The sequence below is a fragment of the Rattus norvegicus genome, chromosome 3 (genome assembly GCF_036323735.1).
Source record: "Rattus norvegicus strain BN/NHsdMcwi chromosome 3, GRCr8, whole genome shotgun sequence".
In the NCBI taxonomy this organism is placed as follows: domain Eukaryota; kingdom Metazoa; phylum Chordata; class Mammalia; order Rodentia; family Muridae; genus Rattus; species Rattus norvegicus.
The window spans coordinates 95392410-95464498 of NC_086021.1; the positions used below are offsets into that span (position 1 = coordinate 95392410).

Below are 72089 nucleotides of genomic sequence, written 5' to 3' on the forward strand. Positions count from 1 at the left end.
GTAGTAGAATCTTGTTAATCCATGTAAGTAAGGGATATGATAGATTTTCCTGTCTGATATTATTGTGTTAATATGAATTTACATAAAAACCGGAAATACTGAGAATAAGAGAATATAATCATTACTACATAGAGTAATTATATTTACCTCCACCCAAAAACCAATGCTCAAAGAAGAATATGGAAGAGAATGAGGGAAATTTAATAGCCATAATGAGGAGACAACCCTCTCTAACCTTCGTATACACTTGGATTTCACATCTGCTTTTTAATGTAAGGACCAACTAACTCTACCAACATTCCTCCTAAAATGTTCCTACCCATTCTAGCCCCTAAAATTCCTGTAGTTAAATATCCAAAAGCTGTTCCTCATTGTTTCTATGACCTTCATAAAAGGAACTGTCATCTCCATAAGGAGCAAATGTTCCTCCCTGTGTTCAGCTATGCACATTATCCAACTCTTCCCTATTCATTCATGATAGTAACAAAAGTAATTGTCATGCCAACCAGTGTATATAAACACCATGCAGTAAACAGCTGCACCACTGGAAAACATCCAATCAACATATAAATATCAATATTTCATTGTTAATGTAAAATGTGAATAACATTCAAAGCTATCTGAAGAATGGTCAAAAATGATATTTTTATCTAAGTAAGGGACTCCAATTAATTTCAAACCAATAAAAATTATTTGATAGCAAGGATAATAAATTAATTGTATAATAAATTTCAAAAGCCAATCATATACCTATTTCATACTGTTAAGTGCCAAGGAAATATGGCTTGCTATGTGCAGCTACAGAGTTTCTTTCAGCTGTTCTCCAAGATCTATTTACCTTTCAGATAACTAATAGTTTTTCTCTCTCTTTTAGTTTGCTCTGCTGGATTCCCTAAATATCTTGACTTGCCCTTTCTTGCTATTCCTGAAATGTATAGAAAAGGATTTTCCCTGCTTACCACCACCATTTTCATAATGGATTATGAAACTCCTCTTTTGATGTCTTTGTGATTTGGACATATTTAAGCAATCATGCCATGACTACAAGCACTAAAGCAGATCCGATCTTCATCTAGGATTTTCCTGAGGCAGAAATGTAATTGGTAGAGGACATTAAGTGTACTTAGTTCATACCATTCAATTTGTGACCTTATTTTGATCATACGTCCATTTTCTTAACTAGGTATTATCATATAACAGTGTAAAACAAACATTTTATAGTTGTTTACAATATTGCATTAACAGCATGTCGATGTACTATGACCTTTACCAATATCCTTTATACAGTCTCAAGAAATTCCACAATTAAATCCAAACAGGAAGGTGACTTTACTCACAAGGGTTGAAATGTACTCAGAAAGCAAGCAAAGTATTATTGTAAACATAATATAAATCCTAACATTGATGCTTTCTATGCTACTTGATTTCTATACGAAGATGAAAAGGTAAAATATGGTTAATTACATTAAACATAAATGCAAGTGGAAAAAAGATAGAACAAGAAATGATGAGCAAAAAAAAAATAAACCAAGCAAGTAGTGTTATTAGAAAAATGGAGGAAGAAGAGATAAAAGGTATGAGGGAAAGAAGGAAGGTAAGATGAATTGAGGAATGGAAAAAGAAGAGAGGATGGAAGGAAGAAAAGAAGGGAAGAGAAGGCAGAAGGACTTGACTAACAAATACTTTGGGACACTTATGTAGTTACTATTTTTAAGTGCTATTTTCTTGTGTTCTTCTATAATACTTTTACTAGCTTCTGTTTGTCTTGATTTGGGTCATTAAACTGAATTACAAATAAGGTATGCATATGTGATGCCCTCAAGTTCCCAGTTATGAAGTAAAAACCACAATGATATCATTAAACCCACAACGTCCTGACTACAAAGACAAATTTAAAGCACCTTTTCATAATTAAAAAACCTGAAAATGTAAAACTAGGTTTATCAGTCCTACCACACAATGTTTTGGTAAAATATCTAGAGACAGCCAGTTAGTTCTTATTCTCTATGAAGAAAAGTCCATTCAGACCAAAGGGCAGTAATTGTAGTCAATTCTCCCTTACATATACTACTAAAGGTGGAGAATGTTGCCAATGTTCCTCTGACACAGTCTTAATTACACTTTAAGGATAAAGGAAAAACAATAGATTCAAAATCCTTCCTTAATTGCACATGGAATTTAATGTGGTTTTCCTCAGAGATGATCTACCTCTGAGACTTAACCTAAATTCTCTGAGGTTAGAATAATTTCTTGCCCTTGAGTTGCTGAGAAACAATACTGTATACTTTTTTAGTAGCTATAGTGTTTACAATTCTATTACATCCAAGATGAGCTTTTAAAAGTACTTTGAGAGTCTCTATTGATGATTCCTTTTACCATAATATCAGGGGAACTGACAATTGCATGTCTCTCAGAAGAATTTAAGTGAAATTCCTGTATACTAACCCAACTTAACAGATGGGTTTTGTCATAAGGACTCTATCAATTAATCTTTCAGAATAATATGAATTATTCTTGAGAAAAACTAGTAAGAACAGTATACAGTAAAAAAATGTCTTTATTTTCTCTAGGATGTTTTGCTTCATTTTTATTTTTTTGACAATTTACACATATATACATTATATGATAATATCCACTCAATATCCTCTCTTATTTCCTTCCAATGTTTATGACTACCTTCTTCTCAAATAGTATTTCTATATTCCTGTCTTTTGTCTTTTACCCAATACATTTAGGATTACTTGTAGGAACATGAGTAGAGGATTATAAAGACCTGTGAAATTTCCTTATGGATACATAGCTGAAGTAAATGTTACTCTTTTCTTAGCATATTTGACTCTCAATGGATCCTCAATGAAGAGTGGATACTCAGGAGTTGCTCCTTTATGGAGGATACAATGTTGAAAGTCCCAATCCTCTGTCAGTCTTATGCAGGTATCCACAGGTGCTGTGTGTTCACAGTCTTAGAATCTATGTTTTGTCCATGTGATGGTTTGTATATGCTCAGCCTAGGGAAGTAGCACGATGTGAGTGTATGACCCTGTCAGAGTACGTGTGACCTTTTGGAGTAGATGTGTCACTATGGGTGTGGTCTTTTTGACCCTTATCCTAGCTGCCTGTAATTCAGTATTCTGCTAGCAGCCTTCAGATGAAGATGTAGAACTCTCAGCTTCTCCTGCACCATGCGGGATGCTACCATGTTCCCACCTGATGATAATGGACTAAATCTGAAATTGTGAGCCAGCACCAATTAAATGTTGTTCTTATAAGAGTTGCCTTGGCCTGACACCCCCCCAGTCCCCAGTGTAGGAGCAATGTCAGGGTGGGGAGGTGGGAAGGGGTGGGTGGATGGGTGTGGAAACACCCTCATAGAAGAAGGGAGACGGGGAAAGAGATAGGGGGTTTATGGACAGGAAACTGGGAAAGGGGATAACATTTGAAATATAAATAAATTTTAAAAGTCCACTTAAAAAAGTTTCCTTGGTCCTGGTGTCTGTTCATAGTTGTAAACCCCTTGCTAAGACAATCCAGAAGACAGAATTTCATAGTACCCATCCTAATTTTTCATATTTTACAATGTTGCTATCATCTCTTATAAGACATTTATTGGTTCTAGAAACAGATGTCAGTGATGATCTTTATACAGCCATACACTCTCTATACTTGGCCGAGTTAGGTGTCTCTCTATTTATTACTAAACACTACAAAAGGAAGCTTCTCTGACTGATGCTAAGACATGCTCTAGGTGATAGACATGGAGGCCATTGTGTTCTTTGAGCTATAAAAAAGCAGTTGATTCTTGGCAAAGTTCTGTGACTTTCTTCTTCTTAGGCTTAACAGTATTGTGAGGTTCAAGTTGAACCTCTTTCAGGACCTATTGAATGAGACTCATGGAAGCAGGGATCATTGTAATAGCATGAGGAGTTTAATTCCGACATGTCAGGGTCCTTCCTCTTTAAGGAGAGATGACCCCGAGCAGACTCTGACAGAGAGTTATGTACCTTGTAAACAATTGGGGCAGAATTCAAACAATTGGGGCAAAATTCAAACAATGGTAATGAGGCAGGGTACTATGCACATTTGGTGGAGGTAAACAACTTTCAGATCAGACTCAGTGTTCAGTTCAAGACTTTCCCAAAGTGGGTCAGTAGGAAGTCATAGGTAGTTTTGTGTGACAATTTGACCTGTAACTGTTCCAGGAACTAAACCAGCTTTTTTTCTTCCTGGAGAAGTCCTTGTGCTTGGAGGTTTGTGCTGGGGTTTTTCCCACTGGCCATAGATTGGCCCCACCTCTGGATCTTTCAGTTTTAACATGCTAAGTATTTGTTCCTCTCCTGGGTAACAGGCCTCAGATACAGTCTGTATGTATTCAACTGAAAGTCCACTGGGGTGAGGAAGACTCCCACTCAAATCTCAAGATGATGCAACCCCCAAGAACTCACGAGAAACCCATCTTGATGTAATGAATAAGAGATGTATTTGAGGCACCAGAGCTCTGGGGGCAACATGTATCTCACACAGGAGACAGATGAGTCGACCCCGAGCCCAATTAGGGGAAGGGATTTATAGGGGAAATTACATAGGCAGTTGGCAACAGTCACACGAAGCAATTTCATTGGTTGGTTTACATTGGCACACATGATCTAACTTGGGCTCAGTTCAACTCTAGGCCACCCTGCTTCTGGGACAAGCTGACCCTAGTTCTTGGTTTTCTCAGGACTGTTGAGTCAGGCCTTATCGAGGCCAAATGGTTTGTGGTGACTATAGCCAGGCTCTATCCCCAAAACGTGTTATGTTATTCTTGCTGTGAGGTGCACTTGTCCTCTCAGCAGGGTCAGTGGGGGATAGTTTAAAATCTTTTTTCTTTCATTCCCCACTTCTGCTTGTGACTAGTTCTAATCTGAGAACTCAGGGCCTTTTTTTAAATTTTTTTTTCTTAAGGTCTTCTGAGGCATGATATTGTTGGCAAAGCATTAAAATCTGTACTGCACTAACTTTCTCTAATAAAGGCTATTAACTTATTAAAAATACAGGGTCCAAATGTCAAAAGTAACAAGAGAATAACTAAGGGTCCTAGGAGCATGGAAATTAGTCTCACATCCCCAAACAGAACAGTATAAACTTTCTAAGCACCCACAACAGCAGATGGTAGCCTGGTCTCGGCCATCTTGGGGGCAAAAGTAGAACCTCAGTCTCCCCAATTGGCACCTTGTTCCTGGACTTCAGCATCCGAACTTGTCCCCAGGTGAAAATCTCTTTGGGACTTCTAGGGGCATACTCTGAGGATCTGTCAGGAATGTCCCAGGTGTCCAGCCCAGCTACCAACTTACAAAAGTCAGGGGTGAGAGTGGGCCACCATGTGTATGGTGGAGCCACCTTGGAGATGGACCATATTACCTCCCCGGCCTGGGAGGAAACTTGCCAAATCGGTTTCTGGGGGCTATGGGGATTATAAACGATTACAAATGAGATGAAGCTTAAGAGGATTAGCAGTCTTTTTTAACTTTTATTTATTTCTGAGAACATCTGGTGCTGTCTTTAAATGGGAGGCGTGGACTCATGCAGCAATCCCATCTACCTTAACAGCAGTGGGAGTGGCTAACAGTACTAGATAGGGTCCTTTCAAGTGAGGTTTTAAATTCTCAGCCTGGTGTCACTGGACCAGGACTGCTTCTCCCGCTGGGAACTGGTGAGGCGCCCTGGACTTCCCATCTTGTAGGCGCCCTTCACTTAGATCTAAATTCCACTTTGGATGGTTTCTAAAGCCTTTCAATGAGCAAACAGGGTTTTAGGCAAAACCTCAGGGTAGGGGGCCCCGCTCAATTCAATGAAGGGGGGCTCCCATACATAATCTCATAAGGTGTTAGGCCAAAAGGATCAGGAGTGTTCCATACCTGGAACATAGAGTAGGGAAGGAGGATAGTCCCCCACCGGTCTCTAAAGCCAATTTTGTCAAGGTCTCCTTTAGAGTTCTATTTCTCTTTTTCTTTTTTCCCATTCAGAGAGATTTCTTTTTTTTCCTTTTTTTCTTTATTAACTTGAGTATTTCTTATTTACATTTCGAATGTTGTTCCCTTTCCTGGTTTCTGGGCCAACATCCCCCTAACCCTTCCCCTCCCCTGTTATATGGGTGATCCCCTCCCCATCCTCCCCACATTACTACCCTCCCCCCAACAATCAGGTTCACTGGGGGGGTCAGTCTTAGCAGGACCAAGGACTTCCCCTTCCACTGGTGCTCTTACGAGGATATTCATTGCTACCTATGAGGTTAGAGTCCAGGGTCAGTTCATGTATGGTCTTAGGGTAGTGGCTTAGTACCTGGAAGCTCTGGTTGCTTGACATTGTTGTTCATATGGGGTCTTGAGCCCCTTCAATCTCTTCCAGTCCTTTCTCTGATTCCTTCAACGGGGATCCTATTTTCAGTTCAGTGGTTTGCTGCTGGCATTCGCCTCTGTATTTGCTGTGTTCTGGCTGTGTCTCTCAGGAGAGATCTACATCTGGTTCCTGTCGGCCTGCACTTCTTTGCTTCATCCATCTTGTCTAATTAGATGGCTGTATATGTATGGGCCACATGTGGGGCAGGCTCTGAACGGCTGTTCCTTCTGCCTCTGTTCTAAACTTTGCCTGCCTGTACCCTCCCAAGGTATTCTTGTTCCTCTTTTAAAGAAGGAGTCACATTTCGGTCATCCTTCTTGAGTTTCATGTGTTCTGTGTATCTAGGGTAATTCAAGCATTTGGGCTAATAGCCAGTTATCAATAAGTTCATACCATGTGTGTATTTCTGTGATGGGTTACCTCACTCAGGATGATCTTTTCCAGTTCCCTCCATTTGCCTATGAATTTCATAAAGTCATTGTTTTTGATAGCTGAGTAATATTCCATTGTGTAGATGTATCACATTTTCTGTATCCATTCCTCTGTTGAAGGGCATCTGGGTTCTTTCCAGCTTCTGACTATTATAAATAAGGCTGCTATGAACATAGTGGAGCACATGTCTTTTATATGTTGGGGCATCTTTTCGGTATATAGCCAAGAGAGGTATAGCTGGGTCCTCAGGTAGTTCAATGTTCAATTTTCTGAGGAACCTCCAGATTGATTTCCAGAATGGTTGTACCAGTCTGCAATCCCACCAACAATGGAGGAGTGTTCCTCTTTCTCCACATCCTCGCCAGCATTTGCTGTCACCTGAGTTTTTGATCTTAGCCATTCTCACTGGTGTGAGGTGAAATCTCAGTGTTGTTTTGATTTGCATTTCCCTTATGAGTAAAGATGTTGAACATTCCTTTAGGTGTTTCTCAGCCATTCGGCATTCCTCAGCTGTGAATTCTTTGTTTAGTTCTGAACCCCATTTTTTAATAGGGTTATTTGTCTCCCTGCTGTCTAACTCTGTTATATCTTTTGTATCTTTCTCTATAGCTACTACATGCTGTCAACTTATGTGCACAGACCCTGAACCACACTTTAACCTTACTTTTTCTGCCACTTACACTAACTCTTAGCAACTTAGCTTAACTCTTCAAGTTTCTGTAACTTTTTCTTTATATCTTTTTTTTTTTATCTTAGCCAGATTGGTGGGGCATTTTCCAGCCCCTTGGAGACCCACCCTAGGAGCCTGGCGGTAGACCTGGAGCACTCCCTACCTTCAGGGGTATTGAAGTCAACAGTCAGTAGTGAAGGTCTTCCATCCACGTCTGGAACATTCTTTTTGGCCTCTAGTAGGATTCTGTCTTTCTTCGGTGGTAAAGAAGACCAGTAACAGTTTTTAACAAGCATCTAGATGCCAAGTGGCTGACATAAGAATTGTAACCAGTTCACCTGGGACTTTCAGGACCACAGTAGCAGCCCTTTACCAAATTGTTTCACTGGGTTAAAGGCCCATGGAAAAGAAAACATTAATCCTGACCTTGGCCACAGTCAAAGCCTGAATTTTAAATTTTGACTGGCAAAACAAAGTTCTTCACAGTTTGTTGTAGATTCTTTTTGAAACTCTGTTCCCCAACCTGGGGCATTTTGACCACAGGGGCAGGAACTGGCTGCTGAGGGGATAGGATCAAAGGCACTCTCCATGTCAATGATGACTTAACAGGGAAGGTGACTTAGTGTCGGAGACTGACTCCTCTCCTGGAATAGAGCCAGCAGATAACGAAGGTTCCTTTGAAGAACTTCTCTTAATGAACGCTCTCCTTTTGTGAGCAAGTGTTGAAAGTCTGGCCACTGAAGACAACAATTGGAATGTTTTTCAGGGCCAAAAGTCTCAGAATAATCTAAAATAATCACAAACTCTGCACTATATTTTTGCTGTCAAAGTATCAGCCTTGGCCAGCCGCATCACCTTGAAACTCTTCTTACGCTGACTTGGCATGAGCTGTGCTGCTGCCCGAGCACAGCCTGCAGCTTGCCAGCAGGCCTGCATGCTTGCCACCCTCAGCCCCACACTTCCCTACTCTGTGTTGTCACTTCCTTGGAAGCTGTGAATGTTTAAGCAACAGGGAGAATTTTTCTTCAGGATTCAAGGTAAAGCTTTCAGGTTCTTGTTAATACCTGCTTCAGACAGGGTCACTAACTAACCTGGCGTCCTTCATACACAACTGTTAACAGCAGCTAAACTGGACAAGGGGAGCAAAAGGAGGGTTGTCTCTCCTTGGGGAGGAGGCTCAAGAGAGAAAGATAAAACTCCCTGGCAGAAAACAATTTTTCTCAAGCAAATTATCTTTAACTTCAAAGTTAAGCACCAAGAGGACCAAATAAAACTCTTTGATGGACTTCAGGGGGAATCACTATCCCTGAACTCAAGCAGTATTACAGAGCAATAGTGATAAAAACTGCATGGTATTGGTACAGAAACAGACAGATAGACCAATGGAATAGAATTGAAGACCCAGAAATGAACCCACACACCGATGGTCACTTGATTTTTGACAAAGGAGCCAGAACCATCCAATGGAAAAAAGATAGCATTTTCAGCAAATGGTGCTGGTTCAACTGGAGGGCAACATGTAGAAGAATGCAGATCGATCCATGCTTATCACCCTGTACAAAGCTTAAGTCCAAGTGGATCAAGGACCTCCACATCAAACCTGACACACTCAAACTAATAGAAGAAAAACTAGGGAAGCATCTGGAACACATGGGCACTGGAAAAAATTTCCTGAACAAAACACCAATGGCTTATGCTCTAAGATCAAGAATCGACAAATGGGATCTCATAAAACTGCAAAGCTTCTGTAAGGCAAAGGACACTGTGGTTAGGACAAAACGGCAACCAACAGATTGGGAAAAGATCTTTACCAATCCTACAACAGATAAAGGCCTTATATCCAAAATATACAAAGAACTCAAGAAGTTAGACCGCAGGGAGACAAATAACCCTATTAAAAATGGGGTTCAGAGCTAAACAAAGAATTCACAGCTGAGGAATGCCGAATGGCTGAGAAACACCTAAAGGAATGTTCAACATCTTTAGTCATAAGGGAAATGCAAATCAAAACAACCCTGAAATTTCACCTCACACCAGTGAGAATGGCTAAGATCAAAAACTCAGGTGACAGCAGATGCTGGCGAGGATGTAGAGAAAGAGGAACACTCCTCCATTGTTGGTGGGATTGCAGACTGGTAAAACCATTCTGGAAATCATTCTGGAGGTTCCTCAGAAAATTGGACATTGAACTGCCTGAGGATCCAGCTATACCTCTCTTGGGCATATACCAAAAAGATGCCTCAACATATAAAAGAGACACGTGCTCCACTATGTTCATCGCAGCCTTATTTATAATAGCCAGAAAATGGAAAGAACCCAGATGCCCTTCAACAGAGGAATGGATACAGAAAATGTGGTACATCTACACAATGGAATATTACTCAGCTATCAAAAACAACGAGTTTATGAAATTCGTAGGCAAATGGTTGGAACTGGAAAATATCATCCTGAGTGAGCTAACCCAATCACAGAAAGACATACATGGTATGCACTCATTGATAAGTGGCTATTAGCCCAAATGCTTGAATTACCCTAGATCCCTAGAACAAACGATACTCAAGACGGATGATCAAAATGTGAATGCTTCACTCCTTCTTTAAATGAGGAAAAAGAATACCCTTGGCTGGGAAGGGAGAGGCAAAGATTAAAACAGAGACTGAAGGAACACCCATTCAGAGCCTGCCCCACATGTGGCCCATACATATACAGCCACCCAATTAGACAAGATGGATGAAGCAAAGAAGTGCAGACCGACAGGAGCCGGATGTAGATCTCTCCTGAGAGACACAGCCAGAATACAGCAAATACAGAGGCGAATGCCAGCAGCAAACCACTGAACTGAGAATAGGTCCCCCGTTGAAGGAATCAGAGAAAGAACTGGAAGAGCTTGAAGGGGCTCGAGACCCCAAAAGTACAACAATGCCAAGCAACCAGAGCTTCCAGGGACTAAGCCACTACCTAAAGACTATACATGGACTGACCCTGGACTCTGACCCCATAGGTAGCAATGAATATCCTAGTAAGAGCACCAGTGGAAGGGGAAGCCCTGGGTCCTGCTAAGACTGAACCCCCAGTGAACTAGTCTATGGGGGGAGGGCGGCAATGGGGGGAGGGTTGGGAGGGGAACACCCAAAAGGAAGGGGAGGGGGGAGGGGGATGTTTGCCCGGAAACCGGGAAAGGGAATAACACTCGAAATGTATATAAGAAATACTCAAGTTAATAAAAAAACAAAAAAAACAAAAAACAAAAAAAACTCTTTGATGAACAAAACAAATAGTTCCGTGAGTAAGTTTTCAGTTATAAAGATCAGAGGAGGAGAAAGGCCAATACTAAAGTGCCTGCATCCTCTTGCCCAGACCCGGGGGAAGTCTATAAGCCCGCAAGGGAAAAACAAGAATAGGACCTGTAGAGGAGTCAGGTGTGAGTGCTCGCCGACTTCATGTCCCCTGGGCCAGATCAGAAGCATCTGCCTCCAGAGGGGCAGTGGATTCAGGAGGTTGGGTACACCATAAGTGAGCAAAGGCATGACTACTGTGGAGTCAGGCTCTGTGGGGCTCCGAGCCCTGCAGCTTCGGGTACCTGTAGCCGGACACCCACTCCCTGCTTCTTCCTGTGGAGCAGAGATTAGAGGCTGCTGCGGAGGAAATGGGGGATACGAGGGAGAAGTTAGCCATTCAGGAGGCTCCTCAATCTCAGAATAGATCTTAGGAGGAGCAGAGGGTACTGAAGATTTTGAACCAGGTCTTGCCAGACTGAGATGTAAGGTTGCTGATCAGGATGCGCTCCTGGTTTTTCCTGAAAAACAACAGCTTTAACTTCAAGAATCATAGTCAGGTCAAAAAAGCCCTCAAGGGGCCAGCCTACACCGAAAGTCGGCCACTCAGAGGTGCAGAAAGTCTGCCACTTTCCCTTCTTAACTTCAACTGATATATTATGTGCTCTGTCCCTAACTTCAGCCCAATGATCTAACATCAGGCTTGGGTCATTACTGTCTGTCTCATTATCACAACAACACAAAGAGACCACAATATCCAGACAACAACTGCCATGCCTAGCCCGTAGGCACCAGCCAAAGGCAATTTCAGACAGAAGAGGTCTTTGAAGTTTCTCTTCCAAGAGGAACACACTATCCTCTTCTACCCAATAGGAGACCACCAGGTGTCCCTGGCTCTCCTGTTGCCCTGAAGCATCCCCTAGGGCTGCAGACTTGTGGTCCTCCAGACACTTCTTTCTATTACAGCTTCTGAGCTTTATAGCTCCAGAAAGCAGCTGCGGAACCAAAGTGCTTTTCAGATACTAACCAGAACCAGAATAGAGACAGACACAGACAGCGACCACACACTCAGACACAATTGGGGATCCCCCTTACCTCCAAGAACGTCTTTGGAGTTGTGGGTGGTCGTGAAATCCCAGATGAGCCCCCAAAAGAAAGACCACCAGGTTGGGGAAGACCACCACTCAAATTTCAAGACTACACAACTCCCAAGAACTCACGAGAAACCCATCTTGATGTAATGAGCAAGAGGTGTATTTGAGGCACCAGAGCTCTGGGGACAACACGTATCTCACACAAGAGACAGAGGAGTTGACCCCGAGCCCAATTAGCAGAAAGGATTTATAGGGGAAATTACATAGGCAGTTGGCAACAGTCACACAAAGCAACTTCATCGGTTGGTTTACACTGGCACACATGATCTAATTGGGCTCAGTTCAACTCTAGTCCACCCCGCTTCTGAGGCAAGATGACCCTAGTTCTTGCTTTTCTCAGGACTGTTGAGTCAGGTCTTATCGAGTCCAGATGATTTGGGGTGGCTATAGCCAGGCTCTATCCCCAAAGCCTGTTATGTTATTCTTTGCCGTGAGGTACACTTGTCCTCTCAGCAGGGTCAGTGGGGGATAGTTTAAAATCTTTATTCTTTCACAACAACCTCCAAACATTAATGTCATCAATATACTAGTGGGTATGCATATCTTGTCTGATAAGTCAGTATTCAGGCATCAGGGTCCACATAGCTCCTAAGTGATTAAACTGTTTTTTTTTTTGTGTGTGTGTGTGTGTGTGCGTTTTGCTTTTGTTTCATTTGGCTTAGTTTTCTGAATAAAGACTGTTTAACACTTTCTTGGACTTAATATACTAGCCAACAGAAAATAATGTTTTAAGAAATTCTTAACTGTAAGCCCTATAAAATTAATTAAAGTTTCATATTTCCCACTTATTGTGGCATAAAGTAAATATTCCTATTTCAAAAGGGAGAAAAGGCCATAAAAAATCATAGAACAAAGGCAGTAACAAAACTCAGTTAAAGAATTTACTAATCCTGATGATACATGTTCCTGTTATCTTGACTTGTGTTGAAAGAATTGAGATTAGTAAAATTTCTATAGTTTTAATATTTCAAATCTGCTGACCATCATAAGGCAAACCAGCTCAAAGAGTCATCTCTACCCTAAGAATGTTTTTGTCTATATAACATGGCCTGAAATATCTGAATCCTAGTATTTTCATTGCCTATCAGGCTACACAGCTTTAAGAAATGGCTTATCTGTAGCACCCTGAATTTTCTGCAAATTGCTAAGATTCCATCCCAATCAGAAAATCAGAAGCAAGACAATGTAAATCTTGAAATCTTACATAATTCATTACTACAAATACAGTACCAAATGTACAATACTGCTAAAATTACCACTTCAAAATATAGTCAGAAGTCTTTGGTTCATAGTTTTATACACTTCTACATTCTCAAAAGGGGAGGCACTTTCTTTCCAAGGACAGAGAATTCCTCCAGATATATTCTCAGATGGTACTTTCTCCTTTCAAATAAGTTCACTTTTTCTCATTTTGGAGTCTTTTGTGGGTGGTGTCATACCTTAGGCTCATTTATTTTCTCATAGTTCAGAAAAGGATTTTTTTTCCTTTTTTTATTAGATATATTTCTGTATTTACATTTCAAATGTTATTCCCTTCCCTGGTTTCCTGTCCATAAGCCCCCATCCCCTCCCCCTCATCCATATGGATGTTTCCCACATCCACTCTCTCTTACCACTCCCATGACATTCCCCTGCCTGGGGGTCCAATCTTAGCAGGATCTAGGGCCTTCCCTTCCACAGGTGCCCCAACAAGGCTATTATTCTCTGCTACATATGCAGTTGGAGCCCTGGGTCAGTCTATGTATAGTCTTTTGGTAGTGGATAGTTTCTTTAAGTTCTGGTTCATTGGCATTGTTTTTCTTATGGTGTTGTAAGCTGTTTCAGCTCTTTCAATCCTTCCTCTAATTCCCCCAAAGGAGGTCCTGTTCTCAGTTCAGTGGTTTGGTGCTAGCATTCACCTCTGTATTTCATATGCTCTGGATGTGTCTCTCAGGAGAGATCTATATCCGGTCCCTTTCAGCATACACTTTTTATCTTCATTAATATTATCTGGTTTTGGTGGCTGTATATATAGTCTTGGCTATCCAGAAATGGATTTTTCTCTTTGGCAAATTACCCTCTTTTTAAGGATACCTCTCGCTATGTGAATTTTTTCTTACATGACAAAATTCACAATTTTAAAAGATAAAGAGTCTTTTTCTGTACACATAGTGTTTTTGTACACTCCATGAAGTTTATCCCTGTATTACTCAAATACTGAATTACCTGCCCTCATATTTTCATTCCTAACAGGACACTCCATTGTAATCCTAATGTCATGAATCTCCTGTACCAGGTTTGTGTAACCAATGCTTACCATTTATTCTTTGGCTTGTCAATAAAAGTTCATTAACCAATGGCTAGGCAGAAGAGAGACTAGAATGGGCATTCCACTAGTGATGTAGGGAGAGACATATGAGTAAGAGAAATTGAGACCCACGGAGAAGTAGAGGAGAAATCATGAAAGTTCAGCTAAAACACATAAAGCTCCAAATGTTAAGCAATTTGAGGATTTTGACTATGAGGTAGGGAGATTAGTTAAGAGGATTAAACTACTGATCAATGGCTGACCAGATTATGGTAAACCTTTAAATAAATCTTTGTCTCCTTGTGTCTTTATTGAGGAATTAGCTAAGATAAAAGAAAATCCATTGTTATTTTACTGTATATATTTATATTAAAATTTTGTTCTATTATTTTACTTGGCAAACTACATATTCAAAAAACAATTATCCCTATGTTTCTGCAGCTTTCATTGAAGACTATAATATGTGCAATAATATATAACCATGAAAGTGACTAAATATTCACTTGTCCTGAAATTTCCTCTGGAAAATTAACTAGTTCATTATCTTTAAACTCAACCTCACTCAAATACATAACCATGGGTAGACAGAAACAAGATTCTTGACAAATATATCAAACAAGATATAAATGCTCAATTTTAGTCTTCATATCCCTTGAATACATCAGAAGCCCTCTATATTTCTTTAAGCAGCTGGTCTTTCAAGCTTCTAACACAATGACTCAAAATATCCTTATCTTCAGAACACTTTGCTAGCTCACTGTACCAAACACTTCCCTATTTACCATATTACTTACTTTTCTTCTTCCTGAAACTAAAGTCAGATCAATAGATACTTAAAGTAGAATGCTTTGTTGTGTCTCACAGTTTGGGTATGGATGTATATAGGGCTTTGTGTGTGTAGGTGGGCAGTTATATCTTATCAAATTGATTAGAGGTTGTTGTGTTGTATGTTCTTTAATGTGGCAATTTGAGTTCAAGAGAGTATGTGGTGGCTAGTGACACTGGGCCTCCACAGAATTGGGATATATTTCTGGCATGGTGGCCAGAACTAGATGGGTAAAGAGATTGTTGCCAGGATCAGAGAGAGGCCATTGGCAGTGTGGGATGGAACAAAGAGGGTAAGAGGCTTTGCTGACTAAGATGAAGTTATCTACTAGATATCTTTGGACACTGTGGTGCTGGATCTTGTGGGGATAAAAGACAGCTTGTTTTTATAATTTTACAGCAACACATTAGCTCATCTGGCCTCTATTTCCATGTCTTTGTTTATCATTGAGAGAAGTAAGGGCAGAAATTCAAACAGAAACTTGGAAGTGGGGCGTGAAGCAGATACCGTGGAGAAACACTGCTTATGGGATTGTATGCCTGCTGAGTGTGATTACTCAGTGTGATTTCTCGTATACCTCAAGACCACTTTTTCAGGAATTGTACTACTTGGGTGGTGGAAACTGCTATACCAACTACCAATCAAGGAATTGGTACAGGCCGATATGATGGGACCACTTTCTAAATTAATGCTCCCTCTACTCTAATGACTGTAACTTGTGTTCAGTTGAAAAAAAAAATCAAATACATTCTAAAGATAATTGAATTTTATTTAAAATATATTTCACTTCTTTACTAAGATTTAGTCTAAGATGTATTTTCAACCTATTTGAATAATGTTTATTCACTGATTTCTTTCATGGTTGGTTTGTTGTTTATGTGTAGAAAATTTACTCTGTGTGTGTGTGTGTGTGTGTCTGTCTGTCTGTATTGTGTCCTGCTGAATGTCCAACTTTGCTGAATATTTTTACCAGGTGCAGAAAATTTGGGGGTATTTTTGTTTGTTTATTTGTTTGGTTTGGTTTTGGTTTTGATTTTAGGATGTGTGTGTGTGTGTGTGTGTGTGTGTGTGTGTGTGTGTGTGTCTAAAATCACATCATCTGAAAATATGAACACTGTATCTGTGCCATGATATACACTTCCTGAAAGTAGCCCAAGGGTTGAAAACAGACTTAAACAAAACTTCCCACAAATGTTGGGAAAGCATGTTCATACAAATTAATAACATATGCATGCAGTTTTTGAATACTTTTCCGTATAATCTGGAATCATTAAACATACTTTTCCTTGTAAAAATATGGTAAAGTTTGTTATAAAGAATGTCTTATCCCTGTCCCACACCACATTTTTCTGCTTTTCTATATACAGAGAGCAAGCCCCTTTCTTAGGCCCAGGAACCAGACACAGAGGAGACTGGCACAGACTTGGAACTGAAATATGCACAACATTCCAAACAGAAAAAAAGGACAGACAGATCAGACACATAGGACACACATCAGACACGCCAGTCATCACAGACTATACACAGGCAGGAAAAAATTGGAGAAACAGAAATAAATTTTGGGCTCACTCTTTGTCGAACTAATCCAAGAAAGATTATTTTTGTCTCTGTTCCTTAATATATCTACACATTTTGATACCTCCTCTGTGGTTCCTTTAATCTTTAACTGATATACGAAAACTGAGTTCTATACATTTTTTTCCAAATGGTAGGTAATTCTGATGTGTCTTCTGTAGTTCCATGTATATTGTGCTGGCAGTTAAAATCAATAAGAAACAAACACTATTAATATTCAGCATTTTTACCATAAAATTCAGTTGCTAGTTAGTGTTGTTGATTCTGAACAGAAAAAAATTTAACTGTAAGTTAATTTCACATAAATTCCTCCTGATAATGAACCAAAATGTAACCATGAAGTGACATAAAAATCCTCCACTGATAAGTTTAAAATTGAATTATTACTTGCACATACAAAGTTATCAATATTATAATCTCATATTACATTAAAATCAATTAACATCTTAGAAATTATCTTCATACCTACTTATGTTGGCAAATATATATATTATGTCGTTATCTTTGCCCTCCTGTTCCTGTGAAATTAATGCCCACAAGCTTTTAGTGTTGTACTGGAATAGGAAGTCTACATTGGTATTTCTCTACAATAAATCCCAGAGCTCACTAGAGTGGGATAGTCACATCATCCAAGATAAATTCTAGCTGTTCTCATGCATTTAATCTGTCAAGAAATTGAGGAAACAACTCATATTTTCTAGCAGACATGAACAGACTACCTACAGGCCCAGATGATGGAGCAAATGTAGAGGTCAGATTCTAAGTTCTCTCTCTGCATTTATAGGTTATAAGGTCTCAGTGTGTTACTTAGAAACCTGTCAGCCTTATTTGTGATAGCCAGAAGCTGGAAACAACCCAGATGTCCCACAACAGAGGAATTGATAGAGAAAATGTGGTTCATTTACACAATGGAATACTACTCACTTATTAAGAATGAGAACAGATAAATGCATGGAGTTAGAAAATATCATCATGAGACAGGTAGCTCAGACCCAAAAGAACATGCACAGTATGCTGTCACTAATACGTGGATATTAGCCAATAATAATAATAATAATAATAATAATAATAATAATAATAATACAGAATACACAAGATACCGTCTACAGAACTCAAAAAGGTTAACACGCTTAAGGGCCCAAGTGAGGACACCTCAGTCTCACTTGGAAGGGTGAAAAAAGCAACCACAAGAGGGAGGAAAGAACTTGGGATGGACAGGGGTGGAGAAAGAGGGGAACATGATCCAGTTTGGGGTAGAGAAAAGGATTGAAGACCTGAGGGCCAGCAGAAAAAATGGAAACAGGAGACCTCTGGAGGAAGGAGGTTGGGAGGACCCTCCAGAATGTGCCAGAAACCTGGGAGGTGATAGATCCTCAGGACTCAAAGGGGGACTATAGATGAAATGCTTTACAGTGGGGAGAGAAACCTTGTTGAACCCACCTCCAACAGAAAGATAGGGCATCAAGTGAGGAACGGGTTTGACATCCCACAGTCAAAACTCTGACCCATAATAGTTCCTGTCTGAAAGAACTGCAGAGACGGAAATGGAAAAGAGTCTGAGGAAAAGAAGGTGCAGCGAAAGGCCCAAAGTGGGATCCAGCTCAAGGGGAGGCCCCAAGACCTGACACTATTAGTGAGGCTATGGTGCACTCACAAAAGGCTACCATCATTACTGCCCTCCAAAAGACCAACTAGCAGCTGAGTCCGTTGCATATAGTGTACCCAACCAATGAACAAAATCTGCTGACTGCTGTGGTTGAATTAGGGAAAAGCTGGAGGAAGCTGTAGGAGGACCAGCAGTCTCAATTAACCTGGACCGCCCTAGATCTCTCAGACACTTGATCACCAACCAGGCAGTATACACCAGCTGATATGAAGCCCCAACCCATGTACAGCAGAGGGCTCCTGGGTCTGTGTTCAGTCAGAGAAGATGCATCTAACACTCAAGAGACTGGAGGTCCCAGAGAGTTTAGAGGCCTAGTGGGGTGTGTGGGATCAGGCCATCCTCTTGGAGATAGAAGGCAGGAAGGAGATATGGAATGTGGAACAGTCGGAGGGTAGACCTTGTGGGGAATAAAAGCTGGAGTGTAATGATAAATAAATAAATTATTAAGAACAAAAAAGAAGGAGAATGAAAAAGAAACCTGTTTGTCAGGACCAAGGGCCTATCATCCAGTTGATGAAACCAGGAAAGGGGATAACATCTGAAATGTAAATAAATAAAATACACAAGATAAAAAAGGAAAAAGAAAACCTATTTCTCTTAGAATGACTTTTCTATATTTCTTGTCCAAATACACATTTATTTTGTCAAGCAAATTTTAAATATAGCATAGTTACTAAAAGAAAGCATTCAAATAGTTAAAACATTTAAAATATGCAATAAAGTAATGATAAGATAAAATTGAACTGCCTTTAATTTTACACAACAATGAGGACCCAATTCAGCATGAAACTATGAACCCAGAAACATTTAACTTTTCACTATTAAGGTATAAATTATTTTATTTCTTCATTAAAAAATTAAGGTATTAAGGTATAAATTATTTTATTTCTTCATTAAAAATCACTACTTTATTTGTCCAATAAAATACGAAATTATTTTCCTTGTATTTAAAGGTGTACTTTGTTTGCTTACATGTAACTTTATTATACATGCTAGTTTACATGGTGTCTGTGTCTATGAACATGCAGGCCAACCTAATAGAAACCATTGATTATGAGCATTTATGTCATTCTATATCTTAGTTTCTTGCATTAGAGAAGGTGAACTTATTTTCTTGAGGCAAGACTCCATTGAAGCTTTCACTCACTGTTTGTCAACTATATGTGTGGTGAAGAAAAACCCTGGGATCTGCAAATGTTCTATACATCAGTACTAGATAAATTGGGCTTTCGTGCTTAGATTCTGACATGAGTAGTGAAAAACAAAACTCACGTACTCATTTTGACATAGCTGGTATTCTTTCCCATTGATTTGTATCCCCAACAGTATAAAAGCTATACTAATATCTAACAAAAACCACTATTAGCCTCTTCCACATTTTCCTGATGGCATTTATCATTTCCTTATTCCTGAAAGTGTAAACCATAGGATTGAGCAATGGTGTAAGGACATTGACAAATAAAAGTGTGTCCTTCTCAAAGGAGAACGCAGATGTATCCCGTGCATATATTAAGATGCATGGAACAAGGAACAAAACCACAACAGTAATGTGGGCTCCACAGGTAGAAAGAGCTTTCCGTCGACCTTCATAACTGTGGGCTCTCAGAGTGAACAAAATGACACCATAGGAAACAAGCAACATGGAGAAGATTATGATGCAGATAGCACCACTGTTTGCAAATACCAAAATGACAAATATGTGTGTGTCAGTGCAGGCAAGTTTCAGCAATGGAAACAAATCACATGTATAATGATCAATGATATTGGGTCCACATAAAGGCAGCTGCAATGTGAATATAATTTGTATGATAGAGTGTAAGAAGCCCCCTGCCCAGGATATTGCTACCAAAATGCTGCAGAGCCTCCGGGTAAGGATGGAAGAATAATGCAAAGGCTTGCAGATAGCCACGGAGCGGTCATAGGCCATGGCTGCCAGGACAATCATTTCTGTTCCTGAGAAGAAATGGACTGAAAACAGTTGTGTCATACACCAGCCAAAGGAAATGGTCTTCTTCTCGTGTAAGAAGTCTACAATCATCTTGGGTGTAACTGTAGAAGAGACACATAGATCCAGAAAGGACAGGAATGCCAAGAAGAAGTACATGGGACAGCTCAACAGTGCAGGGCTGTACATGATGGTCACCACAATAATCATGTTGCCCCCTACAGTTGCCAGATAGACCAATAAAAGTACAAAAAACAGTATTTTTTCAACTTTTGGGTTCTGAGAAAGTCCCAAGATTACGAACTCAGTAACAGAACTCTGATTTTGCATAATTCTAAAGAAGACAATCAAAGTAAATTGTCATCTCAGAAATCTTCATTTATAAAAAAACGCTTCATATATATATATATATATATGTAATATTTCCATCAACAAAAAATATCCTATACAAAAAGATATGTTTGCATTGAGGATTCTATCATAATTTAAATTAAAATGTTAGAAAAGTGGAGGGCATAGTTACATAACATGAATTGATTGCAAAGTAAGTTTTTGTACATTTTAAATAAGCTATGTATTAAATTTTAATTATGCACATATCCACTATATGAATGGAGCAAAATAGTATGACTTTGCATCATCAGCTTTTGTAAATCACTTTGGCTTCCCTGAAGTAAATATTAAATACATTTAAAAACTATCACCTAGATGTGAATAACTCAAGGCCAGGGTTGAGTATCTTGCAGTGACTTGTTTGAATATTGCCCTATACAGCAAAAGAAGAAAAGGCAAACTATGTTTGGGAACACCCAAAAATCCTGACTACATTTTAAATTTGTTTAAAAGTAAGAAATATATTGTAACCTCAGATAAATTTTTTGGCACAAAAGAAAATTCTGTAGAACGTCTCTAGCACTATACACAATATATTTGATTAATGAGTTAAAATTTTACTTTTATTGCCCTTTATTTATGACCATACCTTTATGAAAACAATCTTGTTGTCATCAAATCTAAGAAAGAAATAATTTAAAAAAAATAGGTCTTCTGTGTTTTCACACTCTTCATCAACAGGTCATTTCATTTTTACTATTTAGTATGATGTTCCAGTCTAAATATAAGAGAAAAGAATCAAGGAATAATTATCCTGGGATTTTAGAAGACATAATTTCCAACAACCATGAGATCTTCTGGAATCAACTTGATGAACAGTGAAATTATTATTTTTATTTTTTATTAGATATATTTCTTTACTTATATTTCAAGTGTTATTCCACTTCCCGGTTTCCTCTCCATAAGCCCCCGTCCCCTCCCTCCCCTCCCCCTCCCCCTCCCCCATGGGTATTCCCCCCATACAACCCCCTTACTGCCCCCAATATTCACCTGCACTGGGGGTCCAACCTTGGCTTGACTAAGGACCAAGGGCTTCCCCTTTCACTGATGGCCCAACAAGGCTATTCTCTGCTACATATGCAGTTGGAGCCCTGGGTCAGTCCATGTATAGTCTTTCATTAGTGGTTTAGTACCTGGAAGCTCTGGTTGGTTGGCATTATTGTTCTTATGGGGTTGCAAGCTCCTTCAACTCTTTCAATACTTCCTCTAATTCTCCCCAATGTGGTCAAAAAAGTGAGATTATTAACCTTACTTACAATAGCACTAATAGTTGTTCTTTGTAATCTCCTCCAACTTAACACAAAATCATCATCTTACCTTCTTCCTATGTGAATGAGAGATCTTGACAAAGGCAATGGTAAATGATAAAGCATCAGAAGGTGATGGGCCAAAACCTCACATATGAAATTTTGTGATAACACATAACTGAAAAAAGGAAATTATTTATTCAATTAATTTTATAGTCCTGAGACATACTTATGATATTTATGCTATGTTAATATGTTAAGCAAGTATTTAAAGGGCACATCTTTGGAAATATGCATTTAAAAATATGTGTTAGAAATAATATAGTAGTATCAAGAAAAGTTGTGGTATTATTATTAATGGCAGATGGTTTTACTGGCAAAACCTTCAATACATTAAGATGGAGAAGTTGAATCAGTGCCCACTTGGATTTTTCACTCTTATGTTCCAGCATATTTTATAGAGGAACATACATGCACAATGTATAAAGAGAAACATATACATCAAGCCAGCCACAAACCCTATATCTACAATGGTATAATTAAAATATCTGAAATGAGAGTGTAGTATACTTATGGTTTATGATTTTACTTTTGAGGAATCAGAATATGTGCTGAAACCTAATAGTTTCCCTAAGAGTTCAAAGGAAGAATGGTGATGCTTTGACAAATTTAAGTGGACATAATTAAATCCGAAGCCTTCATACGTGAGTTGTCTCAAACTTTCTTAACTTGCATTCATTCTGTATAGTATGTAGTAGTGTGTATTTCTAATAGAAACTACTAGAACTAGAATATATCATATTCAATTTCCATACATATTAAAGGTGTAATATTCGTTCTGTTTTTCATGTTCTTATAGCAACGTTATTTATACAGCCTCAAATCATTCTTTCTTTTTTTTTTTTTTTTTGGTTCTTTTTTTGGAGCTGGGGAACGAACCCAGGGCCTTGTGCTTCCTAGGTAAGCGCTCTACCACTGAGCTAAATCCCCAGCTCCCATTCTATCTTTCAAGGCAAGCTTCAGAACTGCGAGTTACATGAGTACATGTTCAGATAATCAAACTATAGTCAGAGACATAATAGAAGTATAAGTTTGTGTTGGATTTCTTAATTTTTGGATTTTAGTAAGAAGGTGAAAATTTGGTATGATTAATTTCATTAAACTTTTTTTTAAAAAAGGAAAGCTTGAAAAATCCAATGAAATGGCCAAATAGGTGGAAGAAGACTGTAGTATTTCAGGTTATTTGAGCCCTGTGAACACTCAAACAATTGTTTGTCATAAAATGCTAGTCCATGATCTCTTTATGTAATATTTTATTCAGTAGAATGCTGATTTTGGTCATAATAGCTATACGAAGATAAGTAATTTGAGCATCAGCATCTATGAAGTTCTCAAAAAAAAATCCTCAAATATTGTGAAGTTTAAAGGGCTATTATGTTGTTATACACAGTAGACTGCTTAAAATACCCACATGCTAAATTACCATGTCACAAATGTAAAAAAACACTTATAAAAATACATATATATCCCAGTGAACTAGATTGTTGGGGGTAGGGCGGCAATGGGGGGAGGATGGGGAGGGGAACACCCATAACAGAGGGGAGGGGGAGGGATTAGGGGGATGTTTGCCCGGAAACCGGGAAAGGGAATAACACTCGAAATGTAAATAAGAAATACTCAAGTTAATAAAAAAAAACATACATAGGTAATATTCTTACACTTTGCTTCACCAATTATCACTTCTGTGAAAAATCTGGTGATAAACCTCTGCTTAGCCTTAACAATAATTCTCTATTGTTTGCAACTCTTCCTTCCACATTTGAAAGGCAGCAGGAGTGAAACTCTGGAATGGGATGTTACCTGTGTTACTTTAGTTCTCTGTTCATCCTGATTGTTGAACAAAACATAAAAGAAGAATCTGAATATTTCCTACTTCACTATATCGGGTAGTTAAAAAGGTTTCTCAGAAACATCATGAATCTGTAAGATTAATTCTTAATTCCCCAAGGTTTGTAATTTCTCTGGTCCCATGAGAATCCATGACAAAACCTTGAGCAACTTTTCACTTACTGCATAATATTCATATTCATATTCAGTTCATAATATTTCCACCCCCATCTAAAGTTTTATTGTGTGTTTTTATAGTTTGGAGAAGATTTTTTATGAAAATAATTCCATAAACTCCATTTTCAGAGAGAGTACACTGTTTCATTCTTTAATGGATGTAGGACAATGTCTTTACACAGAATTTAAGGGAAAAAAGTCTTGTGTCGAAAGGAATCTATCAATTCATCTGTAAGGAAACTAATCATAGTATTGTTGAACACTGTTAGAAAACTTCTCAGTAGAAAAATATATATAAATATACATGAGGTGTATGATATTAGAAGCATATGTTTTATCTTTAAAAAATTTTTATACTGTTCTTTCACATATTTTTCACAGTTTTGTGTACTTGTACTATGTCTTATGATCACACTGGCCATCAGAATCTCATCGTGTTCCACCCATCATATCCTCTTTTCACATGACCCCTACTATATTCATATCTCTTTAACCGACGAATGAATTTATTCAGGGTAGATTGTATGTGCATATATGGACCTAATTTCTGTACCATGAGCACTTAACCTGTTGTGTCATAGATGAAGAAAATACTACACAATTTGCATACAACTTGAATTGTTGATACTTCTCAAAAAGAAATAGGGAATCATGAGACCATATTAAATCAGTGACGGTATATTGCAAAGCCTAAACTTAATCTTATCGTAAGTTTTTGTCTACTGTTTGTTAATGACTACGATGTCCATTCCATCTATTTCAGACAACATGTTGTAGCATACCCTTCCATAGTCTAGGAGTAAATAGACTATAGAATATAGTATACTTGCATGAAAATGTTGCAATTGTATGCCAGAGGCACTAAGGTAAAGGCACATGGGTAGAGATGGTGGGAGATAACACATGAGGTATAAGAAGAGGGCAAGGAAGAACAGAATTTAGAATGACTAGATTTTACCTAAATGTTTTAAATTCCAAAATGACAACAAAAAAGAAAAGGAGGAGGAAGGTAAACAAGAAGAGGAGTGGAAAAGGTGAAAAAAGAAGAAAAAAGAAGAACAAGAAGAAACAAGAAGAATTGGAAGAAGGAGAAGGAGGACGAAAGTAAGAGGGGAGGAGGAGAAGTCAAGAATAAAATACAATCAAGGTAGACAAGGAGGAAATGGATAGAAATAGAAAATATCATCCTGAGTGATGATACCCAATCACACACACAAAAACCACAACACAACACAACACAACAAAACAAAACAACAACAACAACAACTCATGGTATGTGCTCACTGATAAGTGGATATTAACTACCAAATCTAGGCAATATTGCTAATGCCAAGAAGTGTATGTTGACCGGAGTCTAATATAGCTGTCTCCTGAGAGGCTCAGCCAGTATGTGATAAATACAGAAGTAAATGCTCGCAACCAACAATTGAACAACTGAACTGTGAATAGGGTCCCCATTGGAGGAGAAAGGATTGAAAGAGCAGAAGGTATTTGCAACCCCATAAGAACAACAATACCAACCAACCAAAGCTCCTAGGGACTAAACCACCATCCAAAGAGTACACAGAGACAGACTCATGGCTCCAGATGCATATGTAGCAGAGGATGACCCTGTTGGAAGGAGAAGCCCTTGGTCCTGCCATGGCTGGACCATCCAGTGTAGAGGAATGTAAGGGTGAGTAGGCAGGAAGTTGTGGGTAGTTTGGTGGGGAACAGTCTCATAGAAGTAGGGGAAGGAAGAATGTGATAGGGGGTTCATGGACAGGAAACCAGGAGAGGGGATAACCTTTGAAAAGTAAATAAAAAATTAGCCAATATAAAATATTCTAATTAAACAGTCATGTACATGTATGTTTATATAATTGTATTTTGTAGACCCCTCTTTTAAACTTTATTGTTGTCTATAATATTGTTTATATTTAAGTTTATGATTTGTCAGGGAATGTGGACATCTGGATATTCTAACTATCAGGATTCCTAACAGGAAATCTAAGGTCCTTGTGTTTTCTTGTCTCTGCCTTTACCTTTACTGACTGTCAGAGGATGTTATCCATCTTTAAAATCCTATCAACTTTACAATGTCTAAGTCAATGGAGCATTTGACTTTGTCAAAAAAAAACCTGTCATATATCATAGTATAAGAATTATGTCTAACTATTTGAAAAAAATTCACACTGATTTACATTGGGATAGGACAGTTTGCAATTCAATATCAAGGATGGAGGTTTCCCTTTTCCAATAATTGCACCCCAACATCTGTTGATTATTTTGTTGGTATCAAAGGAGTTCTGATTTAAACTTGTCTGACTGGCAGAGATGATAAACATTTTTAAAAATATATTTCTTAGGAACTTTTTTCTTTCTTTTTAGTTTATTTGGGTTTTTGGCTCTTTGGAGATCTGTTGTTGTTGATGCTGCTGTTGTTGTGGTGGTTGTTGTTCTTTATGTAATCTGCATATTAATATCCTGTAATGTCTATACCTCATAAGGATTTTTGCTTATTTGTGGTTCCTTCTCACATGTAACAGTACATAATGTTTTTAGTCTCATGAATTCCACTCGTTAATTTTGAGTCTTATTATTGGGATAAATAAAGTACAATTCAAGAAATGCATTTCTGAAAGCTATATACTGCAGGGCGTTTACTTTTGTTTTCTTCTAGCAATGCTAGTATCTCCATTTTCACATTTATGTCTTTGACCCATTTGGCATTAATATTTGAGTAAGGACATAGATATACGTACATACAATTTGATTCTTCTCTATGTGGATGTCCATTTCTCCAGAACCGTTTGGTCAAAGATGCTTTTGTTTCTCCAACTATTGTTGTTGTTGTTGTTGTTGTTGTTGTTGTTGTTGTTGCTGCTGTTGTTGTTGTTGTTGTTGTTGTTGTTGCTGTTGTTATTGTTGCTGTTGTTGCTGTCTTCCTCAAATATTAAATGGCTCAAGTCACTTGAAAAAAAGTAGTTGAAGGTAGATAGAAAAAGGCTCCAACTTCATAGGTAGCAATGAATAGCCTAGTAAGGGCACCAGTGGAAGGGGAAGCCCTTGGTCCTGCCAAGACTGAACCCCAGTGAATGTGATTGTTGGGGGGAGGGCGGTAATGGGGGTGGGATGGGGAGGGGAACACCCATAAAGAAGGGGAGGGGGGAGGGGTTGGAGGATGTTGGCCTGGAAACCGGGAAATGGAATAACAATTGAAATGTAAATAAGAAATACTTTTTATATTTCAATGTTCAGTGGTCTTCTCAGAAGAAATATGAATTCTCATGCCCATTATTGATGCTCTCTGTCTTGAAAGGTGTCATTACTTTCTAAAGAGTTAAGAGAATATTTGTCCAATCAATTTTTGGACATTTTTATTCTTTTCCTTGAGTTGTCCAAGTATTTTACTTGTTTGTTTGTTTGTTTGATTGATTGCTTAATTGATTGTGTTGATGTAAGGAGGTGACGTAGGGTATGTGTCTGTTGGTATGTGTGCCTGTTATAACATATGTGACTACATGTGTAGGATAAATAGTATATGTGCCTGTTAACATTCATGCATAACCAAATGAAGTCACACTTCTATAATTATCCATTACCTGTTATACTATCTTTTATTAGAATAAATCCCCAATGAACCTTGAACTCATTAGTCATCAGCTAAATCCACAGTGAAGTAAAACTCTCAGATTCATAGATCACCTGGGTACCAGTAATGGATTAAGAATGTGGTTCTGTGCTTAGTTAAGATATTAAAAGTAATGAAAAGTAAATTTCAAATTACTCTTTTGGTACAAAAAGTTTCCTTGCCCACTGAAATTGAATATTTTAAAATTCATCAGAAACCACTATTAATCTCATCCACATTTTTCTGATGGCATTCTTCATTTCCTTATTCCTGAAAGTGTAAACCATAGGATTTAGCAATGGTGTGAGGACATTGATAAATATAAGCATGTTTTTCTCAAAGGAGAATGCAGAAGTGGGTCTTGCATATATTAACAGACATGGAACAAAGCACAAAATCACAACAATTATATGCGATCCACAGGTGGAGAGAGCTTTACGTCGACCTTCAGAGCTATGGGCTCTCAGAGAAAACAAGATGACACCATAGGAGACAAGCAATAAAGAGAAGATTATAATGCATATAGCACCACTGTTGGCAAATATCATAAAGACATAAATGTGTGTGTCAGTACAGGCAAGCTTCAGTAATGGGAACAAGTCACACATGTAATGATCAATGATATTGGGTCCACAGAAAGGCAGCTGCAAAGTGAAGATAATCTGTATGATAGAATGCAAGAATCCCCCTGCCCAGGACACAACCACCAAAATTCTACAAAGCCTCTGGGTCATGATGGAAGAGTAGTGAAGTGGCTTGCAGATGGCCACATAGCGGTCATAGGCCATGGCTGACAGGACAATCACTTCTGCCCCAGTGAAAAAGTGGACAGCAAACAGTTGTGTCATACAACATTCAAAGCAGATGGTCTTCCTCTCATAGAAGCAGTCTATGATTATCTTGGGGGTGACAGTTGAAGAAGTGAATGCATCCAGTAAGGACAGGAATATCAAAAAGAAGTACATGGGGGACCCCAGTAGTATAGGGCTGTAGATGATGGTCACCACAATTATCATGTTGCCCACAATAGTTGAAAGGTAGATAAACAAAAATAAAACCAATAGCATTTTCTCCACATTCACGTTCTGTGAAAGCCCCAGTAGTATAAACTCAGTGACAAAGCTCTGGTTTTGCATGATTCTTATGAAGAGTATGAAAGTAAATTTTCTTAACACAAAATCTTCAAGTATGAGAAAAAATAACTCGTTGTAAATTCATGATATCACCCTCAATAAGATTATATATACCAATGAAAATTACATTGAATGAGTATATTGTGATTGAAAACAAATATAAAAGGGTTTTTGAAGGCCACAGTTGGGAAACCTGAAGAATTGATATAAACATGGATGATCAAATACTTGAAAATAGCCAACTTCAAATATTTTACAAAGATATTAATTGGTTGTGTTTCTCCTTTTTTTTTTTTTTTTTTTTTGGAGCTGACGACCGAACCCAGGGCCTTGCACTTGCTAGGCAAGTGTTCTACCACTGAGCTAAATCCCCAACCTCTCAAGAGAAATTTTAAAACAATTTACCTAGATAGGAAAAAAAGTCAAGAATTTATAATGTATATCTGTCTCTTCAAGGAAGGAGGCATGGCTGAAGAGCCTGCAGTGACTTGTCAGACCACTCATGTACAAACAGAACAAGAGGCAAAGTGTACTTTTTGGCACACATAAAAACCTTGGCTACTTTTACAATTTAATTTACACCAGGAAGCACAGTGATATATCATTCTTTTCTTCTACTTCATTTTGAAATTTGACTGGAACAATATGAGAAGTATACTATTGCTATCACAAAAATGATTTAGAAATTCAAAGCAATAAGGAAATAAACAAAGAAATATTATAAATCAGGTCTAAAGTTCTTGATAAACACTATAAGACAGAGGTTATTGTTACATTTTTATTTGTGCGTTTTTGTCTAAGTTGAAAGACTTAAAGAACAAGGAATTGATAACCAGAGGTTTTAAGGAATACACATTCCAAGACATCTAAGATCTCCAAAGACTCAGATTTTTGAACTGTGAATTTTTTATTTATGGCTGTATTGGTGGATATTTTTTCTAGCCTTTCTCACCAGTAGGAAGAAAACATCTTGTTATGATCTCCCTGTGTAAATGTGGCATCTTGACAAAGGCAGCAGCAGTAAGTGATAAAAGTTCAGTGATGGAGCAAAAACTCACATGGGAAAACTGGCAACAATACAGATCTGCAGAACAGAAATCATTCATTGATTTTAAATTAGACTCTTGAAACTTAATAATCTGCTACTTTATAATGATTTTTACTTCATAATAACTATCGTTTAATAAGGTTTGACACAGTTGGAAATTGGTATGAGGTTAGTATTAGACATGCTCATAACCAAATTCTATGCTCATCTTTAAGGATTATGAAGGTCAAATTTAAAATATGAAAAAGTTATTCATAGTCACATGACCTCAACAATCTACATTCAATTAATTCACCTGAAAACCTCTTTAATACACACTAAGGTAATATTCCATCTTCTGTATAAATCACCCCTCATTGCCATGGCTACAAACTTTTACCTTTCCTCGCTATACAACTGAAAGTTCATAATAAATTAGATTTTAAGTAAAATAATTACCTTGAAATACATGCATGTATAAAAATATATGTGGACAAATGCATATTTGTTATTTAAAATTTAAGATTCAAAATAATTCAATTTTACTCTGAAGAAAAATATGGCAATTTTAATGTCTACAATTTTAAAAGAACAGAAACTATTTTACTTACTAATGTATCTATCATGAAGTGATGCAACATTTAATTTAAACGAAAGTATCTTCTCATGGTGTCCTCAGAGCAATTACGCACTAGAATCTATAATCTGATATCCGAATGTATTGCCATGCTATTGCGAGAGAAACTGGAATAAACTAACCTTAAAGGTCATTGAGTCTCCTGAGAACTAGAGAAGGGAACAGTTATTAGCACCAAGAATTACAATGATGCCAAACTTAGATGCTTAAACACTACTATAAAAACAAAATCCATATGTGTCATATATATATATTTAAGATGGACAGAGAAAAGCATTATAGAATTTATTGGTTCTCATCCCGTTATTAAACAAGATGGACAATAAACTGGACTATCTAAAAGGACCACAAGCATAGTGCCATTCATGAAAATTTAAGAATATCAAACTGAGCACTGAGATATCAATGGGGGATTTAGAGAAAGGACTGAAAAAATTTAATGAGTTTGCCACCCTATAGGAAGAAAAACAATATCAACCAAGCAGAACCCCTAGAGCTCCCAGGGACTAAACAACCAACCAAAGAATATACAAGAAGGGATGCATGGCTCCAAGAACATATGTAGCAGAGGACATTTTCTGGCAAAATTAGGAGGTCCTGTGAAGGCATGTTCCCTCTGTGTAGGGGAATGCCAAGGTGTTGAGGCGGGAGTGTGTGGGTGAGAGGGAGAGTATCCTTATAGAAGAAGGGGAAGGGTGGATAAGTGAGGAAGGAACCAGCAAAAGGAATAATATTTGAAAGGTAAATAAAAAATTACACAATGAAAATTTTTTTAAATTAAAAAAAACAAAAAAATAAATAAAAATCCACATTCCTTATAATGATGGTATTTGAATAAAAAAGAAAACCTACACTCGACTTCTGATCCCTGCCCCCAGCAGGCCTAAACTCTTAGTGTTTTCTGTAGAGTAGGTCAAGATATTTTATATAACTGAAATTCAGCAATCCTTATGTTTCAATTGTGCAAATAAATTTCTTTGAAAGAAATAGGGAAAGTTCTTTGTGGAAAGTACATATAAATAATGATGGATTTGGAATGTGGGAAGAAATATTTGAGATGTTAAGAAGTTGTTTACAGAAAGGCAAGCAAGTAAATTTCACTTTCCTTTCCTCTAACTCTAATCCCTTGGCCTCATCCATTGTTCTGCAAAAGACAACTTGCTGCCTCCAAATCCTTTCTGCAGCAGATCACAAAGTTCTTCTCCAATAGCCTCCCTCACCACCCCATTCCATTGTTTCTGTCACCAACTGCCACTGGCATTCTCTGGAAACCTGCTGGCCACACTGACCAAAGGAATATTCACTATGTGTCTTCCCCTCCAAATCTCATCCCACAGGCTCATCCCAAACTCTGCTTAGCATAGCCTCTCCTGATCTGCTGCACCTCCACTGAATTATGAAGATCCCAGTAGTATACCCTGCATTCATACCTCCTGTGGTCCAGCTCAGACACCTCCTTCAGCACCATTTCTATTCCTATATGTCAGTTCCCAATTCCTAGAAATGTTATGCCCCGAACTTCACTCCTCCCACTGGGCATGGATTTTGAAATATTCTTACCAGGAAACACACAGACATTCTCCTGAGAACCAGAGAAGGGAACAGTTATTAGCACCAAGAATTATAATGATGCCAAACTTAGAGGCTTAAACACTAATATAAAAACAAAATCAATGATTGCCGGAAATTGTCTTTATAAGTATAGTAGAGTTCCTTAAAGAGAAAACAAGTAAGTCCCCCTGAAGAAATTTTTGAAAACACTAACAGGTGAAGAAAATGAATGAGATAGCACAGCACATGAAAGTGGGAGTAGAGCAAAGAAAGAAAAATCCGGACCTTCAAACCTGGCAACACTTCAAGAAGATCATCTACCGTGATCAAGTGGATTTTATCTCAGAAATTCTGGGATCGTACTAACTACTAAAACACAATGTAATCTACCTTGTAAACAAACTGAGAGGAAAAGAAAAACACTTGATTATCTCATTTAACACTGACAGCCTTTGACAAAATTCAACACCCCTTCATGATAAAAGTTTGGAGAGATCAGGGATAGAAGGGATAGACCTAAACATAATAAGGGCAACTTACAATAAGATAAGCTGGTAGCCAACATCAAATTAAATGGAGAGAAACTCAAAGTAACTCCACTAAAATCAGGAACGAGATAAGGCTATCAAATCACTCGATGTCTATTCAATATGATAAAGTTACAAATTGTAATGGAAGAGGTCAAAGTATCATTTTCAAATTATATAGTAGACTTGTATGATAGAAACTTCAAGTTTTTGAAGAAGTAGATTGAAGAAGATATCGATCATATGAGGGTAAGTTCTCCCATCTCATCATATATCTGTAGAATAAACTTAGTAAAAATGGTCATCTTACTAAAAGAAATCTATAAATTCTATATAATCCCCACTAAAATTCTAACACAATTCTTTACAGACATTTAAAAAAACAATTCTGAACTTTATATGAAGAAAAAAAGAACTAGGAGAGCTAAAACAAATGTTATGCAGTAAAATATCGTCCTGTTATATCTCCAACATTGATGTCAAACTGTATTACAGTTATAATAATAAAATCCTCATAATATTGGCATAAAAATAGACAGGTTTATCTATGGAGTCTAAGGTAAGACACCGACATAAATTGACACACCTATGGTCACCTGCTTTTTTGTAGAGAAATCAAATATATACAATTAATAAGAGACAACCCCTGTACCCAGGGTTGCACCAGAATACCAAGCTATGCAGCAATAAAAATCTGCAGTTTCTAGATGCGACCTCTACAGGTTCCCTGATCTCCACAACCTTCCTGAATCCCAGTCAGTTAATTTTGTGGGAATGGAAATGAAAAAGTAAACATCTACAACAAATTCTTCTAGTCTAACATGATATCTGCATGAAGAAAAATGTAAGTAGATGCATATTTCTCACCCTGAACAATACTCTATTTGAAGTGGATCAAAGACGTCAATATAAACAAGGTTCCCTTAACCTGATATAAGAGAATGTGGGAATGCCCTTGAATGCATTGCCACCAGACACAACTTTCTAAAAACATCAATATCACAGGCACTAGGGTAAACAATTGATAAATGATAGTTTATGAAAATGAGAAGCATTATACAACTTAGTGTTACACATACAGGTAAGTATAGCTCTCATCCCTCATCAAAGGTGTTTTTCTTTTCAATAGAAGGAGGTCCTTACAGTAAGGCAAATAGGGTCAGATTATCCAGATCAACTGATCTTTTTTTGGCCAACAAATCCATCTAAAACTCAAATCTACTACCTAAGGCTCAGAAGGAAATCTAGAGTGGCACAGAAAAATTGTAATAGCCAGAGCACAGAGAAATCTTCTGTGAGGATGCCTTCCAGCAATGATACAGATATTAAATTTGTTGTATCTCTCAGCAATATGGCTCTGTAAGCAAGAACAAGGACACAAATAAAGATGCTAATATGAAATACAAGTCCCATGGGTATTATCTCTAAAAATAACAGACAAATAATGAACCATTGAGGGAGGGAGAATAGGTCTTTCCCAAGAATGAGCTCCCAGTTATGAACACCTAAAAAGTGATCAACCCTTATATCATTTACACACATACAATAAAAAACAAACTCCCCCAGCCTGAGCTGTACTTTTTTTATTTTTTTCACTCAAATAGTAGGTAACAATAATAAAAAAAGAAGATCTCAATTCAAAACTTTTTTAGAAAGAAGACACAGAAAGCATAGAGAGAAGGCATTTGGGAGAGTTTGGAGGGAGAACATGAAAGGGGAGAATTATGTAATTATATTTATTTTGAAAAATAAATAAAAACTAAAGACAATAATAGAAAATTTATCCAAAAATAGCAGGAATTTATTATTTAGATGAAACAAATATTTCCATTTTTCTTCATTATCTTCACAAAAGAATGCACAGTAGTGTGTTAGTATCAAAATAACCATTGTGAGATATGACCTGAGCCCTCTGTTCTGTGTTATTTATGGTACTCTCAAATTGGATTAAATAAAATATTAAGTTGAAATTAAAAATATTTTTGCTTACTTCTGTTGAAGGAGCTATGAAATGATCACAATATCTTGTACATATATATGTAATTCTCAAATGAAAAAATTCTCCATAAATATAGTTGACAAGCAAATATGAACTGTGATCTTCATGTGTCATAAACCAAGTAACCACAGTTCAACAGAAATAGTGTTTATTTCAATAGTAGTGGAAAGGCTGATATAGAACTGAATGCTCACAATCTCTTCATGTAGCCCAGGATGACCATGAATTTATAATCTGCATACCACTTCCTCACAGTTGTGGGATTATGTTGTGTGACTGCATTCAGAAAATGTATAGAATTTTATCAATATAGCCAAAATCTATTTATTAAAATACATATTAATATTGACAATAGCTTTTTCTAAATGTGCCTGCCTGCCAGCCAAAACTTAGAGGAAATATTGAATGAGTCAAGGGAAATAATGTACTTTTAAATTATATTTAAAAATGTACTTCCGGTCTTCCTGGTTGCTGCCGCTACAGAGAGCCCGTGGGGAGCACCCCACGAGCGAACCTGAGCCTCGGGACCACAGGTAAGACCAAATTTTCTGCTGCAAGAAAGCTGCCTGGTGAGCTTGGGACACAGGAAAGCAGAATTTCTCTAGGACCGGGCACGTTCTGTGTTTACCGGAAGTCCCACACCCGCGGATCCCGGCCCGCAGCAGCTCTCTGCTCCCAGAACCAGTGAGAGAGAGACCCAACCGCCTGGTCAGGTGGGCACTCCTGAGGCTGCAGAGCGGAAGAGACCACCAACTCTGCTCACCCCTGCCCAAATCCCTGGCCCAAGAGGAAACTGTATAAGGCCTCTGGGCTCCCGTGGGGGAGGGCCCAGGAGCGGCAGGACCCCTGTCCCTGAGACACCTCCGGAACCTGAAAGAAACAGACCGGATAAACAGTTCTCTGCACCCAAATCCCGTGGGAGGGAGAGCTAAACCTTCAGAGAGGCAGACAAGCCTGGGAAACCAGAAGTGACTGCTCCCTGCACACACATCTCGGACGCCAGAGGAAAAAGCCAAAGACCATCTGTAACCCTGGTGCACTGAAGTTCACGGAAGGGGCGGCACAGGTCTTCCTGGTTGCTGCTGCTGCAGAGAGCCCGTGGGCAGCACCCCACGAGCGAACCTGAGCCTTGGGACCACAGGTAAGACCAAATTTTCTGCTGCAAGAAAGCTGCCTGGTGAACTCAAGACACAGGCCCACAGGAACAGCTGAAGACCTGTAGAGAGGAAAAACTACATGCCAGAAAGCAGAACACTCTGTCCCCATAACTGACTGAAAGAGAGGAAAACAGGTCTACAGCACTCCTGTCACACAGGCTTATAGGACAGTCTAGCCACTGTCAGAAATAGCAGAACAAAGTAACACTAGAGATAATCTGATGGCGAGAGGCAAGCGCAGGAACCCAAGCAACAGAAACCAAGACTACATGGCACCATCGGAGCCCAATTCTCCCATCAAAACAAACATGGAATATCCAAACACACCAGAAAAGCAAGATCTATTTTCAAAATCATATTTGATCATGATGCTGGAGGACTTCAAGAAAGACATGAAGAACTCCCTTAGAGAACAAGTAGAAGCCTACAGAGAGGAATCGCAAAAATCCCTGAAAGAATTCCAGGAAAACACAATCAAACAGTTGAAGGAATTAAAAATGGAAATAGAAGCAATCAAGAAAGAACACATGGAAACAACCCTGGATATAGAAAACCAAAAGAAGAGACAAGGAGCTGTAGATACAAGCCTCACCAACAGAATTCAAGAGATGGAAGAGAGAATCTCAGGAGCAGAAGATTCCATAGAAATCATTGACTCAACTGTCAAAGATAATGTAAAGCAGAAAACGCTACTGGTCCAAAACATACAGGAAATCCATGACTCAATGAGAAGATCAAACCTAAGGATAATAGGTATAGAAGAGAGTGAAGACTCCCAGCTCAAAGGACCAGTAAATATCTTCAACAAAATCATAGAAGAAAACTTCCCTAACCTAAAAAAAGAGATACCCATAGACATACAAGAAGCCTACAGAACTCCAAATAGATTGGACCAGAAAAGAAACACCTCCCGTCACATAATTGTCAAAACACCAAACGCACAAAATAAAGAAAGAATATTAAAAGCAGTAAGGGAAAAAGGTCAAGTAACATATAAAGGGAGACCTATCAGAATCACACCAGACTTCTCGCCAGAAACTATGAAGGCCAGAAGATCCTGGACTGATGTCATACAGACCCTAAGAGAACACAAATGCCAGCCCAGGTTACTGTATCCAGCAAAACTCTCAATTAACATTGATGGAGAAACCAAGATATTCCATGACAAAACCAAATTTACACAATATCTTTCTACAAATCCAGCACTACAAAGGATAATAAATGGTAAAGCCCAACATAAGGAGGCAAGCTATACCCTAGAAGAAGCAAGAAACTAATCGTCTTGGCAACAAAACAAAGAGAATGAAAGCACACAAACATAACCTCACATCCAAATATGAATATAAAGGGAAACAATAATCACTATTCCTTAATATCTCTCAATATCAATGGCCTCAACTCCCCAATAAAAAGACATAGATTAACAAACTGGATACGCAACGAGGACCCTGCATTCTGCTGCCTACAGGAAACACACCTCAGAGACAAAGACAGACACTACTTCAGAGTGAAAGGCTGGAAAACAACTTTCCAAGCAAATGGTCAGAAGAAGCAAGCTGGAGTAGCCATTCTAATATCAAATAAAATCAATTTCCAACTAAAAGTCATCAAAAAAGATAAGGAAGGACACTTCATATTCATCAAAGGAAAAATCCACCAAGATGAACTCTCAATCCTAAATATCTATGCCCCAAATACAAGGGCACCTACATATGTAAAAGAAACCTTACTAAAGCTCAAAACACACATTGCACCTCACACAATAATAGTGGGAGACTTCAACACCCCACTCTCATCAATGGACAGATCATGGAAACAGAAATTAAACAGTGATGTCGACAGACTAAGAGAAGTCATGAGCCAAATGGACTTAACGGATATTTATAGAACATTCTATCCTAAAGCAAAAGGATATACCTTCTTCTCAGCTCCTCATGGTACTTTCTCCAAAATTGACCATATAATTGGTCAAAAAACGGGCCTCAACAGGTACAGAAAGATAGAGATAATCCCATGCGTGCTATCGGACCACCACGGCCTAAAACTGGTCTTCAATAACAATAAGGGAAGAATGCCCACATATACGTGGAAATTGAACAATGCTCTACTCAATGATAACCTGCTCAAGGAAGAAATAAAGAAAGAAATTAAAAACTTTTTAGAATTTAATGAAAATGAAGATACAACATACCCAAACTTATGGGACACAATGAAAGCTGTGCTAAGACGAAAACTAATTGTGGTGAGTGCCTGCAGAAAGAAACAGGAAAGAGCATATGTCAGCAGCTTGACAGCAGACCTAAAAGCTCTAGAACAAAAAGAAGCAAATACAACCAGGAGGAGTAGAAGGCAGGAAATAATCAAACTCAGAGCTGAAATCAACCAAGTAGAAACAAAAAGGACCATAGAAAGAATCAACAGAACCAAAAGTTGGTTCTTTGAGAAAATCAACAAGATAGATAAACCCTTAGCCAGACTAACGAGAGGACACAGAGAGTGCGTCCAAACAAAATCGGAAATGAAAAGGGAGACATAACAACAGATTCAGAGGAAATTCAAAAAATCATCAGATCTTACTATAAAAACCTGTATTCAACAAAACTTGAAAATCTTCAGGAAATGGACAATTTCCTAGACAGATACCAGGTATCGAAGTTAAATCAGGAACAGATAAACCAGTTAAACAACCCCATAACTCCTAAGGAAATAGAAGCAGTCATTAAAGGTCTCCCAACCAAAAAGAGCCCAGGTCCAGACGGGTTTAGTGCAGAATTCTATCAAACCTTCATAGAAGACCTCATACCAATATTATCCAAACTATTCCATAAAATTGAAACAGATGGAGCACTACCGAATTCCTTCTACGAAGCCTCAATTACTCTTATACCTAAACCACACAAAGACACAACAAAGAAAGAGAACTTCAGACCAATTTCCCTTATGAATATCAACGCAAAAATACTCAATAAAATTCTGGCAAACCGAATCCAAGAGCACATCAAAACAATCATCCACCATGATCAAGTAGGCTTCATCCCAGGCATGCAGGGATGGTTTAATATAAGGAAAACCATCAACGTGATCCATTATATAAACAAACTGAAAGAACAGAACCACATGATCATTTCATTAGATGCTGAGAAAGCATTTGACAAAATTCAACACCCCTTCACGATAAAAGTCCTGGAAAGAATAGGAATTCAAGGCCCATACCTAAACATAGTAAAAGCCATATACAGCAAACCAGTTGCTAACATTAAACTAAATGGAGAGAAACTGGAAGCAATCCCACTAAAATCAGGGACTAGACAAGGCTGCCCACTCTCTCCCTACTTATTCAATATAGTTCTTGAAGTTCCTGCCAGAGCAATCAGACAACAAAAGGAGATCAAGGGGATACAGATCGGAAAAGAAGAAGTCAAAATATCACTATTTGCAGATGACATGATAGTATATTTAAGTGATCCCAAAAGTTCCACCAGAGAACTACTAAAGCTGATAAACAACTTCAGCAAAGTGGCTGGGTATAAAATTAACTCAACTAAATCAGTTGCCTTCCTCTATACAAAAGAGAAACAAGCCGAGAAAGAAATTAGGGAAACGACACCCTTCATAATAGACCCAAATAATATAAAGTACCTCGGTGTGACTTTAACCAAGCAAGTAAAAGATCTGTACAATAAGAACTTCAAGACACTGAGGAAAGAAATTGAAGAAGACCTCAGAAGATGGAAAGATCTCCCATGCTCATGGATTGGCAGGATTAATATAGTAAAAATGGCCATTTTACCAAAAGCAATCTACAGATTCAATGCAATCCCCATCAAAATACCAATCCAATTCTTCAAAGAGTTAGACAGAACAATTTGCAAATTCATCTGTAATAACAAAAAACCCAGGATAGCTAAAGCTATCCTCAACAATAAAAGAACTTCAGGGGGAATCACTATCCCTGAACTCAAGCAGTATTACAGAGCAATAGTGATAAAAACTGCATGGTATTGGTACAGAGACAGACAGATAGACCAATGGAATAGAATTGAAGACCCAGAAATGAACCCACACACCTATGGTCACTTGATTTTTGACAAAGGAGCCAAAACCATCCAATGGAAAAAAGATAGCATTTTCAGCAAATGGTGCTGGTTCAACTGGAGGGCAACATGTAGAAGAATGCAGATCGATCCATGCTTATCACACTGTACAAAGCTTAAGTCCAAGTGGATCAAGGACCTCCACATCAAACCAGACACACTCAAACTAATAGAAGAAAAACTAGGGAAGCATCTGGAACACATGGGCACTGGAAAAAATTTCCTGAACAAAACACCAATGGCTTATGCTCTAAGATAAAGAATCGACAAATGGGATCTCATAAAACTGCAAAGCTTCTGTAAGGCAAAGGACACTGTGGTTAGGACAAAACGGCAACCAACAGATTGGGAAAAGATCTTTACCAATCCTACAACAGATAGAGGCCTTATATCCAAAATATACAAAGAACTCAAGAAGTTAGACCGCAGGGAAACAAATAACCCTATTAAAAAATGGGGTTCAGAGCTAAACAAAGAATTCACAGCTGAGGAATGCCGAATGGCTGAGAAACACCTAAAGAAATGTTCAACATCTTTAGTCATAAGGGAAATGCAAATCAAAACAACCCTGAGATTTCACCTCACACCAGTGAGAATGGCTAAGATCAAAAACTCAGGTGACAGCAGATGCTGGCGAGGATGTGGAGAAAGAGGAACACTCCTCCATTGTTGGTGGGATTGCAGACTGGTAAAACCATTCTGGAAATCATTCTGGAGGTTCCTCAGAAAATTGGACATTGAACTGCCTGAGGATCCAGCTATACCTCTCTTGGGCATATACCCAAAAGATGCCTCAACATATAAAAGAGACACGTGCTCCACTATGTTCATCGCAGCCTTATTTATAATAGCCAGAAAATGGAAAGAACCCAGATGCCCTTCAACAGCGGAATGGATACAGAAAATGTGGTACATCTACACAATGGAATATTACTCAGCTATCAAAAACAACGAGTTTATGAAATTCGTAGGCAAATGGTTGGAACTGGAAAATATCATCCTGAGTGAGCTAACCCAATCACAGAAAGACATACATGGTATGCACTCATTGATAAGTGGCTATTAGCCCAAATGCTTGAATTACCCTAGATCCCTAGAACAAACGAAACTCAAGACGGATGGTCAAAATGTGAATGCTTCACTCCTTCTTTAAATGAGGAAAAAGAATACCCTTGGCAGGGAAGGGAGAGGCAAAGATTAAAACAGAGACTGAAGGAACACCCATTCAGAGCCTGCCCCACATTTGGCCCATACATATACAGCCACCCAATTGGACAAGATGGATGAAGCAAAGAAGTGCAGACCGACAGGAGCCGGATGTAGATCGCTCCTGAGAGACACAGCCAGAATACAGCAAATACAGATGCGAATGCCAGCAGCAAACCACTGAACTGAGAATAGGTCCCCCGTTGAAGGAATCAGAGAAAGAACTGGAAGAGCTTGAAGGGGCTCGAGACCCCATATGTACAACAATGCCAAGCAACCAGAGCTTCCAGGGACTAAGCCACTACCTAAAGACTATACATGGACTGACCCTGGACTCTGACCCCATAGGTAGCAATGAATATCCTAGTAAGAGCACCAGTGGAAGGGGAAGCCCTGGGTCCTGCTAAGACTGAACCCCCAGTGAACTAGTCTATGGGGGGAGGGCGGCAATGGGGGGAGGGTTGGGAGGGGAACACCCACAAGGAAGGGGAGGGGGGAGGGGGATTTTGCCCGGAAACCGGGAAAGGGAATAACACTTGAAATGTATATAAGAAATACTCAAGTTAATAAAAAAAATGTACTTCCATTACTTTGGCATTTCATTTTTCTTGAAATTATTATGGAATACATATTAGATGTAGCTGCAGAACCTGAAAAAATGTTATTATTATCGAAAGAAGAGTTCTCCCCCAGATATTTTTCTAAATCAAAATAATATAAGAAAATTTAGAACACAATATAATGCAGTATTTAAAAACTAAAAATTGAGAACACGTAAAACATTCATAAAGGTTGACGCAGTAAAGTAAGCTATTACAAATTAGTATCACACGATTCTAAAAATAAAAGTAATTATACGATATCAAAGTGATGCTTTCTTAAAGTTTTAAAAATGAGAAAATAAAAGGAACAATATTCACCATTCACAAATATTATGAATATAAACTAATTTCCAGAAGAAAGTTTAAAATGATCAATTCCATCAGTAAGAATTTTATTGTTTTTATTATAATTAAGAAACTGTACATTTAATACCAAGATTAAATGCACAAAAAATAATTTCTTCCCAATTTCTGACAAAAAAGTCATATTTTCTGTTCATCCTGATTTTCAAATTTGGAAGTAATGATTTAATACGGCATCTTATGTGGATTAATTCATTATATTGTAATCTTTCCCAATATTGGATGTGACCATATCCCAATTGATTTCTCTATGGTTTTCAATCCATAATCTCATTTAGGAATAACTCAATTATTTTATATTGTTATCTATAAATATACTAGGTATCTACTATGTTACACTAAATATTCCATAATCTTTTCTATAGCAGCCATGTATTTGAAACTCTTATAGAGGTAAACTATTTTCTCAGGTAACATAAAGCAGAAAGGAGGTCACTGAGCTATCTCCAGAGAAGTGACCTAGGGAAATCTACAATCCACTTTCCTCCCCATTCATGCAAACAGCTAACATAATTGTAGTGTCAACATACCCTCAGACAACAGAATGTCTTCAATAACTGTGAAGCACATGTAATATTCAAAATGGTCAGGGAAGTGAATAAAGGATTGCCATTCTGAGTAGTTGCTTTTAAAGTTATTTAAAATAAATGTCTATGTTGTTTATTCTTTTATACGTTATATTCTGATGGGAGTTTCCCTTCCCTTTTCTCCTCCCAGTTCTCTGATCTCATCTCTCCCCCATCCACTCCTCCTCTATTTCCATTAAAAAACAAGAGCACACCTCCCTGGGATATCACTGGAATATGACATAATAACTTACAATAATACTAGGTAAAAACCCATATAGTCAATCCAAGCAGTGGGACTAGTACATCAATCAAGCCACAAAGCAATAACTCTGTCCTGCTTGTAAAATGTGCTGGGGACAAATATGGTATAGAACTTCTGGAAGTGATCAACCAATGACTTGTGCAAATGAGGACCCAGGAGCCCAGGAAAGAACTAAACCTGACTATAAAAAAGAAAAAAGAAAAAGGAGGAAGGAAGACAAACAAACAAAAAGGTCTATTGTTTTTATACATGATGATAATTTATTAAAAATATACATGAAATCATCTCATATGTTTAATTTCCTGAGTCTATCTTATTTTTTAAACAAAAAAATATTATCTACCAGTAAGATCTTCATTTTCTGTCATTGTAGCTAACAAGGTTTATTTATTTGACTTCCTGAAAAATGTATTGCACCAGATTACTGATCTTTTCTCTGCCTACTATGTTATTCTTTTGCCCTAAGTGTCTCAGCTTTGCTGGCTGAATATTTTTTGAAATTTAGGGAAAAGAGATTTTTTTCATTCCTTTCAGGTCCTTCCTGATGGGTTTCTTCACCTTTTCTATGTCTTAATACATTCTGCTCATTTTAAGAGAGCAAGCCTGAATCCTAGCACCAAAGAGCTTCACCTACTTAATTTGAACTCCTAAGAGTTCAAAGAATGCTAATGCACTGAGGAATCAAAGTGGACAAGATTAAATCAGAAAAATTCACTATATGACTTGATTTAAACTTTCTTAACCTGTACTTCTCTGTCACCTATACTTTTGTGTATTTGTAGAACTAGAACATTTTATATTGGATTTGTATAGCTACTGAAGGTACAGAGAGGTGTCTGTTTATCATTATTCATATTAATATTCTTTAAATAATATCAAAGCATTTTGTCTTTCAAGACAACTTTATAATGGTTAGTTACTAGTTCATTAATGAACATATGTTTAAATAATCAAAGCATTGTCAGACAGATAATAGGAAATTATATTTTTGCTGGATTTTTAAATTGTTTGATTTTAACATGAAGTTGAAAATTTTAGAGTTGTTTAATTTCCCTAAGCCTGGAAAGGAATAAATGCTTAAAAAAATTATTGGGAAGAACTTTCTTGGAAGGATAAATACATGGAAGGACATTACGCTACAACAGTTATTTGAGACCCAGGGGATCTTGAACAATTTTTTCTGAGTTATTATTCTCTGTTCTCCTCACGTAATGTTTTGTAAATTGAAAAACACTATTTTTTGTCATAAAATTTATACTGAGATTAAGTAAGCTGAGCATCACAGTTTATAGATGTCTCTCAAAAACAAATAGATGTGAGGTGAAAAACACTTGGTTTTCTAAATTCAATAGGCTGCACACAGTACCCAAATGTTAAATCACTTTATCACAAATTAAAAATCTTTCATAAGGGTGCATAGTATTTTACCAAAGAGCCGCTCTGTGAAAAATATGAAGACTGCTGTCCTTTTCATTCAGGGCAGATCAAGATTCTCTCCTTCTTTCCAGCTCATATTTCCAAATCTAAGATACAACACTAGAGGATCTCTGGCAGTAAGGGTAGAGGATGTTACCTCTGTTTCCTGGTTGCTGTATTCATCATGGCTGCTGAAAAAACCATAACAAAGGATCCAAAATTGCCTCCTCATTACATCTGGAATTTAAAGAGGATTCCCTGAGATATCATGAATCCGTGATACTAATTCTTAGCTCTCTCAGGACATGAAAAGTTTCTGGCCACATGAGATCCAAGAACCAATTTTATGTAATGTTTCATTTATTCCACTGTTTATATTGCTTTCATGGACATCTTGTATACTTTTTTTTTCAATTTAGAAGAGGTTGTTATTTGATAGTAAATTCATATACCATCATTTTCAGAAAGAGCAGACAATTTTACAGTGGGTGCAGAACTTAATTAAAATTCTATCTGTCAAAGGTATCAATGAATATGTAAGGAATTATGTGAAGACTGTTACTAATAAAATACTTTATTTATTAATGAATGTGATATATATAATGAGAGGATCTTCCCAGGACAGAGGCAAAATGAAATCAGATTCTTAAAAGAAACACCCCATTAATTTACCATAGTTAAGTTCCAGATATAGTCCTCCTGTCTCTGATTAATCTCAGAGTTTCACATATATGCCAGCTAGCTCTTATAATATTAGAAGCTATGAGATAAGTTATCAGAGAACAAAGTTAAACAAAAATCTCAGCAAACTGAGATCTCTGAAAGATTCAATAATTACTGACCTGAACAAAATATGTTCACTGGTACAATGGGAGCACAAAAGCTACTAAAGTGACCAACAACATGGTGGTTTTACTTAAGTCTTGCCTCAACAGATTGAACTCAAGCCTTGTTCTGTTAAGAAGAGCAAAAGCAAGTGATTACATCAGTCATAGGTCCTATTGGAAAGGCTTTTATTATTCTGTTCAGTGTACATAGTATTAAATTGAGACTTCTTTCAACTCCCATTTTTCTGTCTTCAACTTGCAGAGAAATGTGTTATTTGTGGATAACAATTAACACAAGCACCTATAACTTGTCATTTTTTAGAGAATAAGAAAACAAGGAGTGGGATCACAGAGCCCCAGTTGGATGTCTACACTATACCCCATCCCACAGGTCTCATGGGCCATTGAGAAAAATGTATTAAAATATATATATATATATATAAATGATGGATGACTATAAGAAAACTACTTTTTGGACGCCGCAGAAGAGAAATATGCATGAAATCACATCAGTTGTAACAGTCTGGAAAGGATCATATTCCAGAATGGAAGTAATAAGCAGGTGAGGGCATTCTAGCTTAGGAGATATTAAAATTTGAATCTGATGGGAGACAGCTAGTCACTTGTCTTAAGGATGCAATCCTGGCAGGTCAGCAAATCTCAAGGACACATTCCATATTCACACAACACAAAATGGACTTGAAGTTGTTATGGTTTGTTTTAATGGAAAGAAAAATTGGGTGTGTAAGTGTGTACGAATCACTGAAAGACCCCAGACTCAAATAGTATGCAAAGGATAAGAGCATTTATTCTACAGTAACAGCTACCATGTGGGATCAACCATCAAAACAATGTGGCAGTGAACATGAGGGAAGAGCACGGGCCCCTTTAAAAGCAGTTAAGGGTTTTATAGTTCTGTTTAGTTCACCTTCATTGTGATTGGTTCAGTTTATAGTATGGGATATTTGTACACTTCTGATTACTTCATACATCAAAGAAAGGAGGGTTACCTGATAGGTGCAATTTTTTATCTGTTGTAAGCCCCTAGTCAGATGTAGGGACAGTTGCTGATTGGCTGTCCTTTTTCTGTAGCTTTTCAGAGAAGCCTGGATTGTTGTTCTGGGAAATTGAAGTGTAAGGTCTAAGGTGCCTGACTATTTCAAAATGAAATAAGCTATATTCTCTCATTTCCCCCTCTGAGTTGTATCTTTATTAAGTGCTCAATTTGTCACTTTTCTCAAGATCTGAGTCACTGTCCACTGTGTGTGTAACGGGGGGAACATAAATTTGGTCCTAAAAACCAAAAGTTTTCCTGCCAAAATGCAGACATAGACAAAACAGGGGAGGGTTTTAATGAGTCATGGTGAACAGGCCAGGCAAGGTGTAGAAAGTAGCGGTCTGCCCATATCCCCATTGCTGGGAGTAGAGTTAACTAATAAAAGGGGAGTTAGGATTACTGGGATAAGAAAGGGAGGGACCAATGAAATATTGGACTTTGAGTCTTACCTCACATGTCTTTTGGATATTGAGAGAATTTCCATCTGACATCTAAGTCATCTGATCTTCCATTAGGAACAGCCTTTATATAAGAACTATGAATTCAAGTTTTGTTCTTTTTCAGCATGGACACAGGGATTGTCTTTTTGACTTAGCATTTCAGCCTAATAGCTGGAACAATGGATAGAAGCATATTCTCTTTTGTAACAGTTCTGGCTGGCATTAGGACAGTTGTCATTGGGGCCCAAGAAGACTGAAGTGCTAGTCAATGGCTGGGCATTTATAAGAAACATCTGATTGCCTGGTTGAGCTGAAAGATAGGGAGGAATCACATAGGCTGGACTGGTTTATATCAGCTTTCAGCAAGTCCAGTGTGCAGCAGCTTACAGGCCTCAAGTGATCCCTGGATGTGGTCTGTCACCCAAGTGAAAATCTTCTGAGACAAATATAGACTAAAGAAGAAGTCAAAAATGTCTAGTAATTGAGGAAGGTATGGAATCCCAAGGTCAAGGGGGAACAACATCTTCAAGAATAGACAGATACACTTACCTGAAGTCTATTTGATCTCTGGCGTGTGGATTCAAGTCTTACGACTTTTTCATTTTCTGAAGTTTATGTGAATTGTAGTTTGCAAAAGGGTGTACATTAGTAGAAAAAGCATTTAGTAGGTGTATGTAAGACAGCATGAGTAGACTCTTGCCTTTGAGACCTAATAAAAACTATAGGTTTGAGTTAAAAGACATGGAACATTCTTCACTCATTCCAGAAGGCTGACTATATAAATTAAACAGAAGTTTTAGTATGGTGAGAAGCATCTGTAAGTCTATATTTAGGAGACAACCTAAGGGAATTTTTCCTCTTGAGCTTTTGATTGTAAGCACCTAGTACTCCACCAGCTTACCAGAACTCCATTGATCTGTGTTAAAATTCTGAACTTTTAAAAATCATATTATAACAACAGCATGGGAGTTATGAAACATTTCTCCTCTTTTTTATGTGCCGTAATTTTTTATGCCTCTTCAGTTTGTACATATACACCTTAGAACATTTTCCATCTGAAATCATTTTTTCATCTCCTTTAATCTGTATCACTCAGATACCTACCTCATATACTTCATATACTTTCTCAGCTTTCAAATCCTCAGAATGTACATATAATTTTCCTGTCCAATTTTTCACCGTGAGACACGGGTTACTAAGAACATTCATTTAATATGAAGCCTGTAACACAAACTTGTTTGATCTTTTTTAAAATAAGAGTCTTAGTAGTTTGGTTTTAAAAAAATAACTAACTAATAAATTGACTAATGAACTTATCCAGTAGTGGATTACCTTGATGTAAGGAGCTAGTTATCTATTTTCAAGCTGTTAATCTACATTAAACTTAGTCTACACTATCAGGGACCAAAGATTGATAAACTATATTCTAGATGTCATATATTAATTAAAATGACAGAGGTTAGTCTATAGTTTCTTACCTAAACAGTTCTTCCCGATTCCTAAGGTCTACATCATACCTTGGGCAGAGGTATTTTTGTTTTTGTTTGGAAAACTTTTAATACTGCTTCTACTTCTTTAGGGGATATGGGACTATTTAAATGGTTTTCTGATCCTGATTTATCTTTGCTACCTTTTATCTGTGTAGAGAGTTGCCCATTTCTCCATATTTTCATGTTTTGTTGAGTATAGGCTTTTGTAGTAGGATCTGAAGATTTTTTTGAATTTCCTAATTTTCTGTTAATATGTCTTCCTTTACACTTAGGTTTTGTTAATTTGAATACTGTCTCCATGCCCTCTGGTTTGTCTGGCTACAGGCTTATTATTGATTATTATTGATTTTCTCAACAAGCCAGCTCTTCCTGCTTTTGCTGATTCTTTGTATAATTCTTATTGTTTCTATTTGGTTGATTTCAGAACTGAGTTTGATTATTTCCTGTCTTCTACTCCTCTTGGGTGTATTTGCTTACTTTTGTTCTAGAGCTTTCAGATATGCAGTCAAGCTACTAGTGCATGGTCTCTCCATTTTCTTTTTGGAGTCACTTAGAGTTATAAGGTTTCCTCTTAGCACTACTTTCTTTGTGTCCCATAAATTTGGTGTGTTTAATGAATTCTGAAAAGTCTTTAATAACTTTCTTTATTTCTTTCTTAACCAAGTTATCATTGAGTAGAAGGTTGTTCAGCTTCCCTGTGCATGTGGGCTTTCTGTTGGTTTTCTTGTTGTGGAAGATCAGGTTTAGTCCATGGTGACTTGATAAGATGCATGGGATTATTTCAATCTTCTTGGATTTGTGGAGGCCTGTTTTGTGACCAGTTATATGATCAGTTTTGGAAAAGGTACCATGAAGTGCTGGAAAGAAGGTATATATTTTTTATTTTAGGATGAAATATTCTATAGATAGCTGTTAACTCCATTAACTTTATAACTTTGGTTAGTTTTACTGTGTCTCTGTTTATATTCTGTTTCCATGATCCATTGATGAGAGTGGGGTTTTGAAGTCTCCCACTATTACTATGTGTGGTGCAATGTGTGATTTGAGCTTTAGTAAAGTTTTTATGTGAATGTCGGTGTCTTTGCATTGGAGCATAGATATTCAGAATTGAAAGTTCATCTTGGTGGATTTTTCCTTGAGTGTATTGTATCCTGCCTTATCTTTTTTTGAGAACTTCCGGATGAAAGTTGATTTTATTTGATATTAGAATGGCTACTCCAGCTGTTCCTTGGGACCATTTTCTTGGAAATTCTGTTTTCTCAGACTCTTATCATGTGGAAGTGTCTGTCTTTGTCACTGAGGAATGTTTGCTGCATTCAGTAAAATGCTGGGTCCTGTTTATGTATCCAGTCTGTTGGCCTCTCTTTCTTGGAGAATTGAGTCCATTGACATTAAGAGATATTAGGGACCAATGATTGATGTTTCCTATTACTTTTGTTGTTAGAGGTGGAATTATATTTGTGTGGGTATGATTTTTTGGGGGTTAGTTGAAAGAAGATTACTTTTTTGCTTTCTTTAGGGTATAGTTTCCCTCCTTGTACTGGAGTTTTCCACCTATTATACTATGTAGGGCTGGATTTGTGGAAAGATATTGTGTAAATTTGGTTTTATCATGGAATATCTTAGTTTCTCCATCTATGATAATTGAGGATTTGCTGAATATAGTAGCCGGGTCTGGCATTTGTGTTCTCTTAGTGTCTGTATGACATCTGACCAGGTTCTTCTAGCTTTCATAGCCTCTGTTGAGAAGTCTAGTGTAATTTTGATAGGTCTGCCTTTATATGTTACTTGACTTTTTCCCTTACTGCTTTTAATATTTTTTCTTTGTTTAGTGCATTTGTTATTTTAACCTTGATGTGACAGTAGGAATTTCTTTCCTGGTCCAATTTACTTAGAGTTCTGTAGGCTACTTGTATGTATATATGGATCTCTTTCTTTAGGTTAGGGAAGTTTTCTTCTTTAATTTTGTTGAAGATATTTATTGGCCATTTAAGGTGGGATTCTTTAATCTCTTCTATACATGTTATCCTTAGGTTTGATCTTCTCATTGTGTCCTGGATTTCCTGGATGTTTTAGGTTAGGATTTTTTTTTTTTTGCATTTTGCATTTTCCTTGACAGTTGTGTCAGTATTTACTATGGTACCTTCTGATCCTAAGAGTCTTTCTTCTATCTCTTGTATTCTTTTGGCGATGCTTGCATCTATGATTCCTACTTTCTTTCCTAGGTTTTTGGTTTTTTTTTTTTTTTGTTGTTGTTGTTGTTGTTTTGTTTTTTTGTTTTTCAGGGTTGTCTCCTTTGTGATTTTTTATTGTTTTTATTTGTATTTTTAAATACAGAATGTCTTTATTCAATACCTTCACCTACTTGGTTATGTTTTCCTGTAATTCTTTAAGGGATTTTTGTGTTTCCTCTTTAAGGGCTTCTACTTTTTACCTGCGTTCTCCTGTATTTCTTTTAGGGGTTATTTATGTCCTTTGTAAAGTCCTCTAACATCACCATGAGATGTGATTTTAAATCAGAATCTTGCTTTTCCAGTGTGTTGGAGTATTCATGACTTATGGTGGGCATAATGGTTTCTGAAGATGCCAAGTGGCCTCAGTTTCTGTTGCTTAGTTTCTTGCACTTGCCTCTTGACATTTGATTATCTCTGGTGTTAGCTGGTCTTGCTGCCTTTGACAGTTACTTGATCCTCCTGTAAGTCTACATGTCAGTACTCATGGGAGACCAACTCTCTCTGGATAGGATCTCGGTACAGAGAGCCATGGCTCAGGGTGAGAGCCAGGTGCAGATGGGTACCAGAAATATCCAGTCCCAGACTACTCCTAGGTTCCTGTGTCATAAGGGCTCTCCAAAGGTCCCTGTGAGCAGAAATGTTGGTCTCACCTGAGCTCTCAGAAGTGTCAGCACTCCTGGGAGACCAGTTTTTCCAGGCAGGATCAGGTTACCAAAAGCTATGGCACAGTGTCAGCCTCTGGCACAGAGGGAATCCAGAAAGATCATAAAATACATTCTTAAGACATAAATAATATAAAAGCAATTCTTTATTCAAAATTGTATCTCCCAGGGTATTATTATTACTATTGGTCTTAAATCATCATCATCATTATAGTCTTTTATCCTATAACATTTCTTCCTTATTTGTTTCTTGGTCAAAATACTATTATTTTGCTTTCTTCCTCCTTCTTCATTATCAACAAACATAAAACTATAAAAGATGATAGCAGATAACTTTAGTGAACAAACAAAATAAACTTTCAGTATTAGAGATTGTTCATCTCATACCGTGCTTTCTGTGAAGAGTGAGAATCTGAGTGCAAATATATAGCCTTTATGTAAAAAAGTCAGAAATTTTAGGATGCTTATAATCTTATTCTTAGGAACAATGGGACAATGATATTGACAATTCTCACTGGCCAGTGACCTAAGCTGAAGAATAGGTGTTATGGTTGAGGAAAATCCATTACTTTAAAAAATATGGTGAAGAGAAATCAGCAAGAAATCTCATTGGTGACCCTTTATCTATGTATCTGTACTCATATGTACACACAAACACATGAATACACCACATGCACACACACATACCCACAAATAAATAAATACTGGCATGCATGATGAAAAGAGAAATCAAATCACAAAATCTATAATGAAACTTAGGTCTCAGCAAATGCTGACAAGGATGTGGAGAAAGAGGAACACACCTCCATTGTTGATTGGTAAAACTGTTCTGGAAATCAGTCTGGTGGTTCCTTAGAAACCTGGACATAGTTCCTCCTGATGACACAGATATACCACTCCCGGGCATATACCGGAAATATCCTCCAACATTAAGCAAGAAAACATGCTCCACTATGTGCATAGTGCATTATTTATAATAGCTAGAAGCTGGAAAGAACTCAGATATCCTTCAAAACTGAAATGGATATAGAAAATGTGGTCCCTTTACAACATGGAATACTACTCAGTTATTAAAGCAATGCCTTCATGAAATTCACAGGCAAATGGATGAAACTATAAAATATCATCATGAGTGAGGTAACCCAACAACAAAAGAACACACATGGTATGCACTCACTGATAAGAGATATTAGCCCAAAAGCTTGTAATATCCTTGATACAATTCACAAACCACATGAAGCTCAGGAAGAAGGAAGACCAAATTGTGGATATTTCAGAACATCTTAGAAGGGGGAAAATATTCTGGGGAGATAATATTGAGACTGAAGGAAAGCCCATGCAAAGACTGCCCCTACTTGGGGATCCATCCCATATACATCCACCAATCCCAGACAATTCGGTGGATGCCAAAGAGTTCATGCAACAAGAGCCTGATATAGCTGTCTCCTGAAAGGCCCTGCCAGAGCCTGAGAAATACATAGGTGGATGTTTTCAGCCAACCACTGAACTGAGAACAGGGTCCCCAACGGAGAAGTTACAGAAAGGACTGAAATAGCTGAAGGGGTTTGCAACCCCGTGGGAAAAACAACAGGATCAACTAACCTTTCTACCCAGAGCTCCCAGGGACTAAATCAGCATCCCAAGAGTACACAGGGATACACCTATAGCTCCAGGTGCATATGTAGCAGAGGATGGTCTTTTGGGGCATCAATGGGTGGAGAAACCCTTTGTCTTGTCAAGGCTTGATGCCTCAGTGTAGAGAATGTCTGTGTGGGGAGGTGGAAATGGATATGGGGTTAGGTTTGCGAGCACCCTCATAGAAGCAGGAGCATGGGAGATGGGATAGCGGGTTTCTGGAGGGGGAACAGGACAAGGGAATAACATTCAAATGCATATATAAATATCCCATGAAAAGGAAGAGAAATTAAAGAAAATTAATTTATAGTTAAATATTTCATCACGAAGAAAATTCCGGGTAGATGGTTGATTAATTCTGTCAATGGTGATCAAAAAATTTAATGCTCATGTAATTCAAGTCACTGTTAAAAGGACTGTTCATGGCAGGACCATGACAGTTGTTACCTAGAGCAAAGGCATCACAAGAAATTGAAACACATTCCATAATGCTTAGAAACAAGGATGAGATCATTTTACACAAATGATCAGCATGCTACTCCTAACTACATTAAAAATAGTATAAGTCATGAACACAGGGATTTTGTGTCAGGAATAAAATTTCAATACTGGTAACTGGTACAGTTCACCATATTGACAAGCTTAAAAATGAAAGATCTGAGTTATCCAATCATGTTAAAGACAGAAAACGCATTTGGCAAAATCCAAAATCCATTCTTGATAAACCACAAAAATGTTCATGAAGTTGGGGCTATAAAGAACTTTTCTTGTTTTGGTCAGTGATATCTCCATAAAGCTCTCAGCTGGCACACAGCCAGTCATAGAAACCATTATGGGGCCTTTATGTTGCTACATATAGTAGATTGCTTTCAATACACACATGCTAAATTACTTTGTCACAAATTTAAAAAGCATTTATAAAAATACATACAGAGGTAATATTCTTACTTTGCTTCACCAAGTGTCACTTCTGTGAAAAATCTGGTGATAAACATCCTTTCTGCTCAGCATTAACAATGATTCTCTACTGTTTGCAACTCTTCCTTTCACATTTGAAAGGCAACAGGAGTGAAACTCTGGTATAGGGTGTTACCTGTGTTACTTTAGTGCTGTGTTCATCATGGTTGTTGAAAAAAACATAAAAGAAGAATCTGAATGTTCCCTACTTTACTCTCTCAGATAGTTAAAAAGCTTTCTCAGAAACATCTTGAATCTGTAAGATCAATTCTTAGTTCCCCAAGGTTTATAATTTCTCTGGTCCCATGAGAATCCATGACATACTCTTGAGCAACTTTTTACTTATTGCAAAGCTTATAATATTCCCATGCCCATCTAAAGACGTGCTGTATGTTTGTACAATTTGGACAAGATTTTATATGGAAATAATTCCATATACTTCATTTTCAGAAAGAGTAGACTGTTCCATTCTTTAATTGATGTAGAAAAGTGTCTACAAGCAGAATTTAAGGGAAAAGTCTGGTGTCAAAAAGAATATATCAATTCATCTGTAAGGAAACTAATCATAATATTGTTGAACACTGTTAGAAAACTTCTCAGTAAGGAAATATTTATAAATAAATGGTGTTATGATATTAGAAGTATTTCCTTTACCTTAAAATTTTTTTATACTCTACTTTCACAATTTTTCACAATTCTGTATACTTCCACCATGTCTTATGATCACACTGTCCATCACCATCTCATCCTTTTCCACCCATCATATCCTCTTTTCACATGATCCCTGGTATATTCATGTCTCTTTTACTGACGAGTGACTTTATTCATGGTGGTTTGTATGTACATATATGGACCTAATTTCTGTACCATAGGCACTAACCTGTAGGATTGTAGGTGAAGAAAATATTACACACTTTTCATAACACTTGAATTGTCAATACTTCTCAAGGAGGAGTAGGGAATCATGGAACCACGTTAAATCATTGATGGTATATTGCAAAGCCTAAACTTAATCTTATCATAAGTTTTTTCTACTGTTTGTTAATGGTTACAATGTGCATTCCATCTACTTCAGACAACATATTGTAGCATACCCTTCCATAGTCTAGGATTAAATAGAATATAGAATATAATATACTTGTATGAAAATATTGCAATTGTATGCCAGAGGCACTAAGGTACAGGCACATGGGGAGAGATGGTTGGAGAGAACACATGAGGTATAAGAAGAGGGGAACCAAGACCACATATTGGAATGAATAGTTTACAAATGTTTTAAATTCCACAACTACAACAAAAAGGGAGAGGAGGAGGAAGATGAATAAAAAGAAGAGTAGGAAGAGAAGGTGGAAAAGAAGAAAAAAAGAAGAAGAACAACAAGAATAAGAGCAAAGACAAGAAGAACAAAAAGAAGAAACAACAAAAGAATAGGAAGAAGAAAAACGAGGAAGTAAGAGGGGAGGAGGAGAAGTAGAAAATGAAATACAATCCAGGTAGACATGAGCAAATGGATGGAACTAGAAAATATCCTAAGTGATTTAACCCAATCTCTCTCTCTCTCTCTTTTTGCAAAAAAAAAAAAAAAAAAAAAAGAATTGTGCAAATATTTTCATGGGGATTACAGTAAGTCTCTAAATAGAGTAATAAAAACAAAGAAATAAAAACCAAACATCATGAGAGAAGTAATTCAGTCCAGAAAAAAAAATATGGTATGTAGGTATGTATTTTATTAGAAGTTATCTTTAAAGATTTCAATAGGCATATGACATTCTGTACAAACATAGACTTTATGTAAAAAGTTATATAGTAAACATAGCAAAAGAGGTAAGGGTAAACTGTAGAGTAAATAAAATGTATATTTGGGAGGATAGAAGTGACAGGAATGGGAGGATTAAATGGACAGGTGAAGAAAAGAGGCGAGTTAGGGAAGAAATGTGGCAAGGAATAGCTAATACTGGGGGCCATTTGAGGGGTTCATATAAATCCTGCTATGGTAAAAGCTTCTTTAAATATATAATTTGGAAAAACAAAAATGGAATAATCAAATAATTGGGGACACAAAGCAAACCTCACATAATCAAGTGAAACATCGAGTGCCAGGAAAGGTCTGTATCTAATAAATTTGTTGGACAAATGGGCCCAAAAGAAACCTCTTAAACAGGTTATTGCCAAGACTACTGCTTCCTTTATGCAAACTAATTAATGATAAAGCCCTGTTCCCAAAGACCATACTTATACATCTCATTGAACATGGAGAATGTGAGCTGATTCCTACCAAAAGCATTTACTCCTACTGACTAGTGTTCATGGTCTTGGAAGGTAGATTATATACTACCAGAGGAAAAGTTCAACGCTAAATTTGCTACAAATCCTTAGACTACAATTGTGATATATCTGCAATATTTGATAGTTCAATGGGTAGAGAAAATTTCTGGCAACAATCAACTCCTACCTGTTTAGATTTAAGACTTTGTCTATGAGATGGGACCCATAGATGGCATTTCTTGGTTGGCTAAGATCCTGAAATTCTATAAGCTAGGATTTAGGGGAAACTGCACACTATTAAAGAACTTAGATATAAGATTCTGATATATCTATGCATACATATTTCACTTAGCTATTTTCACTTAGCTATTATCAGAAAAGCTTCTTCTTCAGGTGATAGTCACTAATGCAGAGACCTACAACCACAACTAGGTAATAGGCAGACAGTGAAAGACATTTGAACATTCGGTCCTAAATGGAATGTCTTCATCAATTTGTTCCTCAAAGAGCTGAGGGAGCTGTGCAGAAGAGGCAGAATATAGCTGTAATAGCCAGGGGAGATAGAAGACAACAATGAAAGAAGGCCTTACAGGGGCCACAGGAGAGACACAAATTGGGTAAATCCACAATGAGGTAAAACTCTCAGATTCACAGATCCCCTGAGTACCAGTATTGGATTAAGAATGTAGTTCATGCTTCGTTAAGACCTTAAAAGTAAGAGAAAGTAAATCTCAAATAATTCTGTTGTATAACAAGTGTCCTTACCCACTAAATTAGAATATTTTAAAATTCATCAGAAATGACTATTAATCTTTTCCACATTTTTCTGATGGCATTCTTCATTTCCTTATTCCTGAAAGTGTAAACCATAGGATTTATCAATGGTGTAACAGCATTCATAAACGTAACCACGTTTTTCTCAAAGGAGAATGCAGAAGTGGGTCTTGCATATATTAATATGCATGGAACAAAAAACAAAAGCACGACAATGATATGGGATCCACAGGTAGAGAGAGCTTTACATCGACCTTCAGAGCTGTGGGTTCTCAGAGAAAACAAAATGACACCATAGGAGACAAGCAATAAAGAGAAGATTATAATGCATATAGCACCACTGTTGGCAAATATCATAAAGATATAAATGTGTGTGTCAGTGCAGGCAAGCTTCAGTAATGGGAACAAGTCACACATGTAATGATCAATCACATTGGGTCCACAGAAAGGCAGCTGCAAAGTGAAGATAACCTGTATGATAGAATGCAAGAATCCCCCTGCCCAGGACACAACCACCAAAATTCCACAGAGCCTCTGGGTCATGATGGAAGAGTAGTGAAGTGGCTTGCAGATGGCCACATAGCGGTCATAGGCCATGGCTGACAGGACAATGACTTCTGCCCCAGTGAAGAAGTGGACAGCAAACAGTTGTATCATACAACATTCAAAGGAGATGGTCTTCCTCTCAGAGAAGCAGTCTATAATTATCTTGGGGATGACACTAGAAGAAGTGCAAGCATCGAGTAATGACAGGAATATCAAAAAGAAGTACATGGGGGAGCCCAGCAGTGCTGGACTGTACATGATGGTCACCACAATTACCATGTTGCCCGCAATAGTTGCAAAATAGATAAATAACAACAAACATAATAGCATTTTCTCGACATTCAGGTTCTGTGAGAGCCCAAGAAGTATGAACTCAGTGACAAAGCTATGGTTTTGCATGATTCATAAGACAGGGGAACTGAACTTTCTTAACATAAAATTTTCAATGATGAGAAAAAATACTTCTTATAAATTCATGATATCTCCATCAACAAGATTATATACCTTTAAAATTTCATTGAATTAGTCTATTACAATTGAAAATAAACAGATGAAAAGGATTTTTGAAGGCCATAGTTGTGCAACCTGAACAAATGATATAGACATGGATGATTAAATATTTGAAAATAGCCAACTTCAAGTATTTTACAAAGATATTAATTGTTTGAGTGGAAATAAATACTTCATCTTCCAGTAATCAGCTTTTTAAAATCTGTTTTTTTTCTATAGGAGAATTTTGAAAACATAACCTAGATAGGAACAAACGACCAGAATTTCTCAAGCATATCTGTCTCTTCATGGAAGGAGCCATGGGTGAGGAGCCTGCAGTGACTTGTCAGACCACTCATGTACAAACAGAACAAGAGGCAAAGTGTACTTTTTGGCACACATAGAAACTGTGGCTACTTTTACAATTTAATTTACACCAGGAAGCACAGCGATATATTATTCTTCCCTTATACTTCGTTTTGAAATTTGACTGGAACAATGTGAGAAGTACTCTGTTGCCATCACAAAAATGCTTTAGAAGATCCCCTCCCCTAGAAATCCAAATCAATAAGGAAATAAAGAAAGAAATATAAATCAGATATAAAGCTCTTGATAAACACTGTAAGGCAGAGGTAATTGTTACATTTTTATTTGTACGTTTTAGTCTATGTTGCAAGACCTACTGAAAAAGGAATTGATTACCAGAGGTTTTAAGAAATACACATTCCAAGACTTCTGAGATCTCCAAAGGATCAGTTTTTAGAATTGTGACTATTTTACTTATGGTTGTACTAGTGCATTTTTTTCTAGGCTATTTCTCAGCAATAAGAAGAAAACAACTTCTTATGATCTCCCTGTGTTGCATCTTGTCAAAGGCAGGAGTAAGTGATAAAAGTTCAAGTGATAGAGGAAAAACTCACATAGGAAAACTGGTCACAACACAGATCTGCAGGACATAAATCATTCATTGATTTTTGAATTAGACTCTTGAAACTTAATAATCTGCTACTTAATAATGATTTTTACTTCATAACAACTATCATTTAATAAGGTTTGACACAGTTGGAAATTTGTATGAGGTTGCTATTAGACAGGCTCATAACCAAATTATATGCTCATCATTAAGGACTATGAAGAAGGTCAAATTTAAATATGAAAATGTTATTCATAGACACATGACCTCAACATTCTACATTCAATTAATTCACTTGAAAAAGTATCTCCCTCTTTAATACATACTAAGGCAATATTCCATCTTCTGTATAAACTACCCCTCTTTGCCATGGCTACAAAGAGTATCTTTTACCTTTCCTCTCTATATAACTGAAAATTCATAATAAATATGATTTAATAATTCCTTTGAAATATATGCACATATAAAATGTATTTGTTTACAGATGCATATTTGTTATTTAAAATTTAAGTTTCAAAATAAATCAATTTTATTGGGAAGAAAAAATATGACAATTTTAAAGACTGTAACTCTAAAAGAACAGAAATGACTTACTCATTAATATGTCTCTCATGAAGTGATACTGTATTGAATTCAAACCAAAGAATCATCTCATGGTTTCCTCAGAGCAGTTACACACTAGAATCTATAATCAGAAATCTGAATGTATTCACACTCTACTGCAAGAGAAACTGGAATAAACTAACCCTATGAAGTCATTGTGTCAGACATATATATATATATATATGATGATATATATATGTGTCAGACATCATATATATATATGATGGACTGAGAAAATCATTATACAATTTATTGGTTCCCATCCAGTTATAAAACAAGATGGACAATAAACTGGTGAAACTGAAAGGACCACAAGTGTAGTTTCATTCCTGGAAATTTCTGACCATCAAACTGAGCACTGAGATGTCAATGGAGGATTTAGTAAAAGGACTGAAGCAGCTTAAGTAGTTTACAACACTATAGGAAGAAAAACAATATCAACCAACCAGATCCACCAGAGCTCCCAGGGACTAAAACACCAACCAAAGAATATACATGATGGGCCCCATGGTTCCAGGCGCATATGTAGCAAAGGATATTTTCTGTCATCAATAGGAGGTCCTGTGAAGGCATGTTTCCCCAGTAAAGGGCAATGCTAAGGTGTTGATGTGGTAGTGGGTAGGTTGGAGGGAGAGTATCCTTATAGAAGAAGGGGAAGTGTGGATAGGAGATTGAGGAACCAACAAAAGGGATAACATTTGAAATTTAAATACATAAATTACAAAATAAAAAATTTTTAACGTAAAAAAACAAAAAATAAATAAAAATCCACATTCCATATAATAATAGTACTTGAATAAAAAAAAAGAAGAAAACCTACACTGGACTTCTGATCCCTGACCCCAGCAGACTTAAACTCTTACTGTTTTCTGTAGAGTAGGTCAAGATATTTTATGCAAGTGAAATTCATCAATGCTTGGGTTTCACTTGGGCAAATGAATTTCTTTGAAAGGAATAGCGAAAGAACTTTGTGGAAAGTACACATAAATAATGAGTGATTTAGAATGTGGGAAGAAAGATGTGAAATGTGAAGAAGTTGTTTACAGAAAGGCAAACAAGTAAATTTCACTTTCCTTTCCTCTAACTCTAATCCCTTAGCCTCATCTACATAAGATAACTTGCTGCTGCCTCCACATCCTTTCTGCCATTATCTGCAGCAGATCACAAAGTTCTTCTCCAATAGGCTCCCTCACCACCTCATTCCATTGTTTCTGTCACCAGCTGCCATTGGCATTCTCTGGAAGCCTGCTGGCTAAACTCTCCAAAGGAATCTTCACTATGTGTCTTCCCCTTCAAATCTAATTCCACAGGCTCATCTCAAACTCTGTTTAGCATAGGCTCTCCTTCTCTGCCTCATTTCCACTGCATTATGCAGATCCCAGTAGCATACCCTGCATTTATACCTCCAGTGGACCAGCTCAGTCACCTCCTTCTGTACCGTTCCAATTCCTAATTGTCAACTCCCAATTCCTATAAGTGTTATACCCAGAACTTCAGCCCTCACACTGGGCATGAATTCTGAAATATTCTTACCAGGAAACACACAGACATTCTCCTGAGAATTAAAGAAGGGAACAGTTATTAGCACCAAGAAGTACAATGATGCCAAACTTAGATGCTTAAACACTAATATAAAAACAAAATCAATGATTGCCAGAAATTGCCTTCATAAATATGACAAAGGTTCTTAAGGAGAATATAAGTAAGTTCCTGGAAGAAATTTGTGAAAGCACAAACAGGTGAAGATAATGAATGAGAGATCAGGGATAGAAGGGATAGACCTAAACATAATAAGGGCAACTCACAATAAGATAAGCTGGTAGCCACATCAAATTAAATAGAAAGAAACTCAAAGTAACTCCACTAAAATTAGGAATGAGATAAGGATGTCTTCAATATGACAAAGTCACAAGTTGTAATGGAAGAAGTCAAAGTATCATTTTCAAATGATATAGTAGACTTGTATGTCAAAAACTTAAAGTTTTTGAAGAAGTAGATTGAAGAAGATATCAATCATATGAGAGTAAGCTCTCCCGTCTCATCATACATCTGTAGAATAAACTTAGTAAAAATGGTCATCTTACTGCAAGGAAACTATAAATTCTCTACAATCCACACTAGAATTTAAACACAATTCTCTAAAGCCTTTAAAAAACAATTCTGAACTTTATATAAAAAAAAAACTAGGAGACCTAAAACAAATGCTATGTCATAAAATATCATCCTGCTATATCTCCAACACTGACGTCAAACTGTATTATAGTTATAATAATAAAATCATCATAATATTGGCATTAAAAATAGACAGGTTAATCAATGGAATCTAAAGTAAAACATAGATATCATCGACACAACAATGGACACCTGCTTTTTTGTAGAGAAATCACATATATGCAATTAATAAGAGACAACCCCTGTACACAGGGTTAGATTTGCACAAGAAAACCAAGCTATGCAGCAATAAAAAATCTGCAGTTTCTAGGTGAGACCCATACAGGTTCCCTGATCTCCACAACCTGCCTGAATCCCAGTCAGTTAATTTTGTGCGAATGGAAATGTAAAAGTAAACATGTACAAGAAATGCTTATAGTCTAACATGATATCTACATGAAGAAAAATGTAAGCACATGGATAATCCTCACCCTGAACAATACTCTATTTGAAGTGGATCAAAGACCTCATTATAAAGAAGATTCGCTTAACATGATATAAGAGAATGTGGGAATGCCCTTGAAAGCTTTGGCACCAGACACAAATTTCTAAAAACATCAATATCACAGGCACTAAGATAAACAATTATAAATGAAATTTCATGAAAATGAGAAGCATTTCAACTCAACATTACACACAGGCAAGTGTATCTCTCATCAAAAATCAAAAAATGTTTTTCTTTGAAACAGAAGGGCATACTTAAAGAAAAGCAAATAGGGCCAGATTATAAAGATCAACTGCTCTTTTTTGTCCAACGAATCTATCTAAATATCAAATCCAGTACCTAAAGCTCAGGAGGAATTCTCTAGTGTTAAAGAAAAATTGTAATATCCAGAGGACAGAGAATCCTTCTGTAAGAATGTCTCCCAGAAATAACACAGATATTAAATCTATGATACTTCTCAGCAACATGGCTGTCTAAAAAAAAACAAGGATACTAATAAAGATGCTAATGTAAAAGACAAAATCCACGGGCCTTATCTCTAGACAGAGAGTAACAGACAAATAATGAACAATTGAGAGAGGTAGAATTAGTCTTTCCCAAGAATGAGCTCCCAGTTATGGTCACCTAAAAAGTGATCAACCTTATATCATTTACACACATGAAATAATAAACAATCTCACCCAACCTGTGCTGTACCTTTTTTTCACTCAGATAGTAGGTGATAATAATAATAAAAGAATGCTATCAATTCGATATTTTGTTAGGAAGAAGACACAAAAAGCCTAGAGAGATGGGATTTAAGAAGGTTTGAAGAAAGAACATGAAAGGGGAGAATTATGTAATTATATTTACTTTGAAAAATAAGTAAAAACTAAAGAGAATAATAGAAAATTTATCTGAAAGTAACTAGAATTTATTATTTAGATGAGACAAATATATGCATTTTCTTCATTATCTTCACAAATGAATGCAGGGTAGTGTGTTAGTATCAAAAAAAGAAAAATCATTGTGAGATATGACTTGAACCCTCTTCTGTGTTATTTATGCTACTCTCAAAATGGATTAAATAAAATATTTCTTTGAAATTAAAAATATTTTTGCTTACTTCTGTTGATGGAGCTATGACATGGTCGCAATATCTTATACACACACATATATATATATAATTCTCAAATGAAAAATTTCCCTATATATATAGTTGGCAAGCAAACATGAACTGTGATCTTCATGTGTCATAAACCAAGTAACCACAGCTCAACACAAATAGCGTTTATTTCAATGGCAGTGGAAAGGCTGATGTAGAACTGAATGCTCACAGTCTCTTCATGTAGCCCAGGATGACCATGAATTTTTAATCTGCATACCTCTTCGTCACAGTTGTGGGATTATGTTGTGTGACTGCATTCAGTCAAATGTGTAGATTTTTATCAATATAGCCAAAAACTATTTTTTAAAATACATGTTAGTATTTACATTAGCATTTTATAAATGTGCCTGCCTGCTTTTCAGCCAGAACATGGAGAAAATATTCAATCAGCCAAGGGAAAATTTACATTTAAATTACATTTAAAAATATATTTTAATTACTTTGACATTTCTTTCTTCATGCAGTAATTATGGAATACATGTTAGATGTTGCTACAGAACCTGAAAAATGTTTTTATTTTCGAAAGAAGAGCTCTCCCCCAGACTTTCTGAGAACAAAATATAATGCAGTATCTAAAAACTGAAAATTGAGAACAATGTAAAACATTCATAAAGGTTAATGCAGTTAAATAAGACTATTACAAATTTGTATCACATGATTCTATAAATAAAACTAATTATACAATATCAAAAAAGATGCTTTCTCAAAGTCTTATAAATGGGAAAATAAAAGGGACATTAATTCACCATTCACAAATATTATAAATATAAACAATTTTGTAGAAGGAAGCTTGAAATTATTAACTCCACCAGTAAGAATTTTTTTGTTTTAATTATAACTAAGAAACTAGTATTTAATACCAAGATTAAATGCACAAAAAGTAATTTCCTCTAATTTCTTTTAAAAAAGTCATGTTTTCTGTTCATCCTGATTATCAAATTTGGAAGTAATAATTTAATATGGCATCTTATGTGGATTACTTCATTATATTATAATATATTATGAAAAATATATTGGATGTGACCCTATCCCAATTCATTTCTCTATATTTTTCAATCCATACTCTCATTTAGGAACAACTCAATTATTTTATATTGTTATCTAAAAATATAGTAAATAATATATACTATGTTGCACTAAAATATACCATAATCTTTTCTAGAGCAGCCATGCATTTGAAACGCTTACAGGGGTAAACTATTTTCTCAAGTAACACAAAGCAGAAACTGAGGTCACTGAGCTATCTCCTGAAAAGTGACCTAGGGAAATCTAAAATCCAAATTGTCCAGTATTTCCTCTCCATTCATGTAAACAGCTCAGATAATTGTGGTGTCAACATACCCTCAGACAACAGAAGGTCTTCATTAACTGTGAGGCACAAGTATCATTTAAAATGGTCACAGAGGTGGATAGAGGATTACCATTCTGAATACTTGCTTTTAAATGTATTTAAAATTAATGTCTATGGTTTTTATTCTTTTCTTATACATTATATTCTGATGGGAGTTTCCCCTCCCTCTTCTCCTCCCAGTTCTCTGACCTCCTCTCTCCCCCATCCACTCCTCTTCTATTTCCCTTTAAAAAACAAAAGAAAGCCTCCCTGGGATATCACCGGAACATGACATAATAAGTTCTAATAACACTGGGTACAAACCCTTACATTCAATCCCAGCATTGGAACTTGGATATAAATCAAGCCACAAAGCAAAAACTCTGTCCTGCTCATAAAATGTGCTGGGCAGAAATATGGTGTAGAACTTCTGGAAGAGATCAACCAATTACTTGTGCAAACTGAGACCCCAGGAGCCCAGGATAGAACTAAAAATGACTATAAAATGGAAAAAAAGAAAGAGGAAGGAAGACAAACAAACAAAAAGGTCTATTGTTTTTATACATGATGATAATTTACTAAAAAATATACATGAAAATATATATCTCATATGTTTAATTCCTGAGTCTATCCTACTTTTTAGACAAAAATTATTATCTACTAGTGACAACTTCATTTCCTGTGATTATAGCTAACAAGATTTATTTACTTAACTTACGGAAAAATATATTTCATCAGAATATTGATCTTCTCTCTGCCTGTGTGTTACTCTTTTTCTCTAAATGTCTCAACTTTACTGGTTTTTTTTTTTCATTCTTTTCAGGTCCTTCCTGATGGGTTTCTTAAGCCTTTTTGCTGTCTTAAGACATTCTGCTCATTTTAAGAGAGCAAGCCAGAATCCTAGCACCAAAGAGCTTCACCTACTTAGGTTGAACTCCTAAGAGTTCAAAGAATGCTAGTGCATTAAGAATTAAAATGGACAAGATTAAATCAGAAGGATTCACTATATGACTTGAGTTAAACTCTCTTAATCTCTATTTCTCTGTCACCTATACTCCTGTGTATTTGTGGAACTAGAACATTTTATATTTGATTTGTATAGGTACTGAAGGTACAGAGAGGTGTCTACTTATGATTACGTATGTTAATATTCTTTAAATAACATCAAAGCATTCTGTCTTCCAAGACAACTTTATAATGGTTAGTTACTAGTTCATTAATGAACATATGTTTAAATAATCAAAGCACTATCAGACAAATAATAGGAAAATATATTTCTTCTAATTTGTAAACTGTTTGATTTTAACATGAGGTTGAAATTTTGAGAGTATGTTTAATATCACTAACCCTGGACTAGAATAAATGCTTAAAAAATTATTGGAAAGAACTTTCTTGGATGGATAAATAGATGGAAGGACTTTCTGCTATAACTGTTATTTGAGCCCCATGGGATCTTAAACAATTATTTTTTATGACGTATTATTCTCTTGTCTCTTCATGTAATGTTATATTAAATTGATCAAACACTAATTTTTGTCATTATATTTGTACTGAGATTAAGTAATCTGAACAACAGAGTTTATAGATGTCTTTCAATAACAAATAGATGTGAGGTAAATTAAAAAAAAAAAAACATGGTTTTCTAAATTCAGTAGGCTGCACACAATACCCACATATTAAATCACATTATCACAAATCAAAACTCTTTCATAAAGGTGCATAGTATCTTACCAAAAGGCCCCTCTATGAAAAATCTGAAGATTGCTGTTTTTCCATTCAGTGCTGATCAAGATTCTCTCCTTCTTTCCAGCTCATACTTCCACATCTAAGAAAGGACCCTAGAGAAGCTCTGGCAGTGAGGGTGGAGGATGGTACCTCTGCCTCCTGGTTGCTGTATTCATCATGGCCGCTGAAAAAAACCATAACAAAGGATCCAAAATTGTCTCCTCATTACATCTGGAATTTAAAGAGGATTCCCTGAGACATCATGGATCTGTGAGACTAATTCTTAGCTCTCTCAGGACTTGAAAATTTTCTGGCCACATGAGATTCAAGAAGCAATTTTCTGTAATGTTTCAATTATACCACTGTTTACATTGCTTTCATGGACATCTTTTATATTTTTTTCAATTTAGAGGAGATTTTATTTGATAGTAAATTCATATACCATCATTTACAGAAAGAGCACACCATTTAATAAGGGGCGCAGAACTTAATTAAAATTCTGTCTGTCAAAGGTATCAAGGAATATGTAAGGAAGTATGTGAAGACTGTTTACTAATAAAATACTTCATTTATAAATGAATGTGATGGACATAATAAGAGGATCTTCCTAGGACAGATGCAAAAGGAAACCAGATACTTTAAATAAACACCACCTAAATTTACCATAGTACAGTTTCAGATATAGTCCTCCTCTCTCTGCTAAGTCTCAGAATTTCTCATATACACTAGCTAGCTCTCATAGTGCTGGAAGCTATGAGGTAAGCTAACAAACAATAAAGTTAAAGAAAAATCTCCCCAAACTAAGATCTCTGAAAGATTCAATAATTACTGACCTGAATAAAATATGTCCACTGGTACAATGGGAGCATAAAAGCTACTAAAGTGACCAATAACTTGGTGGTTGCATTTAAGACCTGCCTCAACAGATTGAACTCAAGCCTTGTTCTGTTAACAAGAGCAAAAACAAGTGGTTACGTCAGTCATAGGTACTATTGGAAAAGCTTTCATTATTCTGTTCAGTGGACATAATAGTAAATGACCCAAGATTAGGGCATCTTTCAACTCCCATTTTTTCTGTTTTCCATTTTTTAGAGAAACATGTTATTTGTGTAAAACAATTAACACAAGCACCTATAACTTGTCAATTTTTAGAGAATAAGAGAACAAGAAGTGGGAACACTGAGCCCCAGTTGGATATCTACATCACACCTCATCCCACAAGGCTCATGGGCCATTGAGAAAACTCTTTAAAAATATGCAAAAACGATGGATGAGTATAAGAAAACTGCTTTTTGACACCACAGAAGAGAAGTATGCATGAAATGACATCAGTTGTAACAGTCTGGAAAGGATCACATTCCAGCATGGAAGCAGTAAACATTGTAGCTTAGGAGATATTGGCATTTGAGTCTGATGGGAGACAGCTAGTCAGTTGTCTTAAGGATGCAATCCTGGCAGGTCAGAAAATCTCAAGAACACAGTCCATACTTACACAACACAAAATGGACTTGAAGTTGTTATGGTTTGTTTTAATGGAAAGAAAAATTGGGTGTGTAAGTATGTACGAATCACTGAAAGACCCCAGACTCAAATAGTACGCAAATAATAAGAGCATTTATTCTACAGAAACAGCTACATTGTGGAGATCAACCATCAAAAAAGATGGCAGTGAACATGAGGGAAGATCACGTTCCCCTTTAAAAGCCAGTTAGGGGTTTTATAGTTCTGTTAATTTCATCTTCATCGTGATTCGTTGAGCTTATAGTATGGGATATTTGTACACTTCTGATTACTTCATACATCAAAGAAAGGAGGGTTACCTGATACGGATGATTTCTTATCTGTTGTAAGCCCCTACTCAGATGTAGGGGCAGTTGCTGATTGGCTGCCCTTTTTCTGTAGCTTTTCAGAGAAGCCTGGGTTGTTGTTCTGCGAAATTGAAGTGTAAGGCCTAACATGTCTGACTATTTCAAAATGAAGTGATCTATATTCTCTCATTTCCCCCCTAACTTGTAACTAGATCAAGTCCTGGATTTGTCAGTTTTCTCAAAATCTGAGTCGCTGTCCACTGTGGGGGGTTAGGAGAGCATGGATTCAGTCCTTAAAAAAATAAATTTTACTGCCAAACTGCAGGCATAGACAAAACAGGGTGGGGTGTTATTGAGTCATGGTGACAAGTCAAGGAAAGGTGTAGAAAGTAATGGTCTGCACATGGCCTCATTGCTGAGACTAGAGGGAACTAATAAAAGGGGAGTTGGGGTTACTGAGGTAAGGAAGGGAAGGACCAATAAATCTTGGGCTTTGAGTCTTATCTCTAACAGGTCTTTGGGGTATGCTTTCCATCTGACATCTAAGTCATCTGATCTTCCATTAAGCACAGTCTTTAGATAAGTGTTGTGAATTCAAGTTTTGTTCTTTTCCAGCATGGACAAAGGTGTTGTCTTTTTGAGTTAGCATTTCAGCCTATTAGCTGGGACAATGGATAGAAGCATATTCTCTTTTGTAAGTGTTCTGGCTGACATTAGGACAGTTGTGATTGGGGCCCAAGAAGACTGAAATGCTAGTCAACGTCTGGCCAATGAGGCATTTATCAGAAACATCGGATTAGTTGGTCCACCTGAAAGACAGGGAAGAATCACGTAGGCTGGACTGGTTTATATCAGCTTTCAGCAACTCCAGTGTGCAGCAGCTTGCAGGCCTCAGGTGATCTTTGGATGGAGTCTGTCAGCCAACTGAAACTCTTCTGAGACAAATATAGACTATAAACAGAAGTCAACTATCTAGTAACTGATGAAATTATGGAATCCCAAGATCAAGGGGTTAATCACATCTTCAAGAATAGACAGATACATGTACCTGAAGTCTATTTGATCTCTGGCATGTAAGTTCAAGTCTTCTGACTTTTTCATTTTCTGAAGTTTATGAGAATTTTAGTTCACAAAAGGGTATACAGTGGTAGAAAAAGCAGTTAGTAGGTGTACGTAAGACAGCATAAGTAGACTCTTTGAAACCTAATGTAAACTATAGGTTTGAGTTAAAAGATATGTAACATTCTTCTCTTCGTCCAGAGGGATGAATATACAAATTAAAGAGATGTATATAGTATGGTGAGAAGCACTTTAAGTCAATATTCAGGAGAAAAACAAAGCGGATTTATACTCTTGAGCTTTTGATTGTAAGCACCTAGTACTCAACTAGCTTATTTATAACATTCATTTAAAATGAAGCCTGTAACACAAACCTGTTTGCTCTTTTTTTGAATAAGAGACTTAGTAGTTTTTTTGCTAAAACAAAACAAAACTAAACTAAATAATGAATTAACTAATGAACTTATCCCAGTGGTGGATTACCTTGATGTAAGGAGCTAGTTATCTATTTTCTAGCTACTAATCTACAATTAACTTAGTCAACATGATCAGTGACCAGATAAATTATATTCTAGATGTCATATATTAGATAAAATGACAGAGGTTAGTCTACAGTTTGCTACCTAAGCAGTTCTTCCAGATTCCTAAGGTCTCCATCAAAACTTGGGCAGAGGCAGTCTGGCTGTCAGGCCCAGATGATTAGAAGATTTTTCTATGGGGAAGGTACATTGGAAACACTGAACTCACATTGTCTTAAGCAATATATGGGAATCAATTATCCTGTGTCTTCTATTTCAGCACAGTTTAGAACAGGTCTTGGCAACAGGTGAAACATTGTAGCAGTTATGGTCAGGAGTTAACATTACCACAATTTAGGTAGTTTCCTTTGTCACTGTGCTCTTAGAGAAGAGACTTTAGGTCTCACTGTTAAGATTTGGGAATCTCTGTCATAGTAAATTTAAACACATTAAATACCATATTCAGCACATCTCTGACAGGTCCGAGGCCTAGTACCTACTTACCATGTCTTAGTTAAACAATCATTGTCTGTCTAGTTATTTAGTTAGCAAAATTGTACCTTTTAACATAAAACAGGGGGCTAAATAAAGTTTAATATTGTAATAAACTTATTTCTCCTTAGCATAACTTAAATATATTTCTGAACATATTAAAGAATATATCACTCATAAAGTTATTGCCTTTCATTTGGTATTTCTCAATAAAAGACTCTTTTGCAAAAATCTGTTAGGTTTGGGCATTAAAAAAATCATTATTTTCCTCCAGTCTCCAGCTTTACCCAGAGGTAAGGCTGTCACACAGCCTTCCAGTCCTAAAACCTGCCAGGAGAGAGCTGGTCTCCCTGAGGTGCTCACACTCCTAAGCCAAAAGGTAAGACCCCACTTTTCCTCCACTAACTGTCTGAAGAGGGACCTGCCAGGAGTTCTCATGGCACAGGAACCACCAAGAATCCTGGGACAGGATCCTTCCTGTCTCCATTTGCACTTAGAGCTAAGCTGTCCCATAGCCCTCTAGACCCAAAAACTGCCCTGAGAGAGCTGGTCTCCCAAGAGGGTTCTCATTCCTAAGATCACAGGCCCATAGGCCCAAAAGGAGAGACAAGAGACAGCAAGACCAACTAATATCAGAGATAACCTGATAACCAGAGGCAAGCGCAAGAACCTAAGCAACAGAAACCAAGACTACTTGGTATCATCACAACCCAGTTCTCTCACCACAGCAAGTTCTGGATACCCCAACACAAGGGAAAAACACGATTTGGATTTAAAATCATATATCATGATGATGATGTTAGAGGACTTCTATCTGTTTACCTATGTTGTCCTGTATTTCTATGAGGAATTTATTTATATTCTTTCTAAAGTCTCTCCTGAGATCCTGGTTGTGTCAGAGCTCCTCAGAGTGCAGCTGTCTCAGTGATTCTGTGCTTCTGGGATCCTGTGATCCTGAGGTGCTGGGTACATCAGAGCTCCTGAGAATCAAACTGTCTGGGATCCAGGAATCCTGGTGTGACCAAGCTCCTGAAATCCTGTTGTCTCAGAGCTCCCAGGAGTCAGGTTTCTTTGGTTGTTGCAGGAATAAATGGAGAGACAGAACCCTGGCTTTGCCACAGACACAGGTACAAGCTGGAAGGAACCCATGCCTCTATCTGGAGGGCATTAGTTTCCTGTGTTTCCTGTGGGGGTTTCAATTACGCTTGGTGTTGGGAAAGATGCTGTGGCCTCAACAGTGATCTTGAGTGTGTCAGAAGTCCACTGCTCCTGAGTGTGTCCAATCTCCTGGGAGTCGAGTTTCCACTGTGATACTCTGATCTGATCCTGGGCACTTCAGAGCACCTGGGAGTTGAGCTTCTTCTAGTTAATGTAAGAAAGGATAGGGAGCCAACACCCCAGTTCTGCTTAGGGCACTGGTTCAGACCAGAAGATGCCATTGATGAATTTATATATATTGAAAAATCCCTGCATCTCTGGAATAAACCTAGTGTATCAAGATAGATGATCATTTGAATGTGTTTTTGGATTTCGTTTGCAAGAATTTTATTATTTTTGCATCGATATTCAGAGGGGAAATTTGTCTGAGGTTCTTTCTTTGTTGGATCTTTGTGTGGTTTAGGTATAAGTGTAATTTGGCTTCATAGAAGAAATTGGGCAGAGTTCCTTCTGATTCTATGTTGTGTGATAGTTTGGAGACCACAGGTATTACGTCTTCTGTACAAGTACGACAGAATTCTGGAGTAAAACCATCTATGCTGGTTTTCTTCTTCTTGTTGTTGTTTTGTTTTGTTTTTGTTTGGAAGACTTTATTACTGCTTCTACTTCTTTTGGGGTAATGGGACTGTTTAAATGGTTTTATGGTCCTGATTTAACTTTGCTACCTTTTATCTGCGTATAAAATTGCCCATTTCTCCATATTTTCCAGTTGTGTTGAGTGCAGGCTTTTGTAGTAAGATCAGATGATTTTTTGAATTTCCTAAGTTTCTGTTAATATGTCTCCATTTCATTTATGATTTTGTTAATTTGAATACTGTGTCTTTGCCCTCTGGTTTGTCTGGCTACAGGCTTATCAATCTTACTGCTTTTCTAAACAAACCAGCTCCATGTGGTTTTGCTGATACTTTGTATAGTTCTTTTTCTTTATACTTGGTTAATTTCAGACCTGAGTTTGGTTATTCCCTGCCTTCTACTCCTCTTGGGTGCATTTGCTTCTTTTTTGTTCTAGAGTTTTCAGCTATGCTGTCAAGCTACCAGGGCATTGTCTCTCCATTTTCTTTTTGGAGGCACTCAGAGCTATGAGTTTCCTCTTAGCATTGCTTTTTTTGTATCCCAAAAATTTGTGTGTGCTGTGAATTCACTTAAATTAAATTCTAAAAATTCTTTAATTTCTTTCTT

At 37.1% G+C, this 72089-nt stretch overlaps 3 protein-coding genes across 3 annotated transcripts; all 3 read right to left on the reverse strand.

Annotated features, from left to right (window-relative positions):
* Nucleotides 1–19599: 19599 nt before the first annotated feature.
* On the reverse strand, nucleotides 19600–20535 carry Olr673 (olfactory receptor 673). Its single transcript, NM_001000351.1, has one exon. The coding sequence runs from the start codon at nucleotides 20533–20535 to the stop codon at nucleotides 19600–19602; it is 936 nt and encodes a 311-aa protein (NP_001000351.1).
* Nucleotides 20536–27722: 7187 nt separating this feature from the next.
* Nucleotides 27723–28658, reverse strand: Or4c114 (olfactory receptor family 4 subfamily C member 114). Its single transcript, NM_001000352.1, has one exon. The coding sequence runs from the start codon at nucleotides 28656–28658 to the stop codon at nucleotides 27723–27725; it is 936 nt and encodes a 311-aa protein (NP_001000352.1).
* Nucleotides 28659–56415: 27757 nt separating this feature from the next.
* On the reverse strand, nucleotides 56416–57351 carry Or4c112b (olfactory receptor family 4 subfamily C member 112B). Its single transcript, NM_001000632.1, has one exon. It carries the CDS (start codon nucleotides 57349–57351, stop codon nucleotides 56416–56418), a length of 936 nt encoding a protein of 311 aa, NP_001000632.1.
* Nucleotides 57352–72089: the final 14738 nt, after the last annotated feature.

Excerpts from the sequence above, each read along its gene's own strand:
- Olr673 (NM_001000351.1), bottom strand. The coding sequence starts at position 20,535 with ATGCAAAATCAGAGTTCTGTTACTGAGTTCGTAATCTTGGGACTTTCT.
- Or4c114 (NM_001000352.1), bottom strand. The coding sequence starts at position 28,658 with ATGCAAAACCAGAGCTTTGTCACTGAGTTTATACTACTGGGGCTTTCA.
- Or4c112b (NM_001000632.1), bottom strand. The coding sequence starts at position 57,351 with ATGCAAAACCATAGCTTTGTCACTGAGTTCATACTTCTTGGGCTCTCA.